General features: G+C 38.9%; 1 protein-coding gene across 4 annotated transcripts; it reads right to left on the reverse strand.

The window, feature by feature from the left end:
- Nucleotides 1-5,919: 5,919 nt before the first annotated feature.
- Nucleotides 5,920-54,796, reverse strand: SPRYD7 (SPRY domain containing 7). Of its 4 annotated transcripts, XR_004678937.1 has the most exons (11): nucleotides 54,616-54,796; nucleotides 53,902-54,018; nucleotides 51,451-51,617; nucleotides 43,560-43,662; nucleotides 39,878-40,610; nucleotides 34,048-34,182; nucleotides 17,746-17,858; nucleotides 15,605-15,775; nucleotides 8,850-9,005; nucleotides 7,147-7,259; nucleotides 5,920-6,763 (listed from the first exon to the last, which is right to left on the reverse strand). XR_004678937.1 is itself a non-coding variant. In XM_035003445.1 (5 exons), the coding sequence occupies exons 1-5, from the start codon at nucleotides 54,719-54,721 to the stop codon at nucleotides 40,513-40,515; spliced, it is 591 nt and encodes a 196-aa protein (XP_034859336.1). In that variant the 5' UTR covers nucleotides 54,722-54,796; the 3' UTR covers nucleotides 38,142-40,512. The 4 variants fall into 4 exon arrangements, 1 of the variants encoding a protein (XP_034859336.1); XR_004678936.1 differs by lacking the exon at nucleotides 17,746-17,858; XR_004678938.1 differs by lacking the exons at nucleotides 5,920-6,763; nucleotides 7,147-7,259; nucleotides 8,850-9,005; ... (1 more) ...; nucleotides 17,746-17,858; nucleotides 34,048-34,182 and adding an exon at nucleotides 38,142-39,658.
- Nucleotides 54,797-72,089: the final 17,293 nt, after the last annotated feature.

The following is a 72,089-nucleotide window of genomic DNA, read 5'->3' on the forward strand; positions in this document are numbered from 1 at the left end:
CAGATCAGTGGTTGTCTGTAGATGAAAGAAGTGGGACAGAAAGAGATGAAGAAAAGGATTACCAAGGGGCAGGAGGAAACTTTTCAGAATAATGGCTATATTCATTAAATTGAGTGTGATGATGGTTTCATGGGTGTATGCCTATGTCAAAACTTATCAAATTGTACACTTTAAATATGTGTAGTTTATCATTTGTTAATTATACTTCAATAAAGCTGGAAAATTAATAAATAAAATGCATGGTTACTGTATGTCAGACATTGCACATGCTCATTTAATTTTTTTCTCACTTAATTCTTATATAGCCCCTTTGAATCAGGCATTATCACCTGCCATTTTACAGATGAGAAAACCAAGTCTTCTCCAAACATTCCCTTCCTTTTTAAGGGGATCTGCCAACTTCCGAGGATCCTAAAGCTCTGTTGGGTGGAGGCTGAATTACCTCTCAGACAAGAATTCCTCAGGGTCAGGAAGTGGGAGTGGTGCCCCTCTCTCTCCATTTTACCTTCAGACCATTACTCTTCTTAAAACCAGTTTATCTGGAGTCCGTTTTTTAATGGAAGTCCATCAGATGCTAAAGCACATGCTCTTTCCACACCCTCTACCTGGGAAGATGAGCCAGCAGTGAGACCATCTGTGCTCCTACCTCCGAGGCAAATGTACTGGGGCAAGTCCTAGAGTTCTTGAGGCTTCAGCTCCCCCATCTGTAAAATGAAAGAACACCAGCTCTGTGTGCATAAAGGGGTAAATGAATGTGAGTGGGTCAGCTGCTAGGGAAGGTGCATGTACATACTGATTAAGGGCCCAGGCTCAACAATTGGAAAGGTCAGAGTTCAAAGGCTGGCTATGACAATTCTTAGCTGTGTGACCTCAGGCAAGTTTCTCAACCTCACCACACTTGACTTTCCCTTTTTTTTGACCCAACATTACAACATTCAAAGACCCAACATTGTGTTTGCGGATGAAAATCCTCAAACACATAAAAAAGTTGAAATAATTATACAGTGAGTGCTCATATACCTACCTGCTAGATTCTACAACCTACATTTTACTGTTATCTGCTTTACCCTAAATCTGTCCATTCCTTTATCAATCTGTTACAAACCGAATGTTTGCGTCTCCTGCAAGATTCATATATTGAAGCCCTAACTCCCAGTGTGGCGGTATTTGGAGATGGGCCTCTAAAAAAGTAATTAAGGTTAACTGAGGTCATAAGGGTGGGGCCCTAATCTGATAGGATTAGTGTCCTTATGAGGAGAGACACCAGATAGCATGCCCTGTGTCTCTCCCCAAGAGGTCATGTGAGCACATGGTGAGATCACAGCTGCCTACAAGCCAAGAGAAGAGGCCTCAGCATGAAGCCTACCTTGTCAGCACCTTGATCTTGGACTTCCAGCCTTTAGAACTACGAGAAATGAATGTCTGTTGTTTAAGACTCCCAATCTGCAGTATTCTGTTATGGTAGCCCTAGCAGACTAATATACCATCCATTGATCCAACTTATTATTTTGCTGCATTTCAAGATAAGTTTGCAGATATCAGTACACTTCACCCCTAAACATGTCAGCATGCATATCACTGAGTTCAATGTTTATTTACATATTTCTTTAGTCCTATTGAAAATAAATATATATTATATAATTATTAAAAATATATATGTTGTATATGCATACATAATTATATAATCATATAGAATTTTACATATAGTTTAAAATTTTTTAAATATTTTGAAATATATATTTAAATAATTTAAAAATATATGATTATATAATACATATATAATTATATGATACAGTATAAAAATAAATATATAATTATTAAAATATATGTTGTGTATTCTTCCTAGAAACATTGCCAAAGGCAAGGGAAGCAAGGGCAAAAATGAACTATTGGGACTTCATCAAGATAAAAAGCTTTTGCAAAGCAAAGGAAACAGTCAACAAAACCAAAAGACAACCAACAGAATGGGAGAAGATATTTGCAAATGACATATCAGATAAAGGGCTAGTATCCAAAATCTATAAAGAACTCATCAAACTCAACACCCAAAGAACAAAGAATCCAATCAAGAAATGGGCAGAAGACGTGAACAGACATTTTTCCAAAGAAGACATCCAAATGGCCAACAGACACATGAAAAAGTGCTCAATATCGCTCAGCATCAGGGAAATCCAAATCAAAACCTCAATGAAATATCACCTCACACCAGTCAGAATGGCTAAAATTAACAAGTCAGGAAACGACAGATGTTGGCGGGGATGCGGAGAAAGGGGAACCCTCCGACACTGTTGGTGGGAATGCAAGCTGGTGCAGCCACTCTGGAAAACAGTATGGAGGTTCCTCAAAAAGTTGAAAATAGAGCTACCATATGATCCAGCAATTGCACTACTGGGTATTAACCCCAAAGATACAAAAGTAGGGATCCGAAAGGGTACGTGCACCCTGATGTTTATAGCAGCAATGTCCACAATAGCCTAACTGTGGAAAGAGCCAAGATGTCCATTGACAGATGAATGGATAAAGAAGATGTGGTATATATATACAATGGAATATTATGCAGCCATCAAAAGGAATGAGATCTTGCCATTTGCAACGACGTGGATGGAACTGGAGGGTATTATGTTGAGCGAAAGAAGTCAAACAGAGAAAGACATGTATCATATGACCTCACTGATATGAGGAATTCTTTTTTTTTTTAAAAAGATTTTATTTATTTATTCATGAGAGACAGAGAGAGAGAGAGAAGCAGAGGGAGAAGCAGGCTCCCAAGGAGCAGGGAGCCCGATGCGGGACTCGATCCCAGGACCCTGGGATCATGACCTGAGCCGAAGGCAGATGCTTAACCATCTGAGCCACCCAGGCGCCCGATATGAGGAATTCTTAATCACAAGAAACAAACTGAGGGTTGCTGGAGTGGGGGGTGGGGTGGGAGGGATGGGGTGACTGGGTGATAGACACTGGGGAGGGTATGTGCTCTGGTAAGCGCTGTGAATTGTGCAAGGCTATTGAATCTCAGATCTGTACCTCTGAAACAAATAATGCAATATATGTTAAGAAAAAAAAAAAAGAAGAAGAAGGTAGCAGGAGGGGAAGAATGAAGGGGGGGAAATCGGAGGGGTAGACGAACCATGAGAGACAATGGACTCTGAAAAACAAACTGAGGGTTCTAGAGGGGAGGGGGGTGGGAGGATGGGTTAGCCTGGTGATAGGTATTGAGGAGGGCACATTCTGCATGGAGCACTGGGTGTTATGCACAAACAATGAATCATGGAACACTACATCTAAAACTAATGATGTAATGTATGGGGATTAACATAAGAATAAAAAAATAAAAAATAAATAAAAATAAAAATAAAAATATATGTTGTGTATATGTATACACATGTTGAATGTGTATTAATTCAATTATTGTTTTATGTAATAATTTTTTATATATATTCTTATAATTTTACAAAATTTTTATATTTATATATTTATAAAATTTATATATTTATTTTGATAATTTTTATAAAAATTTCATATTATGTAATAATATATTTTATTATATATATTTTAAATTTATGTAATATTTTTAATATTTATATATCTTATAAATTTTTATATTTATATGTTTATAAAATTTATAGATTACAAATTTTATAAAAATTATAATTTTTAGTATTTATATGTATACACATATGTTGAATGTGTATTATTAATTTAATTATGTGTTTTATGTACTAATTTTTAATTATTTAAATTATTAATAATTAAATTAATTATGTGTTGTATATTTATATGTATACACATGTATATAAAAATAAATAATTATATAATTATTAAAATATATGTGTTGTGCATTTATATGTATACACATGTATACACAACACATATATTTTAATAATTACATAATTATACATATTTGTATATACAGAAAGGATATACACTAAATTAACCTCTGAGGAGAAGACTGAGGAGCAGGGAAGCAGGTGATACTTTTACCTTTTATTATTTTATAATTAGAAAACAACGAATTTGCAAAGACGATGGTCATTATATGTACTGTTTTCCACCTATTGATGGTTTAATTTTTTTCCTACCAACTTTTCCTCTAAGATTAAATCAGTGTTCCAATTCTAATTGTCTTGTCCATGTCAAAATGTTTTTTATTACTTTAAAAAAAATAAGGATTCAAATAAAGTCCACACGTCATAGTTAATTTTAAATCTTTCAAATACTTTAAATGTATACTTTCCTCTTTAGCTGTTTCTTTTTCTTTCTTTGTGATTTATATGTTGATGTTGGGTTATGTGTCCTGTAGCATTTCCCACAGGCTGGATTTTGCAGATGTATCCCTGTGGTGTTGGTGAATATACTCTATTTTCAAAATTTCTGGTAAATTGGTAGTTAGGCCTTTCTAAAATTTATGATCAGATCTTGATCAGATTCACATTCAGTATTTTTGGCAAGATAACTCATAGGTTCATGGTGTATTTATTTGACAATCTTAAGAATTTACAGAGTGAAGAGTTGTATACAACAGAGTTTTTTTTTTTTAACTTCAATTTGAAGGAACAGCACTTGTTAGAACTACACTTGTTGGTTTTGACACTTTCTGGACATCATTAACAGATGAAGCATGATTCTATGGAGTGGGAATTGAACTAGGGTCCAGAGACTGGATTGTCACGCTGGCTCGATCAGATCTTTCAAGTTCATTAACTAGAAAATTCTAATACCTAGGATGCTACTTTACCTCTTCAACTTATTAAATTCATTTATCCATTCATTCAGTTATTTAATTCATTGAATAAGTGGTTTTAAAGTCTCTGGGCCCCTCATTTGCATAGGCCCTTCTAAATCCTGGCAGAGACTCTTGCAACATATTCACATGGTCATGTGTGTTCATAAAATTTACAAAAATAAGAATTCTAACCACAACTGGTTAATGGCTATGTCTTTTCTGCTCCAACTTCCCCTCTGTCATGCTTCCCCTATGCTGGGTAGTTTTGGAGTGGCCATAAGCACTTGGGGGATTTGGCTAAGGAGAAGTTGAGTTGGGGGATCCATTTAGGGAGGGTTTCTTCGGAGGTATCTATCTATCTATCTCTCTATGTGGTTCACAGTCATTTCGTATATAAAGTTATTGTGAGCTGTCCAGGCTTTCTCCAGACATACCCTGTGCCAACTTACCCGATACTCTGACATGAAGAGGCAGGGCCAGAGGTCATATTGCTTCATGAATGTGTTTATGGTGCCCACCACCAGAAGTGGATGGGTACTAAAAGAGAAGCAAGGCTTGGAATACAGCGCTGGAAGCTAATCTGTGGAATAGTCTGATCATCAAGATGAAAACTGTGGGTGGAGAATTTGGTTCTGTTGATTGGAAGGTTCTCTCCTGTGAGGAACATGCTTGATCATGTCCTGAAATCTCATAGTGCACATGTGAAGAAACTTGATCGAGTTTCTCCCAAATTGTATAAGAACCCTAAATATTTGTGAGGCATTAGGAATCATGAGTTGGGAAGCTGAAGGAAACTTTTCTAATTTACCAATAATAAAAAATAAATTCCTATCAATTATGCTAGAGAAAAGACTGAAATATCTTTCTCTTTTCTCTATAAAAATGACAATTCAAATACTGTCATCACATAAACAGGTGATTAAAGACTATGTAGCCCAGAAATGTAAAGAAAAATATTATAGAGGTTATTTAATCATTAACAAATACAAATTTACTTTTTTCCCAAAATTTATCATGTAGAGGTGATTTAGCTATTAACTAATAAAAATATTGTTATTTTTCTGAATTTTGTAATATTTGTAGTATTTGTAAGCTTTTTAAAAAATTTGTTTGTCTTTTTTTCTCATTCTTTATACTCACTTTCATAATGTTGTAGTTATTTATTTGTATCTTTGTATTATTTTTCTTAAGGAGGGTGCCCCAGATTGAATAAGCTCTAGGCTTCAGAAGGCTGGATCTGTCCCTAAGAGTGAGCACCATGCAAGACAGTCACCTGATCAGGCCACAGTTGTCAAAGAAAATGCAGAAAGAATTGTGAGATTTGATAGTCCCACTGGCATCAGGATTATTAACGGGTATTCAAGTTTTGTTCCAGCTGCCTCCTTCTTCAAACCAGGCAGCGACAGTCTCCACATGCTAGCTTCAGTTCGCTGAGTGGCTGGCCTGGCCTCTTCTGCTTCTAACATGTGTTTGTTATTGTTGCTACTGTTGTAATGGGAGTAATTACTCTGTGCCAAATTCTGTGAAGCATATTACACACAAAACCTCATTAACTCTTCACAACAACCCAGGTAAGTATTAACTTAATCTTACAAAATTAATTCATTCAAAAACATTTATTGAGCACCCATGCAAGCCAAGCATGGTGCTAGGCACTGGGAATAGTGTTGGGACAAAAATGGACAGAGTCCCAGCTCTCCTGGGGAGCTGAAATGTTATCGAGGGAGGCGGACATTAAGAACTAGGTGGTGAAATGTACAGGGAACAAAGTGATTCAATGTGGTCTGAGGAGTGAGGGAAGGTGCCCCTGAGAGGGTGAAAAGCAGACACCTTGTCCAAGTAGAAGACAGCCAGGCAAAGAGGGACAAAAGCCATCCAGGCAGGGTGATCAGCATGTGCGGAGGCTCAGATTATACAGGTAAGGATGTCCAGGCTCATTTTTTCATTCGTGTGTTCAACCAATATTTATTGATATGCCAGACATTGAGCTTGGTCCTCCAGAAACAGTGGTAAATCAAGGTTACTGCCTTCAAGGCACTTCTATTTCAAGGGAAAAATAAAAATAAGAGACAAATAAGTCTGTGAACAACTATTATATAGTAGTAAGTAGTATAGAGGAATAAAATAAGACGATGTGTTTGGGGGTCTGTTTTTGATTAGTCTTCAGAGATGGTAGCTCAAAGAAATAACATTTACTAGTGAGCTGTAACCTGAATGACAGAAAGGAGGTTTCATAACAAGACCTGGGGGAAAAGCAACCCAGGCAGAGGAAACAGCAAGTGCAAAGGTCCTGAGGTGGGACCAACTGGGCACATTGGAGGAATAGGAAGAAGTCTGGTATAGAGCAGAGTTGGAGAGGGAAGCAGGCGCCAACTCCTGAAGAGCAGAGCTTCCTACCCGGGCTTCTGGTATGATGGACTTACCTGTTCTCTCAGGGTTAGGAGTTAGGAAGTGATTCTGGGTACTGCAGGAGGCCTTTGGAATGTCATATGCAGGGACTAATGGGTTCTGACTTTTGAAGGCCACTGTGGCTGCTCTGTAGAGAACAGATGATAAGGTAAATGGCAGTGGCCCAGAGCCCATTAACGAGCCTGCTGCTGAAGGAGAAGCTAGAGAGGCTGACAGAAGTAGAGATACAGAGACATGAACAAATTTGGGAGGTTTGGGAGGTAAAGTGCACACATAATCTGTCTAAGCCCACACTGCCAGCAAGGAGCAGAGCCAGGATTTGTGACATCTGAGTTACATTCAGATGGTCAGATGGGTTCTCTACTGAGATGATTACTTGGATTGAGCAGAGACAGTGTTCATCACATTTGAGGGCATGAACCTGACTCTGATGCCAGCCAGGTATGACCTGGAAGAGGTGCTTAACCGTATTGTGCCTCTGTTTCTTCATCTGTAAATTGGGATGATAATAACAGCACCTCAGAGGGCAATAGTGAGAACCTACAGCACTCAGAATACTTCCTGGCACATATAGACAGTCAGTAAATGTTAGCTATTTTTTAGAAAAATAATGTACAAAAAATTTACCATTTTAAGTGTATGATTCAGCGGCACTAATATATTCACAAGATATACAAACATCACCACTGTCCATTTCCAGGACTATTTCATCTTTCCAAACTGACATTCTGTACCCATTAAACAATGATTCCTCATTGCTTCTACCTGGCCCCTAGTGCTCTGTATTCTGCTTTCTGTCCCTATGAATTTGCCTAGTCTCGGTACCTCAGATAAGTGGAATCATACAATATTTGTCCTTTTGAGTCTGATTTATTTCACTTACCATAATGTCTTCAAGGTTCATCCCTATTGTAACATGTGTCAGAATTTCATGACTTTTGAAGGCCGAATGATATTCCATGTTTGTATATACCCCATTTTGTTTATCCATTCATCTGATGATGGGCATTTAGATGATTTCTACCTTTTGGCTATTGTGAATAATGCTGCTATGAACAATGAATATATAAGTATCTGAATTTCTGTTTTTAACTCTTTTGGGTATATACCTAGAAGTGGAATTGCTGGATCATGTAGTAATTCTATGCAATTTAACTTTTTGAGGAACTGCCAAACAGTTTTCCAAGTGGCTGTATCATTTTACATTCCAACAAACAATGCACGAGTGTTCCGACTTCTCCACATCCTGGCCAACATTGGCTATTTTCCAATTTTTTGATGATAGCCATCCTGATGAATGGTAGGCAGAAAAATAATTTTTTAAAGGAAAAAAATGAAAATTTCCCAACAGATGCTTTCAACCTGGCTGTTGGCAGAAGCCTTTTGTCTGGCATTGACTGGTTTTACAAATAAGAGCCAACATTTTAAAGCCAGGAGATTCCTCTCTCTCTCATTCTCTCTCTCTCTCACACACACACACACACACACACACACACACACACACACCCCTTCTCCCCAAACATCCCATTGGCCCAGGCCAGGACATGTGGACATGGTTGTTACATTTCTGCATACATGAAGGTTCTATGAACCTTCTTTTTATTTTATTTTGTTTTATTTTATTTATTTATTTATTTATTTATTTATTTATTTATTTATTTATTTATTTATTTTCTACGAACCTTCTCACTGGACTAATGCACTTTACCCACTTTACCTGTATTTCCCTGCTGGATTTTCTTCCCTTCCATGGTAGCCACGTGCAATCTCTCTGTCCTGTCAGCATCCCTTCTTCTGCCTGGCCCCATCCTCCTGTTCAGCAAGGCTCCTGCTCTCCCCTTTCCCGATGTCTTTTGCTTTTCTTCAGCTCACTCTGGTTCAAGGAAAGAGGAGATTGGCAATGCTGTTTGTTAGGAGGAGCACCAAATGTCCTGAGGGGGGCCCTGAGGGTAGCTGGAATGTGGTAGAGCCCAGCATTTAGGGACTCTGAGTCAGTCTCTGATGATTACCCCAAAAGGCAAGGCAGTAGGATTGTGAAAAGTCTCCAAGCCTCCATTCTAGGACCATGCTGATTGATCTCATTCATGAATCTCCTCCAGGTATTCTTCCCCTTCTATTGTCTATTCATTCATCCCTTCATCTAGTACGCATTTACTGAGCACCTACCATGTTCTAGGCATAGCCTATAGGGTTACAAAGATGGTTCCTGCTCTTCCCCAGAACTGGTGGGGAGCTCCTGGAACACTGAGACTAGTCGGGTCATTATTATTCATCACAGAAGCCACCAGGAAAAGAGGGAAACCAATGCTAGGATTGCTTGGGTTTATTCTAGGGCAGTGGTTCTCAAACTTGAGTATGCATCAGAATCACCTGGAGGGCTTGTTAGGACAGGTTGCTGGGACCCATCCTAGAGTTTCTAATTTAGTAGGTCTGGTGTGAGACCTGAGAATTTGAATTTCCAACAAGTCCTTAGGGGATGATGATGCTGCTGGTTCAGGACACACCTTGAGAAACACTGTTCTACGAAAATTATGCCAGGGTTGTTCTAAGAAAATTCGTTTGACAGTCATTGCTGCTAGATGTTATAGGAGGATTGCTGAAATGACTGGCTGTCTTGATAGCAATCCCAAATTAAAACTGTTGGGGCTAGAAATCAGCTATCCCTTTGGCTAGGCCCATACTTGGGGAAAGGGATTTTAGCTCAGAATAATGAACCAGTAACTTTCTGAGTTGTTACTTCTGCATGCCAGGGATCCTTGGAGAAGCCCTTTTAAGTCTCGACCTAGTTAAAGTCAGTTGAATCTTTCCCTGAAGGTGAAGCTACTGAGGCTGCTGTTGCCAAGATCACTTACTGAAAACAGCGGCTTGCCCAAGACAGTCACTCATCTCTGCAGAAACATCCGGAGTTCTAATCCCTGGAGTTATCAGAGGGTCACTTATCTTCTCTTATTCTGGGCAATGAGGCAGCTCTTAGCTTGTTGATTTAAGAACTGAATTCTTCTACAGTCTCCACTTATTTAAAATTTGTCCTTATCAAGAAACAAGTATTATTTTATGTAGGCCCCAGTCTACAGTTAAAAAGTGAGCAGAGAGGGAGAAACCCCTAATTAACTGCCCTTTGAAGGTATAAGTTAGTATTTGCAGGTGCATATGACTCCATCTGAGGTTCTTTTTTATTTTCAGTTTGGATCTGTCCTAATTTGAGGGAAATCAATGCTTTCATGGTGGTAAAATTCTAAACAACGTTTTACCTACAGCAGTGGTTCTCAGCCTTGGCTGCGCAATGGAATCACCTATGGAACTTTATAAAGTCCTGATCCCAATGGCCAAAGCTGGAACAATTTGAGCAACAAAATTAAGTAGTATTGGATTACAACCCAAAGTAGAAACAAATATTCATGGGTCCATACTGACATGTATAAATGCTTGAATAAAGAAATAGGGAGAAGAGACAAATCTCCTGTGCAGAAGAATTCTAAATAAATTATATAGATACTCTGTCCTCCAGGAGGTAGAACATAACTCCTTAAATTGGATCTGTCCCCTCCTACAACCAAAGAGGAGGCACAACACCTTGGGGGCCTCTTTGGATTTTGGAAGCAACATAATTTTCACTTGAGTGTGTTACTCCAGCCCGTTCACCAAGTGACCTAAAAAGCTGCTGGTTTTGAGTGGGACCCAGAGCAACAGAAGGCTCTGCAACAAGTCTAGACTGTGGTATATGACCCAGCATATCCGATGGCGTCTGAAATGTCAGTAGCAGATAAGGATGTTTTGGAGCCTCAGGCAGGTCCCTATGGGCGAACTGCAGCACATTCGCTTAGGATTTGGGGAGCAAAGCTCTGTCATCCTCTGCAAATATCTACTCTCCTTTCGGGAAACAGCTCTCAGCCTGCAACTGGGCCTTAGTAGAGACTTAATGCTTAACGATGGGCTACCAAGTTAACACGAGACCTGAACTTCCCATTGTGAACTGGGTGTTTTATCCCCCCCCCCCCCCCCCCCCCGCCCCCCGCTGCAAGCCATGCACAGCAGCACCCCATCATCAAATGGAAGTGGTATATATGTAAGTGTGCACAAGAAAGTTACATGAAGAAGAGGACCAAATGCGCTTGGTCTCACTCGCTACACTATCTTCTCTCCCCAGCCTGCACCTCCAGCCTTATGGAGAGTTGCCTACAATCAGTTGACTGAGGAAGAGAAGACTTGAGCCTGGTTTACAAAGCCTGGGTTCTGCACATTGTGTAGGTACCACCTGCAAGTGGACAGCTGTAGAACTACAGACCCTTCCTGGGACATCCCTGAAGGCAGTGGTGAAGGGAACCCTCCCCCCCAGGGGGCAGAACTTCAGGTGGTGCACCTGGTTGTTCACTTTGTTAGGAAGAAGAAATGGCCAGATGTGTGATTATAGACTGATTCATGGACTGTAGCCAAATGGTCAGGGAAGAAACATGATTGGAAACTCCATGACAAGGAAACTTGGGGATGTGTATGTAGAAAGATCTCTGTGAAGGGCAAAGGTCTTAATATATTTGTGTCCCAAATGAATATTAACCAAAGGGTGAGCTTAGCAGAGGAGGATTTTGATAATCAAGTGGATAGGATGACTCATTCTGTATTTCCCCAGGGAGAGGCTCTGTCATATCAACCAGAGGGCTCATGAATGAAGTGGCTCTGGTGGTAGGGATGGAGGTCATGCATGGGCTCAGCAACATGGACTTCCACTTACCAATGTTGACCTGGCTATGGTCACCACTGAGTACCCAATCCACCAGCAGTAGAGGCCAACACTGAGCCCCCAGTATGGCATTATTTCCCAGGGTGATCAGCCAGCTACCTGGTGGCAGGCTGATTATATTGGACTGCTTCCATCATGGAAGGAGCGGTGTTTTGTTTTTACTGGAACAGATACTTACTCTGGATATGAAATTGCTTTCCTTACATGGAATGTTTCTGCCAAAACTACTATCCATGGACTTACAGAAAACCTTGTCCACCATCATGGTATTCCACGCAGCATTGCTTCTCATTAAGGAACTCATTTAACAGTAAATGAAGTACAGCAGTGGGTTCATGCTCAGGGATTCACTGGTCTTACCATCTTCTCCTCCTTACCCTACATTGTGAAGCAGCTGGCTTGATAGAATGGTGGAATGGCCTTTTGAAGACTCAGTTACAGCACCAGCTAGGTGGCCATACCTTGCAGGGCTGGGACAAGGTTCTCTGGAACACTGTACATACTGTGAATCGACATCCAATATATGGTGCTGTTTCTCCCATAGCTCACGAGTCCAGGAATCAAGGGGTGGAAATGGGAGTGGCACCACTTACTATTACCCCAGTGATCCAGTAGCAAAGTTTTTTGCTTCCTATTCTCACAACTTATGCTTTGCTGGTCTGGAAGAGGACTTAGTTCTTTTTTTTTTTTTTTTTCTTTCTTTTTCAAATCATTATTTAAATTCTAGTTAGTTAACATATAGTGTAATATTGGTTTCAGAAATAGAATTTAGGGGCACTGGGTGGCTCAGTCAGTTAAGTGTCCGCCTTTGGCTCCGGTTATGATTCAAGGGTCCTGGGATCGAGCCCCACGTTGGGCCCCCTTCTCAGCTGGGAGTTTGCTTCTCCCTCTCCCTCTGTCCCTCCCCTCCATTTATGCTCTCTCTCTCTCACATAAATAAATAAAATCTTTTAAAAAATATAGAATTTAGTGATTCATCACTTACAGATAACACCCAGTGCTCATTGTATCAAGTGCCTTCCCTAATATCCATCACCCATTTAACCCATCCCCCACCCACTTCTCTCTATCACCCCTCAGTTTGTTCTCTGTAATTAAGCATCTTTTATGGTTTGTTTCCCTCTTTTTTTCCCCCTTTCCATATGTCCATCTGTTTTGTTTCTTAAATTCCTCATATGAGTGAAATCAAATGGTATTTTTCTTTCTCGGACTGACCTATTTCACTTAGCATAATACACTCTAGCTCCATCCATGTCATTGCAAATGGCAAGATTTCATTCTTTTTGATGGCCGAGTAATATTCCATTGTATACATATACCACATCTTCTTTATTCATTCATCAGTCAATAGACACTTGGGCTCTTTCCATAGTTTGGCTATTGTTGATAATGCTGCTATAAACATCAGATGTGTGTACCCTTCAAATCTGTATTTTTGTATCCTTTGGGTAAATACCCAGTAGTGCAATTGCTGGATCATAGAGTAGTTTTATTTTTAACTTTTTGAGGAATCTCCACACTGTTTTCTAGAGTGGCTACACCAGTTTGTATTCCCACCAATAGTGAGAATTTTCTCTGCATCCTCGCCAACATATGTTGTTTCCCGGGTTGTAAATTTTAGCCATTCTGACAGGTGTGAAGTGGTATCTCATCATGGTTTTGATTTGTGTTTCCCTGATGATGACTGATGTTGAGCATCTTTTCATGTGTCTGCTGGCCACCTGGATGTCTTCTTTGGAAAAATGTCTATTCATGTCTTCTGCCCATTTCTTAATTGGATTGTTTGTTTTTTTGGTGTTGAGTTTGATAGGTTCTTTATAGATTTTGGATACTAACCCTTTATCAGATATGTCATTTGCAAATATCTTCTCCCATTCCATAGGCTGCCTTTTAATTTTGTTGATTGTTTCCTTCACTGTGCAGAAGCTTTTTATCTTGATGAAATCCCAATACTTCATGTTTGCTTTTGTTTCCCTTGCCTCTGGTGATGACATGTCCAGTAAGAAGTTGCTATAGCCGAGGTCAAAGAGGTTGCTGCCTGTGTTCTCCTCTAGGATTTTAATGGTTTCCTGTCTCACATTTAGGTCTTTCATCCATTTTGAATTTATTTTTGTGTATGGTGTAAGTGTCCATTTTCATTCTTTTGCATGTTGCTGTCCAGTTTTCCCAACACCATTTGTTGAATAGAGGCCTTAGTTGTAAAGGGAAGAATGCTTCCACCAGAAGACACAACAATGAGTCCACTGAACTGAAAGTTAAGATGGCTGCCCAGCCACTTTGGGCTCCTCATGCCTCTGAATCAACAAGCAAAGAAGGGAGCTATTATATTGCCTGGGGTAACTGATCTTGACTACCAAGGGGAAATTGGACTGCTACTCCATAGTGAATGTAAGGAAGATTATGTCTGGAATACAGGAGATCTCTTAGGGTGTCTCTTAGTATTACCATGTCCTATGATTAAGGTAAATTGAAATCTATAACCCAATCCAGGCTGGACTATTAATGCCCCAGATCCTTCAGAAATGAAGGTTTGGGTCACTCCATCAGATAGAGAACCAGGACCAGCTGAAGGGCTTGTTGAGGGCAAAGGGAATACAGAATGGGTAGTGGAAGACGGTAATTATAAATGCCAGCTACAGCCATGTGACCAGTTAGAGAGACAAGGAATATAATTTTTATGAGTTTTTAAGTTACAGCATATCAAGGAGAAGAGTAAATATTACTTAAGGACTTTATGTCCTCTTCTGGGTAAGGGGTTAGTGTGTTTCCAGCTGTATGCAAGATAGTTGTACCGTGTTAGGTGGAATTATGATTTTGCTATTGTCTTTATTTGGAGATCAAGTATGGCTTAAGGAGGTACATATGGGTGCCACACTTATAAGATGTGGACTTGTGATGGTTAATTATATGTGTCAATTTGCCGGGCCATGGGGTGCCAGATATTTGGTTAAAGTTTATACTGGATGTTTCTATGAAGGTGTTTTTAGATGAGGTTAACATTCAAATTGGTAGACTGAGTAAAGCAGATTGCACTCCCTAATGTAGGAGGGATTCAACCAATCAGTTGAAGGTTGACCTTCCTCCAAGTAAGAGAGGACTCTTCATATCTGACAGCCTTTCAACTGGAATATAGGTTTTCTTCTTGCCTTCAGACTCAGACTGAAACATTGGATCTTCCTTGTTCTCAGGCCTTCAGACTCAGACTAGAACTGTATCATCAGGTCTCCTGGGTCTCCAGCTTGCCATCTCACCTTGCAGATCTTGGGACTTGCCAACCTCCATAATTGCCAATTCCTCTAATCTCTTCCTCTCTCTCTGTAGGTCTATATGTATATCTATCATCTATCTATCTATCTATCTATCTATCTATCTATCTATCTATCTATCTATCTATCTATCCATCATCTACCTATCTATCTCTATCTGTCACCTATTGGTTCTGTTTCTCTGAAGAACCCTCACTAATGCAGGGAGAATGAACATATCTCCCATGCAGAACTCCAAATCTATTCTGCCCACAAGGAGGTGGAACATAACTCCCCACTCTTAAGTGTGGGTTGTGCATAGTGAATTCCTTCCAAAGAGTACAGTATGGAAGTGGGGGGAGAGTAGTGTTATAGTGAAGAAACCTGACAAACACTACTGCAGCGAGGTGACCAAGATCAACAGCAACAGTGACAAGTAATGCTAGTAGTATGTAACCTTGATATGATGTGATGAAAATGGCACTTTACCTTTGTGGTCTTAATCCCCAGCACCCATAACTCCATGGGTCCTACTTCAGGAGCAGGAGCACAAAGGAGTGGTGACTTGGGTCTCCCATGCTGTCTCTTGGTACTGGGAAGGACTGCCCTCTACATATATCAGCCTGTGAAGCATGGTCTCAAAGGGGATGGAGTGATCATCTGGAGAAAGAAGAGATAGATTGTTTCATACTACAGATTGGTGAAGAAGGTTATATTAGTTTTACTTATATTTTCTCTCTTTCCATAATTAGTATGTAACATTTTTGCCCTTTTATTGGTAACAACTTTATTGAGATCTAATTCATATACCATATCTCTTACTCATTTAAAGTGTACAGTTCAATGGTTTTTAGTTTATTTACAGAGTTGTGCAACCATCAGCACAATCCATTTTAGAATATTTGCATCCCACCAGAAAGAAATGTTCCCTTTAGTAGTCACCCCTATTTTCCTCCCTAGCCCCAGGCAACTGCTAATCTGTCTCTGTAGATTTGCCTACTCTGGACATTTCATATAAATGAAATCATACAATGTGTAGTCTTTGGTGACTGACTGGCTTCTTTCACTTAGTGTAATGTTTTCAAGGTTCATCCCTCTTGTAGTATGTTGCCAAATAATATTCCACTATATGGATATGCCACATTTATTTATTCATTCATCAACTTAAGGACTGCTATGGACTGAATGCTTGTGTTCCCCTCAAATTCATAAGTGGAAGACTAACTTACAATGCGATGGTGTTTGGAGGTGGGGTCTTTGGGAGGTAATCAGGTCATGAGGGTGGAGTCTTCTTGATAGGATTAGTGCCCTTATAAAAAGAGACATACAAGAACTTCCTTCCTCTCTCAACCCCCTAGGAAGATGTAATGAGAAGATGACCATCTGCAAACCAAGTAGAGGATTCTCATCAGAATCCAGCCATGATTTTGGACTTCCCAGGCTCCAGAACTGTGAGAAATAAATGTATGTTGTTTAAAACACTCAGTCTATGGTAATTTGTTATAGCAACCCAAACTAAGAGGACCTTTGGGTTATTTCCACTTTTTTGACTATTATGAAAATGTGGCTATGGACATTCATGTATAAGTTTTTGTGTGCACATGTTTTCAGTTTCTCTTGGGTATACACCTAGGAGTAGATTTGCTGGGTCATATGTTAATTCTATGTTAACCTTTTGAGGAACAGCCATACTTTTTCAAAGCAGTGCACCATTTTACATACAAAGCAGTGTATGAGGGTTCCACTTTCTCCATACCTTTGCCAACACTTGTTATGATCTGTCTTTTTGATTATGGCCATCCTGTGGGTATGAAGTAGTATCTCATTGTTGTTTTGATTTGCATTTCTCTGATGGCTGATTATATTAATTAATTATGAGTGTTCTTAGAAGCTATGGAATAAATCTTTCTTTCAGTGAATTAATAAGGCAGGTTGCAGGCCCTGTAACTCTTCCCTCACTTTCCAGGAGTTGAGGCACTGACTTAGACCATTAACATCTCCAGGACCTTGACCATAGCCTCCCATTGGTCTCCCTGCCTCTACTCTTATCCTACTCCAAACCACCATCCACACGTCTGCTGGAATTACTAAATTATCCTTGTGTAAAATCCTCCTTTGGCTCCTCATCCATAAGATAAAGGATAATTTCCTTAAGTCTGGAATGTAAGACTGGATTCAGCAGCTGGATTCAGCTGCCCTTTGGCATTCCCCTATTGCTGCTTGCTGTTCCCTGAGCAGGCCTGGTGCCTGTGCACATTGTCTCCTCCGCTTGGAATGTTTATCTCTCAAAACCCAGTTCTCTTCCTCATCCACCTGGAAAGGAAGAAAGAAGAAGGTAACTCCCCCCCCCCCCACTGTATCCCCATTACACTTTCCTTGTACCATCACACCATAATGGTCTCTTTTTCAAGTCTCTAGTCCCAATGACTCTGTAAGCAACTCAGAGGCAGAGAACATTACTTCTTATCAGCTACCTATATACCCAGGGCCAGCCCAGTGCCTGACACTTCCATGGGAGAGACTCAGCAAAAGCTTGTGGTCAGACCAGCTGAAACAAACTCATGGAAATGTTTCTTTCTGGTAATAATCAGAATCATGTTCACTTTTCTTAATCAGATTAAGCCCAGTACCTATTGTAGTCAATAGATTGAATTGAAGGTTTAAGAGTCCCATCAGATATTCATGTGTTTGCTCACTGGGCAGGAGTGGGTATGACATCCAGTCAGGAGGCAACTACAGTGACCTGGGAGGAGAGATGATGGTGATTTATTTTAGGAACCTTGAAAGAGCAGGTGGATAAAGATGCTGAAGCATCCACATCACTTCCTTGTAGATGAGACAAAGTAAAGAACTCACCCCCTCATTTCCACATGAAGTTCCTGTGCTCTCTAACTAACAGTGAAATGATTATTTGGTTTCCATCCAGTAAGCCTATGACTCAGTGAGGAAAATGGACAATTGTATTAATTGAGGGAACTTTTTCTTGGGGGTTTTTCGGTTTCCCTATGAAAAGCCTGGTTGGAAAACTTCCCTTTCGTGCACTCTCTGGAGCTGGGTCTTTAAGCAGAGGCTGAAAAAAATTACTTAGGCGCTCTCTGTTGGAGTCCTCCCCACCCCTCCATATCACAAATGTCAGCTTTTAAAGGACGAGAATCATGTATCTCTTTTTAGATCTCCTTGCAATGCTTAGCCTACTCAAATAAATGTCAACAATGATTACATTCTTACAGATAGATGGACATGGAAGAAGCCAGAAATCTTTAATTCATTGGATTTAATTGTCAGATGAGAGAAGTATTCTATTGGAGAAAAACAGGAGAAATTCTACCTGATATGAATTAACAGAAATCTCTAGAATCATCCTGAGACAAAATAAAACCATACATAGGAGTATATAAAGTTTAACACCTCACATATTTAAGAAAATGATAATGTTCTGATAACTCATTAGTGATGTAGCCACTTCCTGAATTATGAACAATCAACTTCGGAATATCTGTACAAATGAACTGCTATCTTGCTTCTGCTGCGTTGCCACCACCACCCTCCTTCCTGCCTTGCTGAAAGTATCCCTCATTCTTTATGTATGTTGGGATGAAAACTAGGTAATAGTCATGATCTTTTTAAGGGTAGAGAAAGAGGAGCACAAAGTATTATTTTATCTTATAAAGCCAACTGCACCATCTCTGTCAATGGGACTTCAGGGGAAGAGATGAAACATCTGTTGAGATTCTACCATGTGGCCAGGTAGAACCTGGGGAGGCAGAGTTATTTAGGTCACAGCTCTTGTCTGGTTTGGTGAGGGAAGGAAGTGGGAGAGGAAACCTCAAAGGGGATGCACAGGGCCAGAATGTGAGTGGGGGCAGCATTCCAACAATAGAAGAGCCTGCGGGTGGTGGTGGGACAGTCAGTAATGTTGTGAAAGGGGGGTAGAACAGGGAGGGGGCAAAGGGAAAATGGGATCTGCTCTAGATGATTGGTAGAGGTAAAAGGAAGGTGCTGAGGGGTCCGGACTTGCTGGAGGATTTCTGGAGATAAAAATAAATAAGCATAAACAAGGTATCAGGGGCACCTGGGTGACTCAGTCGTTAAGCATCTGCCTTCGGCTCAGGTCATGATCCCAGGGTCTTGGGATCGAGCCCTACATCGGGCTCCTTGCTCCGCGGGAGGCCGGCTTCTCCCTCTCCCATTCCCCCTGCTTGTGTTCTCTCTCGCTGTGTTTCTCTCAGTCAAATAAATAAGTAAAATCTTTAAAAAAATAAACAAGGTATCAGCATCAAATAGTAGAATAAGGCTTCAAAAATCTGTCAAGGAGTAGAGAAGGGAAGGTACAGTTAGCTAAATCATGAGATGAAGAGAGGGACCAAAGGTGAGGGGGCAGCATTAAAGGACTGAGATGGTTTTGGAAGAGAGATCCATACCCCAAATATTCATCTCTAAAGAAAGTCTGAGTTACTTAAAATGCACTTGAAGAGAACTACTGCCCGAGAAGACCCAAGATTGAAAGAAGACTGAAAGGAAATCATGTTAATGAATGAAAAGACTGAATATCATAAAATGTCAATTCTTCTCATATTAATTTAGAGTTTTAACACAATCAAAGCCCCAACAAAATTTTTGTTTTATTTTTTGAATATGACATATTACTCTGCAGGTTATCTAGAAAAATAAACAAGTGATAATAGCTATGAGAATCTAGGAAAAGAAGAGTACAGAGTGGGTTCAAGCCCTACAAGGACAAGAGAACGTTCTAAAAAGCAACAATAATTAACAGTAAACACTGGTGCAAGATCAGACAGCTTTGGGAAGGTCAGACCTATAACTGATCCTAGAAATGCCCTATAGTGGAGTAGTTAAGAAGAGTGGGTTTGAGGGGCGCCTGAGTGGCTCAGTCGGTTAAGCGTCTGCCTTCAGCTTGGGTCATGATCCCAGGGTCTTGGCATCGAGCCCCAAGCTGGGCTCCCTGCTCAGTGGGGAGTCTGCTTCTCCCTCTCCCTCTGCCTGTCGCTCCCCCTGCTTGTGCTCTTTCTCTGTCAAATAAATAAAATCTTAAAAAAGTGTTAATTAAAAAATAAGAAGAGTGAGTTCGAATCCTCCTGCCACTTCTTGGCCACATGAATTTGGACAGTTTCTGCATCTATAAAATGAGGATGATTATAACTTCCTCATAAGGTCGTTCTGAATGTTAAACAAGGGAATGCATGTCAGGTTCTTAGAACAGTGCCTGGAACATAATGCTCAATCCATTTTATCTTCTTTTGTGGTCCCTCTGAAATGCTGAAGCAAGTTATAATATTTATACCTACAATCAACTTTCAATTATCTTCCTAAATAACCTGAATTCACTAGATGAATATTGGCCAAGGTACTGTACAATACTGTGTTCCTAATAAAAGGAGTACTTTGATTAAATGTTTAGGTAATGTTATACATTCTGTCTCCCTTTCTTGGTTACAAACTCATTCTCTAAAGTTCTGTAGTAAATAAACCTAAATAAAGTAAATAAACCTAAATAAACCTAAACCAGTTGGCCCTTGAACCATTTTTGCACAATATCTACTAACACCCTCTAGAACTGGTGTTCTCTGAAACACATGTTGGGAAACACTGTGTTGACTAGATATAGATCAGTAGAAAAGCTTAACTACGCATTATCTCAAAATACCAAATGGCCAATTTTTAATGGTCAATAAAATTGATTAAAATACATTTGTATTGGGGGGCGGAGCAAGATGGCGGAGGAGTAGGAGACCTGGATTTCGTCTCCTCTCAGGAATTCAGCTGGATAGGGATCAAACCATTCTGAACACCTACAAACCCAACAGGAGATCGAAGAAAGGAACAGCAACAACTCTCCGAACAGAAAAGCGACCACTTTCTGGAAGGTAGGATGTGCGGAGAAGTGACTCCGAGGCGATATTCAGGAGGATAGACGGCGGGGGAGGGGCCTCTGTCGGCCGCTTCTGGCAAGTGATAGAGCCGCGGAGCACAAAATCGGACCTTTTAGAAGTCTGCTCCGCTGAGGGACGTCACTCCGGTGGCTAAGCGGAGGGTGGAACCCTCCGGGACAGTGTGGTCTCAGGACCCTCGGGGTCGCAGAAAGACCGGGGGTGCCTGAGTGTGGCAGAGCTCTCAGGTAAGGGAGCGGGGAAGCCGGCTGCAGAGGCGGAGCCCAGGCGCGGGCTCTCAGCTCGGGGTGGCCATAAACCGTGATCCGCGGCACCGTCGGGCCCCTGCGCCTCCAGCAGGGACCCAACAAGCGGCAGATCTGGGGAGACTCACCTTCCTCCCCCGGGAGGAGCGGCGCGGGAGTGCACCGCAGGGATCTGCTGGGTTTGGAGACTCCACCTGGGACTGGGTGCCAGAGATAGAAACGCGCGGTCACAGGCCGGGCGAGCACGGAGTGCAGCCGGAGAGCGGGGAGACGGGAGTGACTGACGGCTTTTCTCTGGGGGCTCACTGAGGAGCGGGGCCCCGAGTTCTCGGCTCCTCCGGGGCAGAGATTGGGAGGCCGCCATTTTCACTCTCTGCCTCCAAAGCTGCAGGGAAAGCTCGCAGGGAACAAAAGCCCCAGAGAGCAAACCCGAGCAGATTACTTAGCCCGGAGGGTGCAAGGGCGGGGCAATTCCGCCTCCGGCAGAGACATTTGGAAACCACGGCAACAGGCCCCTCCCCCAGAAGATCAGGAGAACAGCCGGCCAAGACCAAGTTTACCGATCAATGAGAACGGCAGAACTCCAGCGCTAGGGGACTATTGCACATAGAATTCACGGCTTTTTTATCATGATTCTTTAGTCTTTTAAAGGTAATTTTTTTTTTAACTGTCTTTTTGTCTTTTTATTTCTTTTTGAATTTTTCTTTTTCCCTTTTTCAACCAACATCTTATCAATCCCTTTTTAAAAAAAAAAAAACATTTTTATTTTTCATTTTTAGAGTTATATTCTATCCCTTAATAGTAGTTACCCATATTTTTGGCTTATATATATAAGTTGTTCTCTCTTTAAAATTTTGAGATAGTCTCTTCTAACAGATTAAAATATACCCTAAATCTCTAGTATATGGTGTTTTCTATTCCCCTGCCTGATCACATCCTCTCCCTTTTTTTTTTTCTTTTTCTTTTTTTAAATCCTCTTCTTTCTTTTTTCAAACAACTTCTTATCAATTCCTTTTATAAAATTTTTTATAATTTCCATTTTTACAGTCATATTCCATCCCTTCATCATATCAACCCTTATTTTTGTACATATATAAGTTTTTCTTTCTTTAAAATTTTGGGAGGCACTTTCTTCTAAAAGACCAAAATACACCCCAAATCTAGTGTGTGGCACTGATCTATATACCAGCCTGATCATATTTGATCACATTCTGGTTTTTTTTTTGTTGTTGTTGTTTTGTTTTGTTTGTTTTTGTTTTTGTTTTTATCTTTATCTTTTTCTTTTTTTTCTTTTTCTTTTTTCTCTCTTTCCCTTTCTTATCCCACTGCTTCAGGTCTTTTCTGATTTGTTTAGAGTATATTTTCTGGGGACGTGGTTACTCTGCTAGCATTTTGTTCTCTCATTAATCTAGTCTCCTCTGCACAAAATGACAAGACGGAAAAAATCACCTCAACAAAAGGAACAAGAGGTAGTACCGACTGCCAGGGACCTATTCAATACGGACATTAGTACAATGTCAGATCGAGAGTTCAGAATCATCACTTTAAAGATACTAGCTGGGCTTGAAAAAAATATGGAAGTTATTAGAGAAACCCTTTCTGGAGAAGTAAAAGAGCTAAAATCCAACCAAGTAGAAATCAAAAAGGCTATTAATGAGGTGCAATCAAAAATGGGGGCACTAAGTGCTAGAATAAATGAGGCAGAAGAGAGAATCAGTAATATAGAAGATGAAATGATGGAAAATAAAGAAGCTGAGAAAAAAAGAGATAAACAACTACTGGATCACGAGGGCAGAATTCAAGAGATAAGCGATACCATAAGACAAAACAACATTAGAATAATTGGGATCCCAGAAGAAGAAGAAAGAGAGAGAGGGGCAGAAGGTATAATGGAGCAAATTATAGCAGAGAACTTCCCTAATTTGGGAAAAGAAACAGGCATAAAAATCCAGGAAGCACAGAGAACCCCTCACAAAATCAATAAAAATAGGTCAACACCCCAACATCTAATAGTAAAACTTACGAGTCTCATAGACAAAGAGAAAATCCTGAAAGCAGCTCGGGAGAAGAGATATGTAACCTACAATGGTAGAAACATTAGATTGGCAACAGACCTATCCACAGAGACCTGGCAGGCCAGAAAGGACTGGCAGGATATATTCAGAGCACTAAATGAGAAAAATATGCAGCCAAGAATACTCTATCCAGCTAGGCTGTCATTGAAAATTGAAGGAGAGATAAAAAGCTTCCAGGACAAACAAAAACTAAAGGAATTTGCAAACACAAAACCAGCCCTACAGGAAATCTTGAAAGGGGTCCTCTAAGCAAAGAGAGAGCCTAAAAGCAACATAGACCAGAAAGGAACACAGACAATATATGGTAATAGTCACCTTACAGGCAATACAATGGCACTAAATTCCTATCTTTCAGTAGTTACCCTGAATGTAAATGGGCTAAATGCCCCAATCAAAAGACACAGGCTAACAGACTGGATTAAAAAACAAGACCCATCGATATGCTGTCTGCAAGAGACTCATTTTAAAACCAAAGACACCCCCAGATTGAAAGTGAGGGGGTGGAAAACAATTTACCATGCTAATGGACACCAAAAGAAAGCTGGGGTGGCAATCCTTATATCAGACAAATTAGATTTTAAACCAAAGACTGTAATAAGAGATGAGGAAGGACACTATATCATACTTAAAGGATCTATCCAACAAGAAGATCTAACAATTGTAAATATCTATGCCCCTAACCTGGGAGCAGCCAATTATATAAGGCAATTAGTAACAAAAGCAAAGAAACACATCGACAACAATACAATAATAGTGGGGGACTTTAACATCCCCCTCACTGAAATGGACAGATTGTCTAAGCAAAGGATCAACAAGGAAATAAAGACTTTAAATGACACACTGGACCAAATGGACTTCACAGACATATTCAGAACATTCCATCCCAAAGCAACGGAACACACATTCTTCTCTAGTGCCCATGGAACATTCTCCAGAATAGATCACATCCTAGGTCATAAATCAGGTCTTAACCGGTACCAAAAGATTGGGATCATTCCCTGCCTATTTTCAGACCACAATGCTTTGAAACTAGAACTCAATCACAAGAAGAAAGTCGGAAAGAACTCAAATACATGGAGGCTAAAGAGCATCCTACTGAAGAATGAATGGGTCAACCAGGAAATTAAAGAAGAATTGAAAAAATACATGGAAACCAATGAAAATGAAAACACAACTGTTCAAAATCTTTGGGATGCAGCAAAGGCAGTCCTAAGAGGAAAGTATATAGCAATACAAGCCTTTCTCAAGAAACAAGAAAGGTCTCAAGTACACAACCTAACTCTACACCTAAAGGAGCTGGAGAAAGAACAGCAAATAAAGCCTAAGCCCAGCAGGAGAAGAGAAATAATAAAGATCAGAGCAGAAATCAATGACATATAGAAACCAAAAGAACAGTAGAACAGATCAACGAAACTAGGAGCTGGTTCTTTGAAAGAATTAACAAGATTGATAAACCCCTGGCCAGACTTATCAAAAAGAGAAGAGAAATGACCCAAATCAACAAAATCATGAATGAAAGAGGAGAGATCACAACCAACACCAAAGAAATACAAACAATTATAAGAACATATTACGAGCAACTCTATGCCAGCAAATTAGATAACCTGGAAGAGATGGATGCATTCCTAGAGATGTATCAACTACCAAAACTGAACCAGGATGAAATAGAAAACCTGAACAGACCTATAATCACTAAGGAAATTGAAGCAGTCATCAAAAATCTCCCAAAAAACAAAAGCCCAGGGCCAGATGGCTTCCCAGGGGAATTCTACCAAACATTTCAAGAAGAATTAATACCTATTCTTCTGAAACTGTTCCAAAAAATAGAAACGGAAGGAAAACTTCCAAACTCATTTTATGAGGCCAGCATTACCTTGATCCCAAAACCAGACAAAGACCCGATCAAAAAGGAGAATTACAGACCAATATCCCTGATGAACATGGATGCAAAAATTCTCACCAAAATACTAGCCAATAGGATCCAACAATACATTAAAAGGATTATTCACCATGACCAAGTGGGATTTATCCCTGGGCTGCAAGGTTGGTTCAACATCCGCAAATCAATCAATGTGATACAATACATTAACAAAAGAAAGAACAAGAATCATATGATCCTCTCGATAGATGCAGAAAAAGCTTTTGACAAAGTACAGCATCCTTTCTTGATCAAAACTCTTCAGAGTATAGGGATAGAGGGTACATACCTCAATATCATAAAAGCTATCTATGAAAAACCTACAGCGAATATTATTCTCAATGGGGAAAAACTGAGAGCTTTCTCCCTAAGGTCAGGAACACGGCAGGGATGTCCACTATCACCACTGCTATTCAACATAGTATTGGAAGTCCAGCCACAGCAATCAGACAACAAAAAGAAATCAAAGGCATCCAAATTGGCAAAGAAGAAGTCAAACTCTCACTCTTTGCAGATGATATGATACTTTATGTGGAAAACCCAAAAGACTCCACCCCAAAACTGCTAGAACTCATACAGGAATTCAGTAAAGTGGCAGGATATAAAATCAATGCACAGAAGTCAGTGGCATTCCTATATACCAACAACAAGACAGAAGAAAGAGAAATTAAGGAGTCGATCCCATTTACAATTGCACCCAAAACCATAAGATACCTAGGAATAAATCTAACCAAAGAGACAAAGGATCTGTACTCAGAAAACTATAAAATACTCATGAAAGAAATTGAGGAAGACACAAAGAAATGGAAAAACGTTCCATGCTCATGGATTGGAAGAACAAATATTGTGAAGATATCAATGCTACCTAGAGCAATCTGCACATTCAATGCAATCCCCATCAAAATACCATCCACTTTTTTCAAAGAAATGGAACAAATAATCCTAAAATTTGTATGGAACCAGAAAAGACCCCGCATAGCCAGAGGAATGTTGAAAAAGAAAAGCAAAGACGGCGGCATCACAATTCCGGACTTCAAGCTCTATTACAAAGCTGTCATCATCAAGACAGCATGGTACTGGCACAAAAACAGACACATAGATCAATGGAACAGAATAGAGAGCCCAGAAATGGACCCTCAACTCTATGGTCAACTCATCTTTGACAAAGCAGGAAAGAATGTCCAATGGAACAAAGACAGTCTCTTCAACAAATGGTGTTGGGAAAATTGGACCGCCACATGCAGAAGAATGAAACTGGACCATTTCCTTACACCACACACAAAAATAGACTCCAAATGGTTGAAAGACCTCAATGTGAGACAGGAGTCCATCCAAATCCTAAAGGAGAACACAGGCAGCAACCTCTTTGACCACAGCCAAAGCAACTTCTTCCTAGAAACATTGCCAAAGGCAAGGGAAGCAAGGGCAAAAATGAACTATTGGGACTTCATCAAGATAAAAAGCTTTTGCAAAGCAAAGGAAACAGTCAACAAAACCAAAAGACAACCGACAGAATGGGAGAAGATATTTGCAAATGACATATCAGATAAAGGGCTAGTATCCAAAATCTATAAAGAACTCATCAAACTCAACACCCAAAGAACGAATGATCCAATCAAGAAATGGGCAGAAGACATGAACAGACATTTTTCCAAAGAAGACATCCAAATGGCCAACAGACACATGAAAAAGTGCTCAATATCGCTCAGCATCAGGGAAATCCAAATCAAAACCTCAATGAGATACCACCTCACACCAGTCAGAATGGCTAAAATTAACAAGTCAGGAAACGACAGATGTTGGCGGGGATGCAGAGAAAGGGGAACCCTCCTACACTGTTGGTGGGAATGCAAGCTGGTGCAGCCACTCTGGAAAACTGTATGGAGGTTCCTCAAAAAGTTGAAAATAGAGCTACCATATGATCCAGCAATTGCACTACTGGGTATTTACCCCAAAGATACAAAAGTAGGGATCCGAAGGGTTACGTGCACCCCGATGTTTGTAGCAGCAATGTCCACAATAGCCAAACTGTGGAAAGAGCCAAGATGTCCATCGACAGATGAATGGATAAAGAAGATGTGGTATATATACACAATGGAATATTATGCAGCCATCAAAAGGAATGAGATCTTGCCATTTGCAACAACGTGGATGGAACTGGAGGGTATTATGTTGAGTGAAATAAGTCAAACAGAGAAAGACACGTATCATATGATCTCACTGATATGAGGAATTCTTAATCGCAGGAAACAAACTGAGGGTTGTTGGAGTGGGGGGTGGGGTGGGAGGGATGGGGTGACTGGGTGATAGACACTGGGGAGGGTATGTGCTCTGGTAAGCGCTGTGAATTGTGCAAGACTGTTGAATCTCAGATCTGTACCTCTGAAACAAATAATGCAATATATGTTAAGAGAAAAAAAAAAAAAGAAGAAGGTAGCGGGAGGGGAAGAATGAAGCGGGGGAAATCGGAGGGGTAGAGGAACCATGAGAGACGATGGACTCTGAAAAACAAACAGGGTTCTAGAGGGGAGGGGGTGGGAGGATGGGTTGGCCTGGTGGTGGGTATTGAGGAGGGCACGTTCTGCATGGAGCACTGGGTGTTATGCACAAACAATGAATCATGGAACACTTCATCTAAAACTAATGATGTAATGTATGGGGATTAACATAAGAATAAAAATAAATAAATAAATAAATAAAAGAATGCAAAAATACTAAAAAAAATAATAATAAAATACATTTGTATTGACATATTGGATCCATATTTTATTCCAAGGCATATCTACCAGACCTGAATCAGTAGTTAATTTTATTTTTTTTATTTTTATTTTTTTTAAAAGATTTTATTTATTTATTCATGAGAGACAGAGAGAGAGAGAGGGAGGCAGAGGGAGAAGCAGGCTCCCAAGGAGCAGGAAGCCCGATGTGGGACTCGATCCCAGGACCCCGAGATCATGACCTGAGCCGAAGGCAGACGCTTAACCATCTGAGCCACCCAGGCGCCCTCAGTAGTCATTTTTAAATAATCAATATGTAATGAAGATTGAAGCAGTTACTCAGATAATTAAAGCAAAGGTAGAGATTTTACAATAATTACTCAGGAAACTGTGCTTGTATAGAGCTGCCTTTTGTGGACTTTAAATCTATTTTTTGACTTTTTTAATGGCAAAAGACTTTCCATTTTTTTTAATGCAGAAGGCAAAAAATCGCTGCTTCTGAAAAATCTTATTTTGCAGAAGGAACAAAAAAGTTCTTCAAATTAAATATGTTGGTTAATGACACCACAGAAATACAAAGGATTGTAAGAGAGTATTATGAAGAATTATATGCCAACAGATTGAACAACCTAGAAGAAATGGATAAATTCCTAGAAACATAACTGACCAAAACTGAAGCAGGAAGAAATAGAAAATTTGAACAGACCTATTACCTACAATGAAACTGAATCAGTAATAAAAAACAAAACAAAACAAAACAAATAAAACAAATAAAAGTCCAGGACCAGATAGCTTCACAGGTGAATTCTACCAAATGTTTAAAGAGGAATTAATGGCTATTCTTCTCAAACTTTTCCAAAAAATAGACGAGGAAGGAAAACTTCCAAATTCATCTCATGAGGACAGCACTACCTTGATTCCAAAACCAGATAAAGACATCACAAAAAAAGAGAACTACAGACCAATTTCCCTGATGAATTTGGATGCAAAAATCCTCAATAAAATATTAGCAAATTGAATCCAATAATACACTAAAAAAATCATTCACCACAATCAAGTGGAATTTATTCCTGGGATGCGAGGGTGGTTCAATACTTGTAAATGGATCAATGTGATACATCACATCAGTAATAGAAAGGATAAGAACTATATCATCATCTCATAGACACAGAAAAAGTGTTTAACAAAGTACAACATCCATTCATGATAAAAACCCTCAACAAAGTGGATTTAGAGAGAACATACCCCAACATAATAAAGGTCTTATGTGAAAAATCCACAGCTAACATCATACTCAATGGTGGAAAACTGAGAGCTTTTCCCCTAAGGTCAGGAACAAGACAAGGATGTCCACTCTCACCACTTTTATTCAACATAGTACTGGAAGTCCAGCAATCAATAACAATCAATAAAAATTGCAATCAATAACAAAAAGAAATAAAAGGCATCCAAATTAGTAAGGAAGAAGTAAAATTCTCACTATTTGCAGATGACATGACACTATATATAGAAAACCCTAAAGACTTCACCGAAAAACTACTAGAGCTGATACATGAATTCAGTAAAATTGCAGGATACAAAATCAATGTACAGAAACCCACTGCATTTCTATACACTGATAATAAAGTAGCAGAAAGAGGAATTAAGAAAACAATCCCACTTACAGTTGCACCAAAAATAACAAAATACCAGAGATAAACATAACCCAAGAGGTGAAAGACCTATACGCTGAAAACTATAAAACATTGATGAAAGGAGCGCCTGGCTAGCTCATTTGGAAGAGCACGTGACTCTTGATCTTGGGATTGTGAGCTGGAGTCCCCCATGTTGGGTGTAGAGATTACTAAAAATAAATAAACTTAAAAAAAATTGATGAAAGAAATTAAAGATGACACAAACAAATGGCAAGATATTTCTTGCTCATGGATTAGAAGAAGAAATACTGTTAAAATCTCTACATTACCCAATGCAATCTGCACAATTTTTTCCTTTTCAAATTCTTATTTAAATTCTAGTTAGTTAACACATAGTGTAATATTGGTTTCAGGAGTACACATTTAACACAATCCCTATCAAAATACCAACAGCATTTTTCACAAGCTAGAACAAACAAGCCTAAAATTTGTATGGAACCACAAAAGACCCCGAATAGCCAAAGCAATCTTGAAAAAGAAAAGCAAAGCTGGAGGCATCACAATTCCAGAGTTATATTACAAAGCTGTAGTAATCAGGGCGCCTGGGTGGCTCAGTTGTTTAAGCAACTGCCTTCGGCTCAGGTCATGATCCTGGAGTCCCTGGATCGAGTCCTGCATCGGGCTCCCTGCTCGGCAGGGAGTCTGCTTCTCCCTCTGACCCTCCCGACCCTCCCCCCTCTCATGCTCTGTCTCTCTCAGTCTCTCTCTCAAATAAATAAATAAAATCTTTAAAAAACAAAACAAAACAAAAAAACAAAGCTGTAGTAATCAAAATGGCATGGTACTGGCACAAAAAGAGACACATAGATCAACAGAACAGAATAGAGAGCCCAGAAATAAACCCACAACTACATGGTCAATTAATCTTCGACAAAGCAGGAAAGAATATCCAGTGGAAAAAAGTCTTTTCAACAGTGTTGGGAAAACTGGAGCTACATGCAAAAGAATGAAACTGGATCTCCTTCTTACACCACACATAAAAATAAACTCAAAATGAATTAAGGGCCTTAATGTGAGACCTGAAACCATAAAAATTGTAGAAGAGAGCACAGGCAGTAATTTCTCTCACATTGGCCATAATAACATCTTTCTAGATATCTCTCCTGAGGCAAAGGAAACAAAAGCAAAAATAAACGATTGGAACTGCATCAAAATAAAAAGCTTCTGTACTGCGAAGGAAACAACCAACAAAACTAAAAGACAACGTACAGAATGGGAGAAGATATTTGTAAATGACCTATCCAATAAAGGATTAGTATTCAAAATCTATAAAGAATTTATACAATTCAGGACACCTGGGTGGCTCAGTCAGTTAAGCGGCTGCCTTCAGCTCAGGTCATGATCCCAGTGCTCTGGGATCGAGTCCCGCATCGGGCTCCTTGCTCAGCAGGGAGCCTGCTTCTCCCTCTGCCTGCAGCTACCCCTGCTTGTACTCTCGCTCACTCTCTCTCGCCCACGCTTTCTCTTTCTAACAAATAAATAAATAAATAAATAAATAAATAAATAAATAAATAAGAATTTATACAATTCAACACCCCAAGACCAAATAATCCAATTAAAAAATGAGCAGAAGACATGAACAGACATTTCTCCAAAGAAAAGATACAGATGGCCAACAGACATATGAAAGGATGTTCAACATCACTCATCAACAGGGAAATGCAAATCAAAACCACAATGAGATAACACCTCATACCTGTCAGAATGTCTAAAATAAAAAACTCAAGAAACAAGTGTTGGCAAGGATGTGGAGAAAAAGGAACCCTTGTGCACTGTTGGTGGGAATGCAAACTGAGGCAGCCACTCTGGAAGACAGTGTGGAGGTTCCTCAAAAAATTAAAAATAGAACTACTCTATGATCCAGTAATCACACTACTGGGTATTTACCCAAAGAATATGAAAACACGAATTCAAAGGAGTATATCCACCCCTGTGTTTACTGCAGCATTATTTACAATAGCTAAATTATGGAAGCAGCCTAAGTGTCCATCAATAGATGAATGGATAAAGAAGATGTGATACTGTGAATTGTGTAAGACTGTTGAATCACAGACCAGTACCTCTGAAACAAATAATACATTATATGTTAAAAAAAAAAAAAAAAGAAGATAGTAGGAAGGGAGAAATGAAGGGGGGGAAATCGGTGGGGGAAACGAACCATGAGAGACTATGGACTCTGAGAAACAAGCTGAGGGTTCTAGAGGGGAGGGATGTGGGGGGATGGCTTAGCCTGGTGATGGGTATTAAAGAGGGCACGTACTGAATGGAGCACTGGGTGTTATACGCAAACAATGAATCATGGAACACTACACCAAAAACTAATGATGTAATGTATGGTGACTAACATAACATAATAAAATAAAAAAAAAGAAAATGTGATATATATATACAATGGAATATTATTCAGCCATAAAGCAGAACGAACTCTTGCTACTTGCAACAACATGGATGAATCTGGAGAGTAGAATGCTAAGTAATAAGCCAGTCAGAGAAAGACAAATACCATGGAACTTCACTCTATGTGCAATTTAAGAAACAAAACATATGAGCAAAGAGAAAAAAAGAGAGACAAACCAAAAAATAGACTTTTAACTACAGAGAACAAACAGAGGGTTACCAGAGGGGAGGTGGGTGGGGGGAGGGGTGAAATGGGTGAAGGGGATTAAGAGTACACTTATCTTGATGATCACTGAGTAATATATGGAATTGCTGAATCACTATACTGTACACTTGAAACTAAAATAACAGTGTATGTTAATGACACTAGAATTAAAATAAATGAACGAATAAATACATATGTATAATATTCAACAATATATGTTGGTTAACAGCCCAAATTTCCCAAATAAAGATGTATAAAATAAATCCTAAGGATTCTAGTCTACTGTTACCATGAAACATTTTCACATGTGGTAAAGACATGTCTATGTCAATTTCCTTCTGTTATTGCTGGTGGAATAAAACTGAGATACAGGCATGAGCATAGTCATGCACTTCCTTGAAGGTGAAGACTGTCTCACTCATCTTTGCATCTCCAGCCCAGCCTTGCGCTTGCCACACTGTATGTAGATGCTGAAACACCCTTGTTGAATAAATAAGCTCAGTCCTACAAAAATCATCAAATTTACTTTATCATGAGATTTCAAGCGCTTACTCAGTTTCCACTAGCATTTCTGCAAAGAGCTGTGGAATACTTAAGTTATACTGCTTGTTTTTCAAGATCCCTATCCAATAGGTAGGAACAGTTTTATGATTAGTGTGACAATTGCTTATAAGTATATACTTCTAAAATGTTGGAAAATTGTTTCTGTGATGAGTTTAAACCTTTTTTCCTATAATTTAATTTATATTATTATATTTGCTTTGAAGTGTTCTTCAAAAGTAACAATAAAAAAGGAGCTTCAGAGTCTGAATCTTCATAAAATCTGAATCTATAAAATCCAGCAAAAAATGAGGCTTTTCTAAAGATAATTTTAATGGGAGGAACAGGGTCTAGGAAAAAATTCAGGAATGACAAATACAGAAGATGTATCATAGCTTACTTCATTAAAGTATTGTGGATTTTCCAAGCTTCCGTGGACATATTCCAATCTAATTACAAGAATATAACACAAGGAGAAGAATCAAATGTTTCCTTGTTACCTGTCTTTGAGGCCGCGGCTCCATGTCTGCACATAACCCAGGGATGAAAGTGGGTGAATCATTAACTGCTGTTTATTTGTGCTAATGGAGAGTTGTCACACAGATAATCCAAAAATGTAGATATTTATTTCATCATTTCTGACAGATTTACAGGTACCAAGCATTAAATAAGGGTAATCAAATTTGAATCTACCTAATGGTCTAGCCTGGTCTTTGTCTCAGACAGTTGAATGAGGGTATGTTTTGTAGGACTGCTAAACCGCCTTTCATGCTGTCAATGTTCAAAATGATATTCCTAAATTTCTAGCTTCCATCAAAAACTCTTTAGAAACCCCTAGAAATTGTTAATGGATTTATCTAATCACATGCCAGGGTAGAATGAACTTTGTACTGTGCCTGACAAAGTGCTTATGTTTATTTAATGAACGTTGATTTACCTGGATTTCGCTGTGTCACCTTGACCAGGACACCTAATCTCTCTTGGGCCACTTTGCCCATGTGGGAAGTGAGAATTTGCACAAATGGCCTCCAGTATGTCTTGTTGCTTAACAACTCAGTTTCAAAACTATGTCTTCCTATATCACCTCTGGGTGGAATGACCCATTTCTTACATAGCATAAAGTTTTTTTTGCCTCTAAGTATTTCTTTAAGTTTCAAGTGTTGCTACCTTAATGATTAGCACTCAGGAATTTGGTCAATAAATCCAAGTTTAACCTACCCACCCGTACTTACCCTGATTTTATAGATTTTGGTAATATTCGTTCTCAGCCTTGATTTCCCGACTGACGGGCCTACATGTTTAGTGGCTGGCCTTCTCTTGGTCACTTGTCTATTCTTCCTTGGGCTTTCTTCAACTCAGCCTTTCACCTGAAATGCAATAAGTAAGCCTTACATAGGTAAAGAGAGACAAATTTTGTGTTTTGTTTCTTATAATGGTTGGTAAGATTCTCTGCTTGATTTTCAAAACCCTTCCTAATAGTAGCATTTTATAGATACTTTTGATTGTGACCATACCCTGGACTGGTAGCTATAGAGATCTCTTTCTGAGCTTAAATAACAGGTAGGAGACCATGATACTCATAGTTTTGTCTATTTGTCCCCAGATCCCCCAGTTTTTTGTTCATCACTTGTAAATCACTTTTGTCCACTCACAAAACTGTGTGAGAACTTGTTTACCCTGTTGAGCTAGCACTATGTCCCTAAATAAACTTTAGTATCATCTCCCCTTTCCAGAATTAACACAAATTTAATATGACAAATCCCAGTATAGATCCCTGGGGCTTCTATATCTCCCATTTCTTTGTTTTCAATTTAACTTGTTTGGAGACTTGGCGACAGTCTGAATGAATACAAGTCACAGTTTTAGAAAACATCGAGTGTAGCCTGGAACCAAGCAGGAATCCTATTTACGGTATCTCTGGGATAGTAATCCAGTCTGTGTATCAATTACATGCTCTTATTTCCTGTATTCTTGATGTTTTGGCATCTGGGGCCTTACTGACAGGGGAGGCCCTGCCCCACCTGGCATCAGCTTGTTCCTAGAGACAGTCAGGAGTCTGCTTTGCATTTGCAAACCAACCAATCTAGAGCCCCACTTCTTGTATCTGGCTCTTACACACCCGGGTCAATATTTCCCTGTCCTAATCACCCTAGGGCAAGGTACCAGACAACTTGGGACAGTCTCTAAGCTCCAGAGCCTGCTGAAACTATTCAAACTAGCCAATCCTAAGTATGCTTACCTTGCCTTGCACATGGAACCACAATAAAGACCCATGCCATGCTTTCCCCTTGTTGCTTCTGCCTCCTCACCTAACCTGATGCCTACCTGTGTGTTCCTGTGTGGCATGGTGTGCCCTTTCCTCTTGGGAACAAATCATCTTTTTCAATGGCATTCGTCCCCTGATCTGTTGGCCTACCATATCTCAATTTAAAAAACTTACATTTTAGGGGCACCTTGGTGGCTCAGTTGGTTGGGTGACTGCCTTCGGCTCGGATCTCGATCCCAGAGTCCTGGGATTGAGTCCCATGTCAGGCTCCCGGCTCAGCAGGGAGCCTGCTTCTCCCTCTGGCCCTCTCCCCTCTCATGATGTTTCTCACTCTCTCTCTCAAATAAATAAAATCTTAAAAAACAAAAACAACTTACATTTTAAAACAAATGTTAGAACAATTCCAGGGACCAGAAGTTCATTTCTTTGCAAGGCAGCAATTTTAGTGGTGAACTAATAGGATAGTTCTTTCCCATCTTAAACTGAAATCTGCTTCCCTGTACCTCCCAATAATTCTGCCTCCAGGGCAACAGAGAATCTACCCATTTTTTTCAAATGACGGATGATCAAGTATCTGAAACACACCTATGGTTGCCTTTCCTGAAATATATTTGTGAGAATCACACACATGAACCTACAGAATTTTTTGGCTTTATTTCTAGTCTCCTTTTTTTTTTTTATTATTATTATTTTTTTTTAATTTTTATTTTTTTTTAAAGATTTTATTTATTTATTTATTTGAGACAGAGAGAATGAGAGATAGCAAGAGCAGGAACATAGTAGGGGGAATGGGAGAGGGAGAAGCAGGCTCCCCGTTGAGCAGGGAGCCCAATTTGGGGCTCGATCCTGGGACTCCAGGATCATGACCTGAGCCGAAGGCAGTCGCTTAACCAACTGAGCCACCCAGGCGCCCTCCTTTTTTTTTTTTTTTTAAAAGATTTTATCCATTTGAGAGAGAGAGCACATGAGCGGGGAGAGGGGGAGAGGGAGAGGGAAGAGCAGACTCTCCACTGAGCCCAGCCATGGGGCTCGATCCCAGGACCCTAGGATCATGACCTGAGCCAAAGGCAGACGCTTAAGTGACTGAGCCACCCAGACACCCCTCTAGTCTCCCCCTTATGACGATCAGCATTTCACAAGTCATTGTGGCTTCAACAGCCCAGTGAAATGAGGACTTTCTCCTAACATTCCCATAATCATTCATTCATTCATGGGTAAAGTAGACCCTCAGCAGCCTGATAGCCTTCACTGTTTTATCGCCGTCCTTTTAGAAATGTAGTGTTTACTAGGGCTGGTCTACTCCATATGTGGCTTCACCAGCACTACTACTTTCCTGGGTCTGGGGTCAGGTTCATGCTGGTGCCTGACATGGCGCCAACTAATAATTTAACAAATAAATTTATCAGTAAGACATAATTCCCTGTAATCTTATTTCCAAGATATATTTCTAGACTCTAGTGTTTTAATGGTTCATAGTAAACATAGAAATGTTTAACAACTTTTTTTTAATCAGTGTATCTTGGGTATTCTAGAGCCATACTCTTATAAGAATTGCAATTAGCAGAGCTCCTTGAGGGCAGGGACTATCTAAGTATTTATGAAACACAACACATAGATGATACAATTGTTGAATGACTACATGGTAATGATTCCTATGTAAATACAGATTACATATTTCAGCCAATACTGGGACAATTTTTCCTTTAAATTTCTATAGAACTCTTGGATGGTGTGTGATTTCATTTATATTGCTAATTATATTTAGCATTATTCTGTGCTATACCCACTATTTCAATAATTTTGTCCCAGTTATTTTAAAAGAACAAGTTGAAGGGGAATCGTATATCTTATTCAGTACATGGAAGAACGACAGTTAATTGATTCTACTATTATGTTTAGACTCATTCACATGAACAGCCCAATTAGCTCCCAACAGTATTTCCCTGCCAGGTTGCATAATTAACGCAAATTAATATAAGTGGCAGTTGATTATATTCCATTTATGAGTACTATGGTTATATCTGTGTACTGGGAAATTCTAGTTTTGATTAGAGACTTCTTCTCACAATCATATCTAGTGTTTTTGCATTACCTAAAAGAAGTTGACTTAATGTATTTTATCAAAACTTGTCCAATATCTCACTTACATTTCCAGCTATGCTTTTGCTATCCGTAACTACTTATATTAGAAAATAAACATTCAGTTAAAGATCTGAGCAACAAAATCATGCATATGTCTGTTTTTGCTAATGATTTAGAAAAGCCCTAATTCAAATTGTTTTATACCATTCTGAAGTTAATTTGTAATAGTCTGTAATCCAAGTTTAAAGTATGTTCATATTATCTTAACGAAATAGCCAAAGGCAATTAAAAGCCAAATTTGCTTTTTCTAGCTTTTTAAAAATATTTTACTTGAGAGACAGAGAGAGAGATAGAGCATGAGCAGGGAGGAGAGGGATAAGCAGACTCCCTGCTCAGCAGGGAGCGCAATGTGGGGCTCAATCCCAGGACCCTGAGATCAAGACCTGAGCTGAAGGCAGATGCTTAACCAACTGAGACACCCAGGCACCCCTTTTCTCTGGCTTTTAATATGTAAACTGATCAAAAGATTTTCATTGTTTCACATATCTAACATTATAAATCCTTTGCAATATTTAAATCATTGAAATAATATGGATAATAAAAAATTTACAGTCTATGGAAAATTGCACTAGTATGAACAGATGAATTTTTGCAACATACAGAATCAAGACACTGGACATCGTCTCTTCAGCCAGGAACAAATGCAGGTCTTTGTGTGTCTTATGTCCCATCTAGGCCTTAGCCTAGCTATATTTAGCTATCATTAAATATTTAAGTTATGGGTTTATATTGTACTAATGTTCTTCATGATAGCTTCATGAAAGGCTTTATTTTTAAATTTCTCCTAACTCAATGTAATTTTTTTTAAGTTTACGTATTTAATCTCTACACCCAACGTGGAGCTCGAACTTGATCTCAGGGATCAAGTTCAAGAGTCGCCTACTCTTCCGACTGAGCCAGCCAGGCACCCCATCAATGTAATTTTTTAAGACTTTATTTTTTTGAATAGTTTAGATTTACAGAAAAATTGGGTAGTACAGAAGTTCCACATATTCCCTCTCCCAGTTTCTCCAATTATTAACATCTTAGAGTAGGATACATTTGTTACAATTAATAAATGAATATTGATACTTTATTATTAAAATCCATAGTTTATTCATACTTCCTTAGTTTTTATCTAATACCTTTTCTCTCTTCCTGGATCCCACATTACATTTACTTCTTATGTCCCCTTGGGCTCAGTTCTTTTTGGGTATGACAGTTTCTCTGACTTTCCTTTTTTTTGATGACCTTGACAGTTTGGAGGAGTACTGCTCAAGTATTTTGTAGGATGCCCCTCTACTGGAATTTGTCTGATGTCTTCCTTAAGATTAGACTGAGGTTATAGGTTTAATGAGGTCATTTTCCTAAGAGGCCTTAGATACCTTCAGATTAAAAACACATCTAGACTTCATCAAACTGTTGTCGTGGACGTGGCACAACTCATGTATCATTTTAGTACTGTGCCTATTCCATATGACTAGAGGCAGAAAAGACAGTCTTAAGTAAAGAATAGGATGATTAAAAAAAGGTTGGCTTAAAAAAATAATAACTAAGAGGTAGATAACATAAACACAGCAAACAGTAGTCATTTCACTTTGCTTTCCAAAAGTAAGCATGTTCTTTATGAATTAAGATTCAGAAAGTCAGACAAAAATGCATAAATAACAGTTCGATTCTGTATCTTCAGAGGTCAATTTAGGTTTTATGTAAATAAATTTACTCAAGTATATTTATGTCTTCAAAGCATATTGTCACATTTTCATCTACCAAAGAAACAATAAACACTGCAGGATTCTCTTGCCTATGGGTCAAAAATAGTCTTAAATCCTTAGAAAATTTATAGTAGGCAATCATTCTCTCCTGAACAGTGGTTCTCAAACTTTAGCGTGTATTAGAATCACCTGAAAGGCTTGTTCAAACACCGATTCCTGGGTGCCATCCCCATCGGTTTCTTATTCTGTGGGTCTGGGGCAGGCCTGAGAATATGCATTTCTAATAAGCTCCTGAGGCTGCTGGTCTGAGGACACTATGAAAACCACTGCTTAAGAGTCAACAAGGAAGCTACATTTATTAAGTGCCTATGGTGATTCAGGTGTTTTACATATATTACCTTATTTAACTAATTACAGAATCTCATCAAGTATGAGTATCCCTTTTATAAATGGGGAACCTGAGCTCAGGGAAGCTAAGGAACTCAGCTGAGGAGGTAATGGGATTAGATGGCAAAATTACAATTCAGATTTCTGATTCTAATGCCCATGGTTTGCTAGTACAACATACTGCTCCTTGTTGACAAAGGAGTGAAAGGTGCATGTCCTTGGCTCACGAGAAAAGGAGATTGTACCAAAGTGTGTACAGTGCTTAGTTCAGGTCAGTAGGGTATTGAAGGGATCTTTACTGAAGACTTGGCAGAGGCTCAGGGTCATGGAGAGGATTCATTTATCTCTGAACTTCTGAAATAATCAAGGATGAAGTGAATTTAATGTATAATTAACAAAACAGGAAGTACTAAATACTCCTTAATTACTATTATTTTATTATTCCTTACAAAAAACCTCACATTTAAATAAAAGTTCTTAAAAGAATAATCTCATTTACATTTAAGTTTAAAGCATCATACTATTCTAAATGTCTGCCAGTGTATACTACATCACCAATTAACCAATACTTACTCTGGTATTAAAGTAACACAGCATGATGGTCTTCAACAAAAAAGCTCTGACAGTTACTAAAACATTTACCTCCTTTCACAAAGCAAATTAAAAGCAATGACATACAAAGTAAGCAATTTAACCTTTAAGAAAAGTGGTACATTTTACAGTAAGTAAATCACCAAAAAGGAAGTTGCCAATAATATATTTTCTATCACTTTGGTATAATCTATACGAAAAAGAACACTCAGACACAAATTAGACTGCAGACTTAAAATAGTTAATGAGGTCTAACTTTCAGAATGAGAAAAACCCACCCACTCTACATCTCTATTATAAAAACAAATATTTTATGTAAGAAAGATTCCCTTTTAAATATATATATACATATTTCCACTTAATACTGTTAATCAAACCCATAGTTATATTTATTTAAATAGGAATTAAATAAACTGCCCCAAATGCTGATTTCATCTCACAAAACAAAGTATTTTAAATCACAACTTCCAGATGGTATCTTGAATACACTGGTTCCTTAAACAACATTAACAAGCATATATTTAAGAATATATTTTCATCTACAGGTCAGGTAAAGCTTTATTAAATGGTAAACACTTTTAAAAGTGCTGAAACACAAGTTTCAAAAACAAATACATTCAGAAGATCTGCTGTTCAAATAATATTTTTTCAAAACCAGGTGGAGGAGTATGATAAAATTCACTGAACTGGCAATCCAAAATTGCACTGTCATCAACTAGAGACAGAAAAAGAAAAAGAAATTAGAAGCTAACACCTTAATTCACAAGAATACATAATTATAATAAATAGACTGTTTTCATAATACCATAATATTAAAAGGCAGAAAGAATAAATACATCTGCTGCCCAGGTTACAAAACATAATCCTATTGGGTAAAAATAACCACAATGAAAAATAAAATTAAAAACACTGAAAGGATATACATCAAAATATTACTAATAATTAGATAGTGTGAATGAGTACTTTCAGTTTTTTCCTTATTTGCTTCCCTGTATTTTCTCAATTTTATACATTAAGATGTGTTACTTTTTAAAAATTGATTTGAAAAAATTATAGGTTCAGAAAAGGTTGCAAAAATAATAGAGTTCTCTGTACTCTTCATACAGCTTCCCCTAGTGGTAACATCTTACATAACCAAAGTACGATATCAAAACCAGAAAACTGACATCGATCAAGTACTATTAACTAGACTGTAGACCTTATTCAGCTTCTACATCTTTTTACCAGCATTTATCAAAGAGAAATAAATGCATATATCCAAACAAAGGCTATTAGTACTGCAGCCAGATAAAGAAGGGTAAACATAGGGCTAGTGAGGGCTATGAGTTTAGGAAGGGTTTTTTGGGATAAGGATGACTCAGAATATTTACAGGCATTGAAAAGAGAGGTTCCTTACGTGAGATATGAGTGAAATAACTGACAAAGTGAAGTCCCAGAGTTGGGGAGTTTGAAATCTAGACTATACGTTTTGTTTTGTTTTGTTTTGTTTTTAACATGAAGGATACATCTTCGTCTAAGATGGGACAGAAAGGCAAGATTGGATTTGATTGAGAAAAGCTTCAGGAGGGCAGGGGTGGGAAGGTAGAGTTCACTATTGACAGCCCATTTCTTTATAAAGTAGAAGGTAAGGTCATCTGTGGAGAATGAGGAGGGAATTCAAGAATTATGGTGAAGGTCTGGAATGTGCAGAAATGTAAAAGAACTGCCACAAATGCTGAGAGCTTAGGCTGGAAGGCATAACTTTATAATGACACTTTTCTTCAGTGTGATATGGCTTTTTCTCTCCATAGTTTGAGTGTAAGAACTGACAAAATGAATGACTGGATGGATCTAGGATTAGGGATGGGATGGAGGACAAAAGGTAAAGGAATTTAAGTTTTATTTTTATGTATGTATGTATGTATTTATTAATAATCTCTACAACCAACATAGGGCTCGAACTCACCACCCCTATATAAAGAGTCAGATGCTCTAATGACTAAGCCAGCCAGGCATCCCTTAAGTTTAATTTTTATCTCTGATATTATCAGACCATTAAAACACTTGGCTTAATTTAACTGATTTATCAATGTCAATTTATGAAATATACTTTATAACTTACTATCTATAACTTTACTACATTAAAAATTATGCTAAATCAAAGAAACAATTTGGAATAAAATGTATTTGCTATACTCACTTGTATAATTTGATATTTATTTCATTTCTCAGACTAAATTATTTAGAGTATTAAGCTACTTTCCATTTAAGTAGATAAAGGAATTGCTTTACCCAATATGGCAAAGAAACTAACCAAAATCAAACTTAAAAAATACACTTTTATATGCAAAGACAGGAAGGTAAAATCATTGAAAAATAATTTTGGGGAGAAAAGACTAATGAAAACAACTAAAAAGTAGAGCATAAGCCTTAGTTGTTATCATATTATCAAATACTTACATTTGTTATTTGTATGCTTTTCTGATCATCACTAAAACTGCTACCTTTCTAGTATATTACTATAAAAATTAATAATTAGTTCTTATAATAGCTCAAATCTAAGAACTTAAAAGTAATTAAATGAGAAAATATTTTTAGATTACTAAAACCATAGGCAGAAAAATAATACACCTGTTGTTTTAACTTAGTAAGATGCCTTATTTTTTAGAGATACATATGAAATATTTATGAATAAAATGATGTAATATCTGGCATTTGCTTCAAAATAATCCAAGGATGGAAGGTGAAAAACAGAAGTATTAGCATTAGGGGGCAGATGAAACCTGACTGGCTCCAAGCTGATAACTGTTTGAAGCGGGGTGATGGGTACATGAAAGGATCATTATACCATTCTCTTTACATCTATACATGTTTAGATTTTTCTATAATAAAAATTAAATGGTATAGAGTCATCTCTTAAGTAACCCAATTCTTGGGAGGATGCACTTGTACAGAAATCATAGTACATACATATACATAACCATCAAAAGCAAAACAATCAATATGAAACTATTCTAAGTCACAATTTCTCTCAGAAGAGTTTTAACACTTAGGTAACTTTATAAAGGTAACTAATGCTCAGTCTATATAAAATTCCCATCCCTGGCTCAAAAATATTCTTTACAATTACATTTCCTGGTCACCTAAATCTCCCTAATAACTGGCAGAAAGAGCTCTGTAAACTCAGCAAAGCTCTTTGGAACTTTCTAGAATATAAGATTACATAATTAAAAAAGGGAGTATGTTACTGCATATTTAAGTATAATCGTTGTATTTGTTTTTTGTTTTTTTTTTAAGATTTTATTTATTTGACAGAGAGAAACACAGTGAGAGAGGGAACACAAGCAGGGGGGCTGGGGGAGGGAGAAGCAGGCTTCCCGCCAAGCAGGGAGCCTGATAAGGGGCTCGATCCCAGGACCCTGGGATCATGACCTGAGCTGAAAGCAGACGCTTAATGAATGAGCCACCCAGGCGCCCCTAATCGTTGTATTTGGGAAAAAATTTTTAATACATCGGGAATAAAAAACTTCAAGTGGGATTCTGATATCCTACTGAGTACGTTTCATATAAAAGAGGTCCTTATTAACTTGTCCAGATTTTCAAATGTTAGAAAGTTAATGAAAATGTTAAGTAAAAGTTAACATATATAATAATAATAATAATATTTAGAAATATTTTAGCTTACCATAAACAACTGGATACACTGTCCCTCGTATACCTGATGCTGGACAATGCATATTTTTTCCATTCAAATATACATTTAATTCTACATGGTCATACGTAATACCCTAGGAAGGAAAGAAAATATTAAAAAGTAAAAATATAAATGTTCCATAAAAAGCCTAAATAGTCAGAAAGCACCCACTGGGAAGCATGGAAAAAACTTAATTTTAATTGTGTCACAATAGCTTTCATTAAGGGTTTACAATTTGGTGGAGTTCTGCTTGAACTGAGCTAAAAAAAAAAAACCATAAAAAAACAGTGGTGATTACGTGGGGGAAAAGTCGGGTGAAGTTCCAAGAGTTCACATCAGAGGTAAAACAAATGAGAACAGTTTGACGCCTAGCATTATATTCAGATAATCTGAATCTTATATTGTGAATATATTTTTTTTAAAGGATTTTATTTATTTGACAGAGAGAGACAAAGCGAGAGAGGGAACACAAGCAGCGGGAATGGGAGAGGGAGAAGCAGGCTTCCCGCCGAGCAGGGAGCCCGATGAGGGGCTCGATCCGAGGACCCTGGGATCATGACCTGAGCTGAAGGCAGACGCTTAACGACTGAGCCACCCAGGTGTCCCTATATTGTGAATATTAAGACGATATAAGTATTGCCTGCCATGTACAGAGAGACCTTTATTTTTTTTAATTTATTTGAGAGAGAGAGAGTGCACTGGGGGGAGGTGGGGAGGAGGAGAGGCAGAGAGAGAGAAAGAGAGAGAGAGAGAGAGAAGCAGACTCCCCGATGAGTGGAGAGCCCAATGCAGGGCTTGAGGCAGAGCTTGATCTCACGACCCTGAGATCATGACCTGAGCTGAAACCAAGAGTCGGATGCTTAACTGACTGTGCCACCCAGGCACTCCCAGAGAGACCTTTAAAAGTCATACAGAAAATATTGCTCTCTCTCTATAGGATTTAATCTTAAAGGGGAAAAACAATGAGGTTTTCGGCATTAGGGCTTACTACCCGTCACTGTTCTCAAGTTGTGAAGTGTCGTTATAGAACTTATTTCTGAAAAGAAATACATTTCCATCTCTTTACCTTGCTTTCAAATATGTCAAATGTATTATCAAGGTAAAGCTAGTGTTTACAATGGAATATAATTGGTAGCTAGTATCAAGCTGAAAACAGAAAAATTGCTCAAAAGAGTAAAAAAAAAAGTGGAATAAAAATGGGTTAATCTGTTTATCTGAACATTATTGACGGTGCAAAAGTCAAAACTAATAATAAATAGTTATTATTATTAAAATGCTGGAAAATACTTTGAAAGCCTGTATAATGTACCAAGCACTATTCTAAGTACTTCATATTTAGTCCTCACAACAAGATGGGTATTATTATTATTACTATTATCCCCATTTTACAGATGAAGTAGCTAAGGCACAAAAAGATTAAATAATTTATGTAAGGTTACAGAACTAGGAAGTGACAGAGCTGGGATTTAAATCCATGCAGTATGGCTTCAGAATACTTACTCTACTTGCCCTGCCATACTACCTCTCTTTAAAACTTTATACAATAGTTACTAACTGCTGGCAGACATTTCTTAATTTGAAGAATTAAGAATAGACAGCAGAGATCTTTGAACAGCAAAATCATCACAGACCAAGAAGACCACTCCAGGGATTTCTGACTGTGGATATATTATATCAACTTAAAAAACTTTTAGAGGTAGATTGGGACACCTGGGTGGCTCAGCTGGTTAAGCGTCTCCCTTGGGCGCAGGTCATGATCCCAGGATCCTGGGATCGAGTCCCACACTGGGTTCCCTGATCAGTGGGAAGCCTGCTTCTCCCTCTGCCTGCCGCCTCCCCCTCCGCCCACCAGCTTATACTCTCATGCTCTCTCTCTCTGGTAAATAAGTAAATAAAATCTTTGAAAAAAAGAAAGAAAAAAAAACTTTTAGAGGTAGAAAAGGTTCTTACAGATGATCTAGTCTTAACTCCTTCACTTTCTCCTTAAAACAACAAAGGCCCAGATGAGTCAGTGTGTTAAGTGCTATAAAATATTCTCTTGGGGCACCTGGGTGGCTCAGGCAGTTAAGCCTCTTGGTTTCAGCTCAGGTCATGATCTCATGGGTCAAGCTCTGCACTCAGCAGGGAGTCTGGCTCTCTAAAATAAATAAGTAAATCTTTTTAAAAAATCTCCTCAAATCTTAGCAAAGCCAGGGTTAAAGAATAATTTGTTAATAGTTAAGAAATATTGAGAGAGACAGATAGTTTCTGTTTCATTTCAGTTTATGTATTTAAATATAGTAATGAAGCTAACTGATGGCTGGGATTAATTTTTGTAATGAAGAGGACTTTTTTCATTTAAAATACAAAATTACACAAAAACAATGTGTCCTCTCTTTATAGGAACACCTTACGGGATATCTAGATCAGCGCAGTGGTCTGTAATCCAGTCACCCTTCACCACCTGGTGGCAGCATAACCTCCTGCAAGCAAGCAAGTATTAAAAGCCAAACCTGCAGCATCATGGCAAAATCCCAATGCTGAAGAAAAGAAGTGAGAAAGGATTTGTAAGAACCCCCAACTCCTATTAGCAAAGTTTAGTTCAAGTATTTCTAACTTAATCTGTCCTTTTATATGATCCAGAAACTAGGTTTCATTCGACCATAATGATACCAAAAAATCTGACACGTTCAAGGCATTTATCAATAATTGCTTGCACATTCAGTGAACAGACTCTGTAATTAAGCTGCCTGTATTATACTCCGGGATTCTTCCATAAAAGAAGTTACTTACCTTCTCCTAATCTATGAAATGGTAATAATAATACTATATTATAGAGTCATTATGAGGATTAAACAATTTAATCCCTGGCAGGCATTTAAAACAGTGCCTGGCCCATAATAAATGCTAGAGAAGTGTTTGCTATTATTATTATTATTACATAGAATGTTTATAAAACTTCTCTGAAATTAAACTGAAAAATGCAATTTTAGACTATAATTTCCACTTCTCAAAACTATACGTAAAAGGAAAAAATAAGCCAGGTATGCCTTCCCAGTGCTACAGTAGGCCCTGTGGGTACTGTAGGATTACTGTATGACTATAATCATTTGGTCAGATGTTGAAAGCTTATTTTTCTTCATTTCTCCTCAGGGAATGGTATATAACTGAAATTCTGCACATGTGAGAATGTTTTTTCCTGTCTTAAATCCATTCTACTTTTCCTATGCCACCGTCAGCAATTTGGTGAAATTTGTTCTCAAATGTTTGAACTAGGAATATAAAGGTAATATGGTAGGGTAATGTTTTACTTTTCTTGATTCTGCATATATTTCACCTTTTCTAAAGTCCTCCTTTTATCAGAATGGATATGAAAACTTAAAGTTTAATTTAATAAAGCTGATAGACTAAAAATGACATTCTTAAATCTGTCAATTTGTGGGATCAGTTATCTCAATGAATGAGATAGGAAGGCAAGAATAACACACAGTGGAAGTTCAACACATCAACAAAGAAAAACATTTGTTACTGATTATCCTTGCTTATGTTTGAATTTCATCTTAGTGTAAACAGGATGATAGCATCGACTTGACTTCAAGATTCTCTTTCAAGAATATCCATTTGAATAAGCGTGTTCTATATTATGGACATCTGGCAATGATCTACAAATACAAAACCAACTATTCAAAAAGAACGGGGAAAAGTAGATTTTAAAAATGGTTTATGCCTTTTGTCTCCTAAAACACTTTCTTTTCCTTTTTTTTTTTTTTTGCCTAAAACTCTTTCAACAATTTCCCTATTTAAAAACTAGGGAAGCCTGGGTGGCTCAGTCGGGTAAGTGTCCGACTCTTGATTTTGGCTCAGGTCATGATCTCAGGGTCGTGATATCGAGCCCTGTGTCGGACTCCATGCTGGGTGTGGAGCCTGCTTAAGATTCTCTCACCCTGTCCCTCTCCTCTCTCTCCCTCTCTAAAACACAAAACAAAACTAAATGTTCTTCATATTTTTTAAATTGCAGAAAAGAAAAGAAAGATCAGGGGCACCTGGGTGGCTTAGCTGGTTAAGCGTCCAACTCTTTTGATTTTTGGCTCAGGTCATGATCTCAGGGTCATGGACTGAGCCCTGCATCAGGTACTGTGCTCAGAGGGAGTCTGCTTGAGAGTCTCTCTCTCCCTCTCCCTCCCTCTAAATAAATAAACCGCCACTCTCTCCCTAAAATAAATAAACCTTTAAGAAAAATGAAAGATCAGACCACAGTTAAAAATCTGAATTTCCACATTTCTCCTCCTTTTCATCAAAATACTATATCTTTCTTCAGTTCAATAACGGGGATTTACCCTGTTTGTGTCACCTTATTATTAGAAACTTTCCCTCATTATGTAGATTCCTTTCAACTTAGTACCAGAGCCAGGAACACAAGGTTCTATGTATAAGGGCATCTTTGCTGAAGCAGATCCTAGGACTCTGTTCTCAATCAATAGCTAATAGCCTGAACCCAGGGTATAAGTTTCTTGGATAGTGCCATTTAAGAAGTAACTGGGAAAGCAGAAAGGTATCTTTGGATTATATTTTCAACACGGTGGCTTTGGTAAAGACTTAAATATATTAGTTGAGAATAAAAATAGAGAAGTCTTAATAATATATGTAACTCTTTTTATCCCCTGCTTTCCAAAAAAACTTCTCTCCAATCAAACCTTAGGATTTTGAGTCCAGTTCTTTGAAGAGTTCTCAAAGTGAAGAAGTTTAATAAGATTAAGTTTAATGAGGACCAACACTCCTAATAAAATGCTGTAGTTCTTTTAGAGATATTCATAACAAATTAAATACAGGCATACCTTGTTTTATTGCACTTCGCAGATACTGCATTTTTTACAAATTGAAGGTCTGTGGCAACCATGTGTTGAGCAAGTCTATTGGTGCCATTTTTCCAACAGTGTTTGCTCACTAAAAGTCTCTGGGTCACATTTTGGTAGTTCTTGCAATGTTTCAAACTTTTTCATTATTTTATTTGTTAAGGTGATCTGTGTTGATGTTACTATTGCGATTACTTTGGGGTGCCAAACCATGCCCATATAAGACCATTAACTTGATCAATAAATGTGTGGGTTTTAACTGCTCCACTGACTAGGTGTTCCTGTCTCCCCCCCTCTCCTCTGGCCTCCTTATTCCCTTACTGAATACTGAAATTGGGCCAATTAATAACCCTACAATGGCCTCTAAGTGTTCAAGTGAAAGGAAGTCACATGTCTCTCACTTTAAATAAAAAGTCAGAAATGATTAAGCTCAGTGAGGAAGGCATGTAGAAAGCCACGACAGGCCAAAAGCTAGGCCTCTTGCACCAATTAGCTGTGTTGTGAATACAAAGGAAAACTTCTTGAAGAAAATTAAAAGTGTTACTCCAGTGAACACACAAATAATAAGAAAGCAAAACAGACTTATTGCTGATACGGAGAAATTTTGGTGGTCTGCTTAGATCAAATCAGCCATAATATTCTCTTAACCCAAAGCCTAATCCAGAACAAGGCCCTAACTCTTTTCAATTCTATGACGGCTGAGAGAGGTGAGGAAGCTGCAGAAGAAAAGCTGGAAGCTAGCAGAGTTGGTTCATGACGTTTAAGGAAAGAGGCCATTTCTGTAACAAAAGTGCAAGGTGAAGCAGCAAGTTATCCAGGAGATCTAGCCAAGTGAAGGTGGCTACACTGAACAACAGATTTTCAGTGTAGATGAAACAGCCTTATACTGGAAGAAGATGCCATCTAGGATTTTCAGAGCTACACAGGAGAAGTCAATGCCTGGCGTCAAAGGACAGGCTGATTCTCTTATTAGGGGCTATGCAGCTGGTGACTTTAAGTTGAAGCCAATGCTCAGTGACCATTCCAAAAATCCTAGGGCCCTTAAGAATGATGTTAAATCTACTCTGTGTGCTCTATAAATGGAACAATAAAGCCTGGATAACAGCACATCTGTTTATAACACGGTTTACTGAATATTTTAAGCCCACAGTTGAGACCTACTGCTCCAGAAAAAAGGACTCCTTTCAAAACATCACTGCTCTCCGACAATGCATCTATCTGTTCACCCAAAAGCTCTGATGGAGATATACAACGAGATTAATGCTGTTTTCATGCCTTCTAACATAGCATCCATTCTGTAGCCCCGGGATCAAGGAATAATTTCAACTTTCAAGTCTTATTGCTTAAGAAATACATTTCGTAAGGCTATAGCTGCCATAGATAGTGATTCTTCTGAAGGATCTCAGCAAAGTAAACTGAAAACCTTCTGAAGAGGATTCACCATTCTAGGTGCCCTTAAGAACATTCATGATTTAGGGTGCCTGGGTGGCTCGGTCGGTTAAGCAGCCGACTCTTGGTCTCAGCTCAGGTCTTGATCTCAGGGTCGTGAGTTCAAGCCCCATGTTGGGCTCCACGTTGGGCATGGAGCCTACTTAAGAAAAAAAAAGAACATTCATGATTCATGAGAATTCGTCAAAATATCCACATTAACAGGAGTTTGGAAGAAGTTGATTCCAATCCTCAAGAATGACTTTGAGGGTTTCAAGACTTCAGCAGAGGAATGAACTGTGGAGATGGTAGAAACAGCAAGAGAACTAGAATTAGAAGTGGAGCCTGAAGATGTGACTAAATTGCTGCGATCTCCTGATAAAACTTAAGCGGATGAAGAGTTGCTTCTTGTGGATGAGCAAAGAAAGTGATTTCTTGAGATGGAATCTACTCCTGGTGAAGATTGTTGAAATGACAACAAAGAATTTAAAATATTATATAAACTTAGTTGATGAGGCAGCAGCAGGGTTTGACAGAATTGAAACTAACTTTGAAAGAAGTTCTACTTTGGGCAAAATGCTGTCAAACAGCATCACATGCCATAGAGAAATTGTTAATGAAAAGAAGGGTCAATCTTTGCAGCAAAATGCACTGTTGTCTTCTTTTAAGAAATTGTGATGGCCACCCTAACCTTCAGCAACCACCACCCTGATCAAGTCAGGAGCCATCAACATTGAGGCAAGACCCTCCACCAGCAAAAAGATTCTGACTCACTAGAAGTTCAGATGATGGTCAGCATTTTTTAGCAATAAAGTATTTTTAAATTAAGGTACATCCATTTTTTTAAACATAATGCTATTATACACTTAAAAGACTACAGTGTAGTGTAAACATATATATTCACTGGGAAACCAAAAACATCATTTGACTTGCTTTCCTGCAATATTTGCTTTATTGCAGTGGTCTGGAACCAAACCCACAGCATGTCCGAGGTATGCCTGCAATAAATGTCAAAATTTTCTCTAAGAGATCACTAGTTGCAAAAATACCTAATATTTTCTTTTTTCTTTTTAAAGATTTTATTTATTTATTTGAGACAGAGAGAATGAGAGAGAGAGAGCACATGAGAGGGGGGAGGGTCCGAGGGAGAAGCAGACTCCCTGCCAAGCAGGGAGCCCGATGCGGGACTCGATCCCGGGACTCCAGGATCATGACCTGAGCCGAAGGCAGCCGCTTAACCGACTGAGCCACCCAGGCGCCCAATACCTAATATTTTCTAATATGAATGTCAGCAAACTTTTAAAATTGTGGGCCAAGATTTCTCTGATGTGAGAGAAGCAGGAGATGTTGATAAGCAGCCAACCTGTCATTAATTCTCCTGAATGGACATAAGGGCTCATGCGGATTTTCCTGGCCGGGGACAGACAGCTCTAGAAAGGAGAGCAGTTTGGTAAGGCAGCAGTAGCTACCCAAGTGCTCTCTCTGGAATATGTACCATCTCATTAGATCCAATCCCAGTGCTTCCGAATTCAAACCACAAACTCCCAGGCAAAACTGTATACGCTAAAAGCAGTTCAACTTTAATAATTTACAGTGGAAAACAATTCCACAAGAAAACTTACCACCACATCTCCCTCCTGCGGAAGACTGTTTGCTGGCAGCCTATTTTTCTCCTCGTTGTTGTGGTAGAGGGCTCCATCATTCCTCATCACCAGGCTGTGCACATCTCGTCCAAGAGGAATCTGATTCAAGTTAACTTTCTGAGTTGCAACGCCAATACCCCATATTCCTAAAAAATAATAGTTTAAATGCCCCCAAAATCTGAAGAATACAAATATGAAAGAAGGGATTGTTTTTAAGAGTGTTGTTTTTAAAAGAAGTAGTGTACTATCACTAAACTATTTTTTTATTAATTTTTTTAAAAAACAAATCTTTTAAAAGTAGTTTGCAAACTACCCTATGTTCTCTACAGATGGAGTACAACGTAGGAGATAAGAGTGGGTCCTGAAGCTGTACCGTCTAGGTTAAACCTTTGGCTTAACTAGGTCATCTGGGGCAAGGTATTTAATCTGTCTCTGCTTTCTCACCTGTGAACTTGGGATTCTAACAGTACTTACTTCAAAGGGTTATTAAAAGATATAGCAAGGTAACCAAGTAAATACTTGGAACAGTGTAAGTATTCCCCCCAAAACTGGTTAAGTAAAGCGGAGTATTTTTTAAAAGATGTTAGCTATTATCATCACTATTCTCTAAAAGACATTTTGAAAAAGCTACACAATTAATTTAAATGGCCTAGGGTTCTAGTCAAGCACTACCTCAGAGAAGTGGGAAATTAGTCTCTAGTTTTTGCATCTCTAATGCGTGACAAATGACACAGACTTGGTCAATACCATGAAGAGGAGAAAATTAATGATGAACTATAAAATGATTTTCTTACCCGTACCTTAAATCAGTGAGTTTAAAACCTTTGGTCTAAGCTGATTTTAAGCAAGCAGCTCTCCTCTTAACCAGCCAAACAGAATACCTAGTAGAGCTCTGGATTTTGTTTCAAACTGTTTCCTTCCCAGTTTTTATCAAAATCAGTTAGGAGAAAATCTATAAATGGAAGAAGGTTTGAAGATCATGTTGCCAATCAATTTTTCTGAATTGAGCAAAACTATCAAAAAGTTGCATGTCTGGGCTTCCTAAATAATCTTACTATATAATTTATCCTCCAGAGTGGGATAATTTAAGAGTGACAGAAGGTGATAATACTAATTTCATGGGACAACAGTTCTAGACAGGGTTATAGAGTCTCTTTACTCCTAAAGAACTGTGCCTGCTGTGATACACTTGGGCATAACTGCCTCAGGTTTTCACTGAGAGATCAATTTACAAACTCCAACAATGTATTTATTCTAGAGATGTCACTGAGGATGCCATCCTTTACAAAAATCCACATAAAAATTTGTACTGGATTTAAGGCTCAAGAAAATATTTGCTTCTCTTGAGAAAAGGTAGGTTGTACTTGAAAAGATTTTAGTAACCAGAGACATTTTGCAGCTAACTTGTAAAAGAATGAAATGCAGGACAGTTTCATATTTATTTCACATACTTAATAAAATCAGTATTTTAAATTAATTTAGAAAACAAGCCCCAGAAGGATGTTTTATATCATTCAAGCTTGTCGAGTATGATTAATTTACTACCCTTTAGTTTTCCTACTCTATATCTATACTTATATTATTCATGCTGTATTTCACTAGAAGCTTTTTTTATAACAAAGCTTTAAAAAATATATTTCCCCACACTCAATATGGCTACAAGTTAACTAATTGCTATTCTAATACTCAAACAGAATTGCTGTATGATTCAAAAAACTCTGTAAATTTTTTAATGAGAGGGCGCCTGGCTGGCTCAGTCGTTAAGGGTCTGCCTTCTGCTCAGGTCATGACCCCAGGGTCCTGGGATCAAGCCCCGCACTGGGCTCCGTGCTCAGCGGGAAGCCTGCTTCTCCCTCTCCCACTCCCCTTGCTCGTGTTCCCTCTCTTGCTGTGTCTCTCTCTGTCAAATAAATAAATAAAATATTTGAAAAATAAAAATTTTTTTAAATGAGAAATATAGACATTAGAATTCTAAATCTGCTAATTGCTTCAGAAGACAATGAATCTGGGTATTTTAACAAGATTTATGAGAAAAAAATTCAGGATCATAAGATGGATTTTATCCTAAAATAAAACAGGAAGAATCTACACCTTTAATGCTTGGCCAAATGAAATGGAGCATCTAGCACCCATTCATAATGCTAGTGCCTTACACTGACGGATCCAGTGTAATACACACTCCTAATTATAACCAGTGTGAAGCAGGAAAGACAGTCCCTGTAATCCCATTTTATAGATAACAAAACTGAACCTAAAACAACTCAATAACTAAACTACTTTAACCAGGATCACACAAGAGGAGGGGAAAAAAAGTCCTTCCAAATAAGTTTGGTGCTTTTTTTATTGCCTCCTTACTCTTTTTCATATACTGAAAATTGCTCTTAATATTTACAGTTAGTACTTTCAATAGTAAAGGACCATTATACCAACCTGTGGACTGGATTTTGAATTCAAAGTAGCTTTTGTTTTGATGTAAAGGGGCACTGGCTAAACAACCTCCTGTTCCACATATTCTTCTTCCATTTTTTACAATGACAACATCTGTTCCTAAATAAAAAATGCAGAGACCGTGTAAAGTTTATTTTCTTATCCAACAATCAAGGTTAATTTGTTTCACTTCTAACGCTGTCAAAAAAAATAGCGATGCCATATTTACTCTGAAATACAGAAACGCTGCTACATTAAAAACAATTTTTAGTTCACTATTTTCTTCCCTGAGAAAGTTTATGTCTAATATTCATTTGTGGCTAGAAATCTTGTTTAGAAACGCAGTAAGTAGTAACTCTGTAGGAGGAGCACCAGAGGCGCTCCCCTCGCCTGGGGACAGCTGACGAGCCTCGGGCGGCGGCTGCGCCGAGATTCCGGGGAAAATGGGTAGGTAGGTCCACACCACCAGCTCCCGATGACAGGAGCAGACAGGGCTGCGTAGCCCTGAACACAGAGCAGGGCCGAGGTGGAGTCGGCCGGCGTCTGGAAGAGATCCGCGAGCCAAAACCGGGTCGAGGGCAGCAGCTCAGAGCGAGGAGCGGGGGGCGGCGCCCGGAGGGCCAGGGCCGCGTGTGGTCCTCCCGACCCCGCAATGCCCCCGACCCGCCGCGCCAAACCCGGCGTCGGCCGTTGGGTCTGGGGAAGGGAGGGCCTTACCCATGTGCTGCGTGTCCAGCTGCACGGCCGGCATCTCTTTCAGAGGGATGTGTCCCGTCCCGCCGTCCCTGCAGCACCGCAGGCAGCAGAACACCGACGCGGCCATCGCGCCAGGACCACAGACTCCACCGTCGCCGCCGCCGCCGCCGCTCGCCCGCCGCTCGCCCGCAGCCTCTAGACCGCGACGGCACCGCCCCCACGCCTCCGCTCCGCCTCCCGCCCCTGCCCGAGCGCCAGAGTCTGTGTGGAGCGCGCAGACCGATACAGCGACGCCCCACGCCGGGAGGGCGCAGCGCAGGCAGAGGCGTAGCCGGCCCCGGACGGATGATGCGGAGGCTGCGCGCGCGGGGAGGGGCGGGGCCCAGGAGGGGGCGGGGCTAGAGGCGGAGCGGGGGCAGAGGGCGTGACGGGCGGGCGGGCGGAGGACCTCATGCCCCAGCGCGCGGGGTCCTTTTTGCCTTGGCGGCGGGGGGAGTCACGTTTGAGTCCTTACGTTGAGCAGCACGCAAGGAGTCCGAGCTCTCCGGGCACTCAGTAGTCGTTGAATGCTGAGTTTTAAAAACCGTCCCCCCCAGCTTTGACCTTACCTTTAGGGATGAATTGACAGAAGCAAGTCAGGCTGGGGGAGTGGGAGCTGATAAAGGACCCCAAGGTTTTCCACATGTCCCCCACACCGCGTGCCCAGGGCTGGGAGAACTTTGCCTCCGCCGAGGGCCTCCGCCCCCTACCGTGGCTGGCTTCTGAAGAATTTCCTCAAATTCTAAATAGACGCACGGGCGCCAGGAGTAATGGCTGTTACTGATTTCACCGTGAATGTGCACCCGGGGTTCTCAGTCGGCCCTGGTGCATTTTAGGTGTAGGGATGAGCATTCCGTGGCCCTCGGGGCCGCGCGGTTAGGGGCGCGCAGGAGGCTGTTTCAGGAGGATACCACTGGGCCGGGGCGGGAGGGCAATGCTTGACCGGCCTCTGCCAAGCTCACCCTCCCGGTGGACTGGGGGTTTCGAGGAGAGTGAAGGGAACTCCGGAGGCAGCGAGGAGGATGTCTGGCCCCCCAAGGGAAGCCCTAGGTTCCTACCGCCTGCTCCTTTCTGCTTCCAAGTAGGAGGCCCACGGGGTGGTCACCTGTCATTTCCTTGCCTACTTAGATCCTCTGTCCCTGGTCGATTTTATTTAAATACAGCTTGGGGCCCCGAGATGGTCTTCAATGACCTCTAGAATTAGCCTGGTTCAAACCTTTATTCCCAAATAAGGCTTTGCCCGGGGTTCAGGTCCTGGGAAAGGGATGCAAGATGCCCACTTAATATGTAATGGGTTCCATAACTATTTAGTGACCTGAGTGCAAATATCCTTAATGGAGGATTTTTCCCCCTACAGAATAAGAGAATTCTTTCAGGGTCCTGGGTCTCTTTGCTGTCTATACAAATGGTGTTTTCATTACAATAGGGAAAACCTCCAAATTCTGTACTTTATTTAGTTACCATAGAATTGATAACTAAGATGATTATTGAAGTGACTGAGGGTGGACTCTCATTGCCTATAAAGTACTTTCTTGGTAATCATTTTACACAAGACATTTTCCTTTTACTGAAAACCTCGACCTTTATTCGGAGAGTTTAGTGTTCAGTTCTCTTTCCACTGGGAGGGAAGGGGAAATTGAATAGAATGTTGGAGAGACAAAATTTCCTGTCATTCCATGAGGTGGGCACTCTTTGACATGTATCTAATTGAATCCTTCAAAGTTTTAGGGTGGATATTGTCCCCATTTTATAGATGAAGAAATAGAGTTAGAGGGATTACATAACTTGGTGTAGCCTCAAATGACTAGGAAATAAACAAGGTAGGACACCTAAGCCTATATTAGCTCCACCAGATCATGCTGCAGCTCAAATTCTAAAGATTTAACTCTTGTAATAAATGCTGAAATTCTTTTAAAAGTGCCCTCAATTCAAAATGCAGATTTGCACTTTATTTTTGTATGTTTCATTAATCTCCGTATTGGCTATCAGCTGCCATAACTCATGTACAGACAATAACATAAAATAGCAGTTGTTAAAAGGTAAAATATTTACTCAGAAATATTATTAAAAGCAGTACCTGTATTTAATATATAACAAACACTTAGGCCATTCAAGGCACTCACATCTTCAGTGAAAAGCTGGACTATGAGATGGCGTGAATTCTCCATTACTGTAGAAGCAGAACTGCCATACTCTTTGGTGACTAGAAGAGTAATCTGTTGGGCCACTGCCCAGTGCACTTTGCCCTCAATGTAGCAACTCCAGTGTACTCAGCACTATGAAGCAAGCAAAACCGGTTAGCTCCTAAAACATACTTCCCTGTCTTGGCAGATGAATGCCATCCATGAGCTCACAGACCTTATTCTTCTTATATCTGGGATTCTAATCCTTTCATTATTATTTTCAAAGGAATTATCCTTCCTTTTTGAAAAGCACAGTGCTAAAGATATTTTGACAGTCTTTCACAGCTATCACTTTAAATAACAATCACAAATAAAGCCTACAAAAAGTTTCCCAATAGTTAGTTAGAAGGTCATTTATCTAAGTCAAAAGCAGTAAGAGAGAATGACTACTTGAAAAAAAAAAGTCGGCTCCAGCGACATATGCCAGGAACTTGAGAACTGATAGGACAATAATGTAAAGCATGTGTTTCCAAGTTGAGTTTAACATCATGCTCAAGATTTTCTTTAATGGCTTTTATGCCAACCAGACATCTCCTGTTAGTGAACTTTACACTCTGTACTGGGTCACACAAAATGGTTTCTTTTTATTTATTTATTTATTTTTTTAAGGTTTTTTTTTTTTTTTTTTTGACAGAGGGAGAGACAGCGGGAGAGAAACACAGGCAGGGGGAGTGGGAGAGGGAGAAGCAGGCTTCCTGCGGAGCAGGGAGCCCGATGCGGGGCTCGATCCCAGGACCCTGGGATCATGACCTGAGCAGAAGGCAGACGCTTAATGACTGAGCCACCCACGACTGCGAGATGAACCATGAGAGACTATGGACTCTGAGACCCACTTCTCTCTGGTTCACACAAAATGGTTTCTTTTTTAAAAATTCATTAATCAGTTATTAAGCCAAACTTTTTTCTTGGGGTAATCCAGACCCCATTTGTGATCTTTCAAAAATCAGATACATTAAAAAAACTCATTCTTCTGAAAACTAAAAATATTCCTGGGACCTTGATCTATTCATTATTATAATTTTGAGTAATAGTAACTGACAGTTATGTGGTACTTACTATTGCCAGGCAATAAGTGCTTTTTATAAACTAATTTAATCCTTGTAACAACCCCATGAGGTAAAAGTATCCTCCACTGTACAATGGAGGAAGCTGAGGCAAAGAAAAGAAAGGTGCCTACGGGGCGCCTTGGTGGCTCAGTTGGTTAAGCAGCTGACTCTTGATTTCCACTCAAGTCATGATCTCAGGGTCTTGGGGTCAAGCCCCCCATTGAGTTCCATGCTCAGCATGGAGTCAGCTTGAGAATCTCTCTCTCCCCCTCCCTCTGCTCCTTCCCCTGCTCGTGCTTTCTTCTGCATATTTTCTCTTCTTAAATTAAAAAAAAATTAAAAAGCAAGCAAGCAAGCAAGAAAGGTGCCAATATTCACACAGTCAAGTGATGAAGCTGCATTCAAACCCAGGCAGTCTGGCTCTAGGGTCTTTGTTTTAAAGATTTATTTATTTATTTTAGGGAGAGAGAGAGAGAGAGAAGGTGAACACTTGGGGGTGAAGGGCAGAAGGAGAGGGGAGAGAATCCCAACAAATTCCACACTGAGCGTGAAGCCCCAATGCAGGGCTTGATCCCAGGACCCTGAGATCCCTACCTGAGCTGAAAGGAAGAGTTGGATGCTTAACTGACTCCATCATGTAGGTGCCCCTCTAGGGTCTTTGTTCTTAACCCCTATACAAACTGCCTCCCTAGGGTGCTACATTTAAGAATAAATTCCTAATTTTTGTTTACAATCTCTTCCCTCATCTCAAAAGCTGACATTTAAATTTGGTTGGCATTAATTGCACTCCTTTAAAAAATATGCAATGGAAAAAAGACAGTCTCTTCAATAAATGGTGCTGGGAAAATTGGACAGCCACATGCAGAAGAATGAAACTCGACCATTCTTTAACACCATACACAAAGATAAACTCAAAATGGATGAAAGACCTCAATGTGAGACAGGAATCCATCAAAATCTTAGAGGAGAACATAGGCAATAACCTCTTTGACATTGGCCACAGCAACTTCTTTCAAGATTCTCCAAAAGCTAGTGAAACAAAAGCAAAAATGAACTTTTGGGACTTCATCAAGATAAAAAGCTTCAGCATAGCAAAGGAAACAGTCAACAAAACAAAGGGGCAACCCACAGAATGGGAGAAGATATTTGCAAATAACACTACAGATAAAGGGCTGGTATCCAAGATCTATAAAAAACTTCTCAAACTCAACACCCAAAAAACAAATAATCAAGTCAAAAAGTGGGCAGAAGACATGAACAGACACTTCTCTGAAGAAGACATAAAATGGCTAACAGATACACGAAAAAATGTTCATCATCATTAGCCATCAGGGAAATTCAAATCAAAACCACATTGAGATACCACCTTACACCAGTTAGAATGGCAAAAATTGACAAGGCAAGAAACAACAAATGTTGGAGAGGTTGTGGAGAAAGGGGAACCCTCTTACACTGTTGGTGGGAATGCAAGTTGGTACAGTCACTTTGGAAAACAGTGTGGAGGTGCCTCAAAACATTAAAAATAGAGCTACCCTATAACCCAGCAATTGCACTCCTGGGTATTTACCCCAAAGACGCAGATGTAGTGAAAAGAAGGGCCATATGCACCCCAAAGTTCATAGCAGCAATGTCCACGATAGCCAAACTGTGGAAAGAGCCGAGATGCCCTTCAACAGATGAATGGATAAAGAAGATGTGGTCCATATATACAGTGGAATATTACTCAGCCATCAGAAAGGATGAATACCCAACTTTTACATCAACATGGATGGGACTGGAGGAGATTATGCTAAGTGAAATAAGTCAAGCAGAGAAAGTCAATTATCATATGGTTTCACTTATTTGTGGGACATAAGGAATAGCATGGAGGACATTAGGAGAAGGAAGGGAAAAATGAAGGTGGGGGGAATCGGAGGGAGAGATGAACCATGAAAGACTATGGACCCTGAGAAACAAACTGAGGGTTTTAGAGGGGGAGGGGGATGGGGGGATGGGTTAGCCCCGTGATGGTATTAAGGAGGGCATGTACTGCATGGAGCCCTGGGTGTTATAAGAAAACAATGAATCGTGGATCACCACATCAAAAACTAATGATGTATAGTGACTAACATAACATAATAAAATAAAATAAAATATTTTAAAAATTGCACTTCTTTAGTCTGGATTTACTGAATTCTAAAGTATCTTACCTATATCCAACAACCAAAAGATAACATTGAGAACTTTCTCCTGCAACAGCTCCCCTTTGTTAGCAACACATTTGAACGTTTTGTAAGTGTGTCCTTCATAGATAGGGTGTCTCTAAATGACCCAAAGAAAAGGATAGTTAGTACTTTCAGTTGCTAAAACAGTTAAGCCAGGTTGGATACTGGGAAAATACAGAGATCTGTAGTAGGAAAGAAAGAGAAGATGGGGTAAAATAAAGGAATTTGATAGACGTACAGAAAAATAAGAATAATAGAGGATAAAGCAGAACAATTTTTAGTATTGAAGAGGAAGGAAAAGAAGCCAATAGCAAGTGCTCTATAAATAAGAACTCAGGGAATAAAAAATGTGATTTGCCAAGAACTTTCAACCTGGAAGGACAGTACCTTCATCTGTTTCCGTTCTGGAGAAGGTAAAGCAGACTGTCATAAACTGAGGGAAGGTCTGTGATTTCTCCCCAACCTCAGCTTCTCTCACTCAAAATGCAGGTATTCTAATGTACTTATACATACCTTTCCTTACCAATTTGGATTCTAGGTACAATTGCTGCAATAATTAGAAGAAAGAGATATTGAGGATAAAGAAAAAAAAAAAGAAGGAAGGCAAAGGGCACTACTGAGGTAGGTTTTGCATTCCCAGAAGAAGTTAAGAAAGATGAGGATAAGTAAAGTTAGTCCTGGGATCTACACTCCTTGTCTAGTAGTACAGAGGGTACTTAAACCAGTCACTTGTCTTCAAGGAGCTGATGATAGTGTTTTGTGTGAAGTTTCTATGGTTAAAGATAAAGCTACATACAGAACCTGATGTTATGGAAAGGAGGTTGCAAAAACACTTAGTTGGCTGGGTCAAATACTTCAATAAACGTTTCTCAAAGCATTTCAAACATTCAAGTGATTCTGTGTCTTGGGACTACAGTAAGGCTTGGGAACAAGAAGTCACCATCTCCAAATTATGAAACTAAAAGGCACTGGACATTTGCAGGAGGATCAGACAGAGAGAAAAAATACTTCTTGTTATATGTAATAGCTGCAAAAAAACCCCAAATTATCTCACTGAAATTGTGAGAAAGATTCGAAAATGTTTCTAGGAACAAGAAAGGTAAATGAATTAGTTAAGATGTACCTAACATTACTAATTTAAGATACATACAACTTCACATAGTGTCTATGGTTTTATTTTTGCAAGTGTAGGAATATTTATAAAGCTTTTCATAAGGTTTTACCTCTAGTTACGATCTCTTCAAACCTATTTTCTCAGTAGTGGTCCTACACATGAAAATTCCAAATGCAGGGGTTGTCAGAACTCTGATTTTTGTGTTGAGAAGGAACTGTTTTCCTTCCTTCCATTAAAACATGTGTGTTTATGAATGTAGATGTGGTTCTGGGTAGGCCTAATTTCAGTTTGGGGCATAACTGCTAAGCCACTAAACTTTGCAGATCCTGGAAGCTGAGTCACAGGGAACGTGAGACTACTTAAAATTGCTAGTAAAAGTTTACAAAGCTCTGGAATATTTGAAAACTGCTTAAAAAAACTCACTGTGAAATAAATGATTTTGAAATACTAACCATGAGAGTTAGCTCCAAGGTTATGTTATGGCCAAGAGAACTTCAGTGCAGGAAAATGGAACTGCTAAGAATTGAGCATAATTAAAATACCATTTTTCTCTCTTATTTTGGCTGTTCCTAACTTTTATTTGTTTTTGTTTTTAAGTAGGCTCCACACCCAGTGCAGAGCCCAATGCAGGGCCCGAACTCACGCCCCAAGGTCAAGACCTGAGCAGAGATCAAGAGTTGGATGCTCAACCAACTGAGCCATCCAGATGCCCTGCTATTCCAAACCTTTAACCAAATGCTTTAAAAATTATTGTATATCTCTTCTTTTAAACTTCCTATTTGTATGTATCATGTCTAATATCTAATGCAGATCTCAGTTCATGCCAAATACTTAAAATATTCTGTAAAAAGAGATGTAAAGCTTTGGAAAGGAAGGAAATAAAAAAGGAAGATACTTGAATTTTCCCCAAATTTCAGAAATAGTAAAATCCCATTTTATATGTTCTTAATTCATCAGCACTCTGTAAATGTTTGTAAGAACAGCAAATGAATAAAGCTCCTAAAATAAATACATGTATTATAATTACACTTCATCTAGAACCCAGAAAGTAGTATGTAAACTGAATTCTTAGAAACAAATTTCTATATTAACTGCACTAAGGCATGTTGTTTTATAAAGGAAATCTATATACAGAATTTTAAAAGTAATAATAGCTTTATTGAGCTATAATTCACATATGACAAAGTCCAACCTTTTAAAGTGCGTAATTCAATGGTTTTTAGTATATCCACAGAGTTGTGCAACCATTGCCATCACCTCAAAAAAAACCCATGTACCCCTTAGTCACTCCCCATTCTGCTGCCCCCTGACCCCTGGCAATCATTAATTTACTTTCTGACTCTAGGAGTTTGCCTATTCTGGACATTTCATATAAATGGAATCATAGAATATGTGGTCTTTCTGTCTGGCTTCTTTTACTTAGCATGATGTTTTCCAAGTTCATCCATGTTGTAGCATGTATCAGTACTTCATTCCTTTTTGTGGTCAAATACTATTCCACTGTAATAAATATACTGTATTTTGTTTATCCATGCATCAGTCAATGGACATATGGGTTATTTCCATTTTTCAACTATTATTAATAATATTGCTATGAACATTTGTGTACAGGCTTTTTAGTGAACACGTGTTTAAATTCTCTTGGTTATATACCTAGGAATGGAATTACTGGATCATCTGGTAACTCTATGTTTAAAAGTTTGAGTAACTGCCAAACTTTTTTTTTTTAAGATTTTATTTATTTATTTGAGACAGAGAGAATGAGAGAGACAGAGAGCACATGAGAGGGGGGAGGGTCAGAGGGAGAAGCAGGCTCCTCGCTGAGCAGGGAGCCTGATGCGGGACTCGATCCCAGGACTCCGGGATCATGACCTGAGCCGAAGGCAGTCGCTTAACCGACTGAGCCACCCAGGCGCCCCATGAAACTGTTTCTTTTTTCTTTTTTCTTTTTTTTTTAAGATTTTATTTATTTGTTTGAGAGAGAGAGAATGAGAGAGAGCACATGAGAGAGGGGAGGGCCAGAGGGAGAAGCAGACTCCCCGCTGAGCAAGGAGCCCGATGCGGGACTTGATCCCGGGACTCCAGGATCATGACCTGAGCCGAAGGCAGTCGCTTAACCGACTGAGCCACCCAGGCGCCCTGCCAAACTGTTTTTGCAAAGTGGCCGCATCAAATTACAAACCCAGCAATGTACAATTTTTCCACATCCTCACCAAATTATCGTCTGTCCTTTTTATTTTAGCTATCCTGTGAGGTATGAAATCGTATCTCACTATAGGTTTGATTTGCATTTCTTTAATGACCCAGGATGCTGAGCTTCTTTTCATGTGTTTTTTGGCAATTTGTGTATCTTCTTTGGAGTAATTCTATTCAGATCCTTTGCCCATTTTTAAATTGGGTTATTTATCTTTTTGTTCTTGAGTTATAAAAGTTCTTGTGTATTCTGGGTACAAGTCCCTTGCCAGATTATATAATTTGCAAATAATTTCTCCCATTCTGTAGGTTGTCTTTTCACATTCTTTTTTTTTTTTTTTAAGTAATCTCTACACCCAGTGTGGGATTCGAACTCACAACCCTGAGATCAAGAGTCACACATTCCACAGACTGAGCCAACCAGTCTTTTCACATTTCTGATGGTGTCCTTTGAAGCACAAAGATTAATTTTGACAAAGCCCAATTTATCCATTTCTTTCTTTTGTCACCACGCTTTTGGTATTATATCTAAGAAACCACTATCTAATACAAGGTCAGAGAGATTTACTCCTATGTTTTTTCTAGAGTTGTATACTTTCAGCTCCTATATTTAGATGTTCTTTACATTCTAAGTTAATTTTCCTGTATGATGTGAAGTAGGCGTTCAACTCATTTTTTGGCACAGACATCCAGATGTCCCTGCACCACTTGTTAAAAGGGTTCTTCTTTCCCCATGGAATTGTCTTGGCATCTTTATTGAAAATTACATAGGACTTTTTATAAATCAGATAACAAAGACTTTATCTGACTACAAAGAATATTCATGGTTGGTTTAATCTTAATTAATATGGGTAGTCAGAAAGCAGGTACCAAGATCTTTTAAATACTTGTGTACATGTTTATTTTATTTTATTTTATTTTATTTTATTTTATTTATTTGACAGAGAGAGACTTAATGACTGAGCCACCCAGGTGCCCCCCTCTATACCTGTTTTAAACATGGTTGTAAAGATTACCAGGAGTTTTTGTATCAACTATTCATTTTATAGTTACTTTTGTAAAAGTGAGTAGCAAAACAACATTCCCTCATAGATCCTCAGGCATACCTCCAGTTTGTCAGTCTTTATTTTCCCCGCCCCATCTCTCCTCATCAGTTCCCTGGATGCAACATCCTGGTTTGGGTCTGTACTAGGAACTCTTCCTTTCACCATTGGTCCTCATCCTCATCAGACCTCATGCTTCCTTTTTACATAACTAATACTTTGTCCACTTTACTCTCCTGAAATGTAACTCTTAGATATTATAATGGATCTACATAGATAATTTCAGAAAGTCAAATAATGCCCTTACTATTAAATACAGAGGCATGCATTCAGTTGTTTGTGCTTAAAAATATCTTGGAGATCATATGCTTTGATACTCTCAGAGAATGGTGTCTGGATTGAGAACAGGAACTAATACAAAAGACTAAAAAGAAGTTGCATGGTACAATTTCCCCATGGAATTGTCTTGGCATCCTTATTGAAAATTACATAAGACTTTTTATAAATCATCTCAGGACAGTGTTAGATTAAGAGTGAAAAACAAGTCCAATAATAACCTCCAAATAAATAATTTCAATGAATAGTGTTCTTATTAAATATATATTAAATTAAATATATATTATATATATATATAATGGCAGTAGTATAAAATGAAATTTAATAAAATCCTTGCACTTAGTATCTCAGCTAATTGCATAATATTGGCTTTGAGGCTAATGATATGATTCTGTGATCTTCTGTGTTATGTGTTTGCAGTTGGTTTTCTTGCTTTCGCAGCAACTGACCCCTTTTCAACTAACTATATAGTTAGTAATACTTTCCAAGAAAGTAGCTTTGAGCATTTTAGTTAGATCTAGAAGCTTTTGTAGTTAAACTGATTAAATTGCTCTTTGGCCTCAAAATCTTTATGTTTTCTTTTGTTAGTTTTTTATTATGCTTTATTAATTTCTGCTAAGTTGGCTAACAAGGTCTACATTCATTTCAAATGTATAAATGATCCAATTCAGTGCTTTAAATTAGAAAAAAACGCCTTTTAAAATAATAGCCAAGTGAGAGCAATACGTTTCCAAATCAGTATCATTAAGCATATTTCTATCCATTAATTGCAAGGATGGAAATTGAAAAATCTTAAACAAAGGGTTATTTGTAAATGGTTTAAGTTTGCTAATAAATTCCATGATAATATCCTTCATGTTAATTAAATTGTTCTCATTTTCTTTCTGCTTAAAAAAGAGCTCTTTTAGCTTTTCAAACACATTGAAAAGATACTTGATTTAATTTTGAAATATTTTAACTTTAATGTTTAATTTTTCATTAAATAAAAAAAACTCTACAGTTGTATCAAGTAGTGAACAAAGTTTCTAAAAATAATTTCCTGTGGCAAAACTTTCTTATTTAGAAAAGACATTCATGTTTCAAATTCTTTTTCATTATCATTGCTGTTTGTAAAACTATCTATCATATATCATTCATCAACTTAATTTTTGCGTGTTTTTTTAATTGAGGTAAAAAAAATACCATTATTCATATCTGTTAGGCAGAATACTGGACTCCCCCTCAAAGATATTCATGTCCTAAATCCTCAGAACCAGTGAATAGGTTATTTTATATGTCAAATGTGATTAATTTAAGGATTTTGAGATGGGGAGACCATCTTGGATTATCCAGGTAGGCCAACTAGTCACAAGGCTTCTTGTAAGAGGGGAGCAGGAGGGTCTGACAGGGAAGGAGATGCAAGCAGAGGTTGGGGTGATGTGTGCCAAGGAACGCAAGTGGCCTCTAGAAGGTGGAAAAGCCTTGGAATGGACTCTACCTAGAACATACTGAAGGAATGCAGCCCTGCAGACCCATTTTAGACTAATCTTTAGAATTGAACCATAATAAATTTGTGTTGTTTTCAACTACTAAATGTGTGGTTACTTGTATAGCAACAATAGGAAACTAATACATGCAGTAAAATACATAAAGTGCACTGGTACTAAGTATATAGTTTGATGAGTTTTTATACACATATACCCATGTAACTATCCCTCACGTTAACATCTAGCACATTTCCAGCATCTCAGTTTCCCTTTGCCTCTTCCCAGGCAACTCCTCACACACCAAAGATATGTACTATTCTGACTTCTTTTTGCCATTAATTGCGTGTTGTTGGACTTTAAAATTTTTTTTTAAGATTTATTTATTTATTTGACAGAGAGAGAGACACAGCGAGAGAGGGAACACAAGCAGGGGGAGTGGGAGGGGGAGAAGCAGGCTTCCCGCCGAGCAGGGAGCCCGATGCGGGACTCGATCCCAGGATCCTGGGACCATGACCTGAGCCGAAGGCAGATGCTTAACGACTGAGCCACCCAGGTGCACTTGGTTGGACTTTTTATAAACAGAATCATACCATATGTATTCTTTTGTGTTTGGCCTTTTTACTCAATGTCAGAATTATCCACCCTATTGCTGTATGAGAACTTGGGTTTTTTTTAATGCTGTGTACTTTTTGGTATTACACATATCAGTTTATTTATCCATTTCCCATAGACTTTTATCCCTTAATTTTTAAATTTTTTTATTTAAATTCAATTAGAATCCTTTATTTTTTTAAAAAAGATTTTATTTATCTATTTATTTGAGAGAGAGAGAAAGCACACAGAAGGAGGGGCAGAAGGGGAGGGAGAGGGACAAGCAGGTACTACGCTGAGTGTGGAGCCCGATGTGGGGCTTGATCTCACAACCCTGAGATCATGACCTGAGCCAAAATCAAGAGTCCCATCTCAATCGACTGAGCCACCCAGGCAACACCAACTTTTATCCTTCAGAAGATTAAAAAAAAAAAACACATTCCAATCATAGTATGATGATTTTCTAACATTTCCCTTAAATAACAGAAATACAATTTTTTGCCAACTTTATCAATATTTCTCTGTAAAATGTACACCTGATGGTTTCATTGCTTTACTAGAAAAGCAACTTGGCAAAATGTGTACTTTATTTGTCAGCAAAGTTATGAATCACAACTTCAAAAAAACCACTTGAATATTACCACCTTTTTATGTTGGACATTTTGAAATAAGAGCTAAACAAAAATCTTCATATATGTACATATGTACATATTTACCATATATACATGTGCACATTTACTACATGTATATGTATATAAATGTATATATATATTTACCATGAAGGTGAGAGCACAAATGTAGGCTGATACTGGTAAAGGAGTCCCCCCTTATCCATGGTTTCAGTTTGAAGAAGGTACTTAAAAGGTAGGGTCCCCTGAAACAAGGGCCCCAGGGAAGAGACCCTTGCTACCTAGGTCAAAGGGCTGAACTGATTTCAGGGCAAACAATTAGTTGATGATAGAAAGTTCTCCTTTACTAAAGAATTACAGTGGATAAATATAGGGAAAATGATACCATTTAAATGTCACCCTTTAAAATCCACTAATGAAATAAGGGATCCAGGCAATGATCATCAATGAATGCTAGAATGATCAGCTGAAATGTTGATGGGGAATTTTAGAACATACTGAAACCACCTAAATCCGCTGAATAAGCTTAGTTTCACTAAAAGTGGAAAACCTGACATTATGTCTCCTCATGTGGGACAATAGGAAGAACACAGCATGAATGCAAAGTATTTCTGCCTTTAAAGCTGAAGCAGAATCTGACGAAACTTCTAGATTTGGCTTCCCGTTTATAAGAAATACGGACATAGAGGACAAGTTAAATGACTGTTGCAACACCGTCAGCCAAATCCAAATGTAGGATTGTCAAGAGCTGTGCAAGGCGTGGGATTTTACCCTGCGTACAAGCTAACAAGTTAGCCTGTTCCTGTTTTGTGGATGCTGGCAGAAGACACAAAATTCCGGAGTCAGAGACAAAGGACTTTATTGCTCGCAGCAAAAGTAGTATATTCAGAGCTTCATGTTCCTTTGTGTTGGTTCTTCATGCTCCAAAAGTCCCACAGAACTGACACAAAGAGCAAGTGATGGACGCCTGGGCATGCAGTGAGTTGCATTAGAGGAAACACTGAGTTTAGGGGATTCACTGTTTGTATAGTAAGTGAAAGCCAGCCTGCTCTTTTTCTGAGGGGGGAGATATTACCCCAGCCCAAGGTTGCTTGCTATAAACACAACCTGCAGAAATGGACCCTGTAAAGAATGGTTAAGGCTTTGCATTCATGGCATACCCCGGAAGAACATGCAGGGACACTCAGGGCCTATGACAGTTTGCCTCTATCAACAATCCACCCCTCAGCCCACAGTTAACACATTCTTGGTCAACTTGAGTTTTTACATGAGTATGCCACTCCATCAGCCACTCTGATTAATCTGACCACAGAGGCTGGGAGCCAATTCATTTAATTTGTCTCATTCAGCATATCAAAGCTTCTATCAACAGGACTCCAAGCAGCAAGATGCGGCCACCTTGCAGTCTTCACCTCAATCATACCTCTCTCTGCCAAGCGTGCAGACTCAGCCAGCTATGAGTTAGTCCCAAAGGGGATCAGTAAGTCTTATTTCAGACAGCCAGGATGAGGTCCAAGGCAAAGCTATAATCCATTATGATCCACACAAGGGAGTTTAAACCGACCTGCTGATCTACAGTGTCATTGCCAATAATTACAGAGTGCAATAGTTGGGCCAAAAAGTAACTCCATTTCCAACAGAGGTTTATTCTGTAGCCCACACTTTCCCACATCCAAAAATATAACCTGAAGAGCACAGGTCACTCCACTTTTGGATTTGTTGTTCAACTTGGTTTGGATCACCATTACTTTGGTTAAGCCATATAGTCAGTGTCACCGAGTAGTTATAGTCTAGATCACCATATATGGTATAACTAAGACCACTTAGACTTCAGGAGAGGCATATGAATTTTTTGTTGTTGTTTGTTAGCTAGAGGTTTAAGCAACACATTCCTCATCTACAATCAAGTAAAAATAGTTAAGAGGAACATTTGATCTACACTTTTATTAATTTGGTGTCATTTGTCTTCTGGTTATTTTAATGATCCCTTATTAAGAGAAAATGGAGAAACTCCCTGAAGAAAAAAAACCAAAAAACAAAAAAATGGAGTCATCTTGCTCCATTTTATTCATCACTTTGTTTTAATGTAGGAAATAATGTATTCCAGTTGCATTTGAAAACAGCGGTTTCTGATGCCTAATTAATGTAGTTCTGGAATTCAGAAAGAAAAACTCCCTTATCCCAGACAAGTCATCTTATGGATAACAACAGACTGATGGAGAGGAAAAAGACCCAGAACAGCCAGCTCAATACTGAAGTAGAACAAAGTCAGAGGACTGACACGACCCAACTTCAAGACTTGTTATGAAGGCACAGTGAGAAAGACAGTAACTGATTGGTGAAAGAATAGACAAATAGATCGATGGAACAGAATAAAAACCCCAGGAATAGACTCTCATAAATATAGTCAACTGAACTTTGACAAAGGAGTAAAAGCAATATAATGGAGCAAACATAAATGTCTTCAACAAATGATGCTGGAACAACTAGACATCCACATGCAAAAAAAATCTCTAGACACAGACCTTACACCTTTCACAACAATTAACTCAAAATGATCATAGCCATAAATGTAAAACTCCTAAAAATATAACATAGGAGAAAACCTAGATGACTTGAATATGGTGATGACTTTTTAGATACAACACCAAAATCATGATGCATTGCATGAAAGAATGAATTGATGAGCTGGACTTCATTAAAATGAAAAACTTCTCCTCTGTGAAAGTCAACGTGAAGAGAATGAGAACACAAGCCACAGACTGGGAGAAAATATTTGCAAAAGACACATCTGATAAAGAACTATTATCTAGGGGCACCTGGCTGGCTCAGTCAGAAGAGCATGTGACTCTTGATCTTGGGGTTGTGAGTTTGAGCCCCACATTGGGTGTAGTGATTATTTAAGTAAATAAACTTAAAAAAAAAAAGAGCTGCTATCTAAACTATACAGAGAACTCTTTGTTTAAAAAAAGATTTTATTTATTTATTTGAAAGAGAGAGAGAGGGAGAGAGAGCACAGGGGGAGAGGGAGGAGCAGACTCCCCACTGAGCAGAGAGCCCAATGCAGGCTCGATCCCTGGAGCCTGAGATCATGACTTGAGCTGAAAGCAGCCGCTTAAGCAACTGAGCCACCCAGGTGCCCCTAAAATATACAGAGAACACTTAAAACTCAACAAGTAGAAAACAAACAACCTGATTTAAAAATGAGCCAAAGACCTTAACAGACATCTCTCCAAAGAAATAGACAGATGGCAAGTAAGCATATGGGAAGATGATTCACATCATATGTCATCAGGGAAATGGATATTAAAACAATAATGAGATACCACTACATACCTATTAGAATGGTCAAAATCTAAAACTGACAACATCAAATTGTAATGAGTGTGTGGAGCAATAGGAACTCTCATTAATTGCTTGTGGGAATACAAATGGTAAAGTCACTTTGGAACAGAGTTTGGCAGTTTTTTACAAAACTAAACATATTATTAGCATATGATCTAGCAATTGCACTCCCTGGTGTTTACCCAAATGAATTGAAAACTTATTTCCATCTGCCCACAGATGTTTATAGCCATTAGGAAAAGTTGAAATTTGAAATTTGTTTATTTATTTATTTATTTATTTATTATATATGTATATTTTTAATTAACATATAATGTATTATTTGTTTCAGGGGTACAGGTCTGTGATTCATCAGTCTTACACAATTCACAGTGCTCACCACAGCACATACCCTCCCCAATGTCCATCACCCAGCCACCCCATCTCTCCCACCCCCCTCCACTCCAGCAACCCTCAGTTTGTTTCCTGAGATTAAGAGTCTCTTATGGTTTGTCTCCCTCTCTGGTTTCATCTTCTTTCATTTTTCCCTCCCTCCCCCTATGATCCTCTGTTTTGTTTCTCAAATTCCTCATATCAGTGAGACCATATGATACTTGTCTTTCTCTGATTGACTTATTTCACTTAGCATAATACCCTCCAGTTCCATCCACGTCATTGCAAATGGCAAGATTTCATTTTTTTGATGGCTGCATAACATTCCATTGTGTGTGTGTGTGTGTGTGTGTGTGTATACACCACATCTTCTTTATCCATTCATCTGTTGGTGGACATCTAGGCTCTTTCCATAGTTTGGCTATTGTGGACATTGCTGCTATAAACATTGGGGTGCACGTACCCCTTCGGATCACTACATTTGTACCTTTGGGGTAAATACCCAGTAGTGCAATTGCTGAGTCATAGGGTAGCTCTATTTTCAACTTTTTTTTAAAGATTTTATTTATTTATTTGAGAGAGAGAATGTGATAGAGAGAGAGAGAGAGAGAATGAGAGGCGGGAGGGTCAGAAGGAGAAGCAGACTCCCTGCTAAGCAGGGAGCCTGATGTGGGACTCGATCCTGGGACTCCAGGATCATGACCTGAGCCGAAGGCAGTCACTTAACCAACTGAGCCACCCAGGAGTCCTATTTTCAACTTTTTGAGGAACCTCCATACTGTTTCCCATACCAGCTTGCATTCCCACCAACAGTGCAGGAGGGTTCCCTTTTCTCCACATCCTCGCCAACATCTGTCGTTTCCTGACTTGTTAATTTTTTAGCCATTCTATTATATATTTTTTGAAAATTGAAACTTAAAAGATGTTTAAAATA

This window comes from Mirounga leonina, unplaced genomic scaffold, assembly GCF_011800145.1.
Source record: "Mirounga leonina isolate KUSES-001 unplaced genomic scaffold, KU_Mleo_1.0 Mir_127, whole genome shotgun sequence".
NCBI lineage: Eukaryota > Metazoa > Chordata > Mammalia > Carnivora > Phocidae > Mirounga > Mirounga leonina.

Bases quoted from the DNA above. Each gene is read 5' to 3' on its own strand.
- SPRYD7 (XM_035003445.1), bottom strand. From the start codon at position 54,721: ATGGCCGCGTCGGTGTTCTGCTGCCTGCGGTGCTGCAGGGACGGCGGG. The intron at 54,019-54,615 runs GTAAGGCCCTCC...TTTTTTATTTAG, and splicing joins GCTGGACACGCAGCACATGG to GAACAGATGTTGTCATTGTA. The intron at 40,611-43,559 runs GTAAGCTAAAAT...TTCTGTCTCTAG, and splicing joins AGTGTATCCAGTTGTTTATG to TTGATGACAGTGCAATTTTG.